General features: G+C 38.8%; 2 protein-coding genes and 1 pseudogene across 6 annotated transcripts; 2 read left to right on the top strand and 1 right to left on the bottom strand.

The window, feature by feature from the left end:
- Positions 1-3,341: 3,341 nt before the first annotated feature.
- On the top strand, positions 3,342-19,580 carry LOC114317949 (fruit protein pKIWI502). 5 transcript variants are annotated; one of them, XM_082892479.1, is made up of 7 exons: positions 3,385-4,142; positions 8,603-8,725; positions 10,551-10,650; positions 10,775-10,870; positions 10,952-11,032; positions 13,910-13,938; positions 17,126-18,276. In XM_082892479.1, exons 1-6 carry the CDS (start codon positions 3,586-3,588, stop codon positions 13,922-13,924), a joined length of 972 nt encoding a protein of 323 aa, XP_082748605.1. In that variant the 5' UTR covers positions 3,385-3,585; the 3' UTR covers positions 13,925-13,938; positions 17,126-18,276. The 5 variants fall into 5 exon arrangements, with proteins under 5 accessions (XP_082748607.1, XP_082748606.1, XP_082748603.1 ...); XM_082892478.1 differs by lacking the exons at positions 13,910-13,938; positions 17,126-18,276 and adding exons at positions 18,764-19,275; positions 19,462-19,580 and having other exon boundaries at positions 3,388-4,142; XM_082892481.1 differs by lacking the exons at positions 8,603-8,725; positions 13,910-13,938; positions 17,126-18,276 and adding exons at positions 18,764-19,275; positions 19,462-19,580 and having other exon boundaries at positions 3,342-4,142.
- On the bottom strand, positions 15,651-16,622 carry LOC145801348 (putative 6-phosphogluconolactonase 4, chloroplastic pseudogene; annotated as a pseudogene).
- A 7,056-nt stretch (positions 19,581-26,636) lies between the features above and the next one.
- On the top strand, positions 26,637-53,144 carry LOC114298066 (vacuolar-sorting protein BRO1). Its single transcript, XM_082892476.1, has 8 exons — positions 26,637-27,527; positions 28,130-29,083; positions 41,476-41,565; positions 43,238-43,306; positions 45,283-45,423; positions 51,119-51,167; positions 52,150-52,253; positions 52,338-53,144. The coding sequence occupies exons 1-8, from the start codon at positions 26,841-26,843 to the stop codon at positions 52,881-52,883; spliced, it is 2,640 nt and encodes an 879-aa protein (XP_082748602.1). The 5' UTR covers positions 26,637-26,840; the 3' UTR covers positions 52,884-53,144.
- The last annotated feature ends 5,816 nt before the right edge of the window (positions 53,145-58,960 follow it).

The following is a 58,960-nucleotide window of genomic DNA, read 5'->3' as shown; positions in this document are numbered from 1 at the left end:
AGATGCAAATTTTGGAATTTCCAGATTGCACCTTTAAGCTCAAAACTCGAATTCCAACCTTCAAAACACATCTCTTGGGCCCCAAAACTTGAGATAACATAGTAAACTTGTAAAACATGAAGAATTACGGATTATTTCATAAAACCATGGCCCAAGGGTTTGCCAAAAGTTCCCAATTCAACTTAAACTTCAAGAATGTTTATGAACACAATATGTATGAATTTTTCTTGTATCAAACTTCTCAAAACATGATCAAATACTACAAAAAAACTTGAAACTTGATGATTTCCCCAAATGAAGATGAATTTCAAACATGCATGAGAGAATTCTTGGAGTTCATGCTTAATTTGTAAGAAAATGTATATGCATGCATGAATTGCAACTCAAATCTTTATTCTAAGCTCAATATACACATCAAACTCATAATCTTGAATAAATTTCGTGTTATATGACTTAGTTACACAATCTAGAGGTTGTAATCTTACCTAGAGTCTTGAATTACCCTTGTTCTAGTACAATCTTGGTGAATTCAACACAAAACCTTCAATTTCTCCTTAATCTCTACATTTCTCTCTCTAGAATTGCACTCTCTCTCTCTCTCTCTAAGATGAATTCTCAGATTTTTCCACTCAAGGGAGATGAAAAAAATGAGCTCAAATGAGCTTAAGGGTTGCATATATAGCTATGGTGCTAAAATACATTAATTAGGACATAAGACTTGCCAAACGCAACTTAACGAATCAGACTGAATTAATTTTTAATAAAATTTTCCATATGGTTCCAAAAATTCCAAATAACATATCGGTGTAGTCAATTTCGGTTTCGGATGCCGATAAGGCTTTCAATTTACATATTAAAGTGAAATTCCAAACAGATATTTCTATAAGTAACAGATAGAAAGCCAAAATCATACAAAGTGCAGAATAAACACATAATTTATTTTAATCCACTCATTAACATCATTAAATACGGATTAGTGGCTAATTACGGATAGAGGTTGTTACAAGAACTGTCTTTCTTAGTGTGCCAAAATTAGATTTGGAAGAAACAAGTAGCCAGCTCAATAGAAATCGTTAGTGAATAATGCTCAAAAGCTGGAATTTTTTGCATAGAAGAGCACACTGATGAGTTCTTTCACACAAACACAGATTCAAAGATTATCTCTTAATTTTTGAGAAGATACACCACCGTTACCTTTGTCCAGTATCAAACTTATTGGTAGTTTTATTTTAGAACAAGAATGAAATAAAAAAATTCATTAAATGTGTTGATAGAGAGTAAATAGTGCATGGAAATATAATTTCTCATTAAAAATCACTTTTTAACTTTTAACCCACTTTACTCTCTCACAAAAAAACTAAAAAAACCAAAAAATAACTTTTAAACATCTTCCTAAACGACTCCGCTAGGTAGCTCAAAAAAGGAGAGCCTGAATGGCTCGAATTCTTTTTTTATTCTTGTTGGAACAATCTTCTGTGTAAATAAAATTAATTGAAACAAAGCCAAACAAAATAAAATAAAACTTATAGAATTTATTATGTGGAACCAAATAAAAATTAAAAGACCAAGTCGAGTGTGTGACACTATGTCCTTAAGACAGATTCGCCCCGCTACGGTGTTTACGGTTGAGTGGCGTCTGTCTCCTAGGATACAATGATCTTCACAAACTTGTAGAAGCACTTCAAACAAATTTGTACGGTGAACCGACCCTGTATTCTATACTCTCTTTAATTTTTCCTAAAACTAGAATGAAGAAAAATGCACACAATAAAATCCGGACAGCAATGAGACAATAATTTCATACTGAATTTTTGGGTGCCTAGACTGTTGGAATCATGGCTGTATTTATAGGCAAAATTACACAGCCCCGAAGAGGTGCTGTTAGACTGAACAGGTGCAACAAGTGTCAACAGATACTGTTTGAAAATCAAACAGATTCATTGCAGTTATAAAACCGAATCTGTCCGTTGCATCTTGAAACATTTTTCAAATTGTTTGAAAATAGTACCGTTGGTGGAATAGTCAAAGGAACTGTTGGAATATATTTTATTATTAAACTATTTGAATAGTTTAATCAAAAATGCTAATGGTGGAAAAGTATTATAAAACTGTTTGGAAATTATATATTAAACTATTTGAATAGTTTAATTAATAAAGGAAGAAGCACAAACTTTAGAAAACCACTAAGGAATCAAAAAATTGAATTTAGATTTAAATTCAAATCCCACAATAATTTTTATTGAAAAAATTCAAATAAATTTTCTTTAAAAAATTAATGTTAGACCCGAAAACGACGTCAACTTCACATTCACTCAAAAATGGTTTTGACGTTCCGTCTTCACCGTGTGACTTGTCACGCGGCAAGGAACACTTCACTTTTTCGGACCCACCCCCAAACACTTCACCTCTTCGGACCCACCCCAAAAGACGTTTGGGGCCCACTCAAATTTAGGCTAAAAAATATGCCTATATTAAATCATTGAAAAATGTTTATGAGCACTAAAAAGAGAGCACTATGGAAGCACTAATGATGTGCCAGTGGGCTCCGCCCACTTTCTATGCCTTATTTTTTTGTTTTTTTTTTATTTATTGCTATTTCCAATGCATTAGTGCTATTAGTGATGTATTTTTTAGTGGTCTAAATCATTGTTGTTAAACCATTTTCCCAACAATTCTTTTTTTTCTCTTTCACTCTTTCTCTTCTTCCTTCCTTGGGTTTGTTGACTTCTCTCTCTCTCTCTTTCCTTCTTTCTCTTCTTCCTTCCCATCTTGAATCCAAAAATGTAAACCTGTACATCTTGAATCCACACAGCCCCTCTCTCTCTCTCTCTCTCTCTCTCTCTCTCTCTCTCTCTCTCTCTCTCTCTCCTCAAACCCACAATTAATTTCAAGCTTGAAAAAATCAGAGCTTGAAAAATAATCATATTAATTATTAATTGCGATTAGTTTGATAAACATCATCGTAGACCCATAAAAATCAGAGCTTGAGTAATTTTACATAATTTCAAACTAATAAACCAACTTGAAAAAATCACCAAAAAAAATTAAAAAAAATCAAAAAACCATAGTCGAAGACCCATAGCCGAAGATTAAGCTTCGCCCTCTCTGTCTATGGCGGATCAAGCTTTGGCCGATCCGTCCATTGCGGATCAAGCTTCGGCTGATCAAGCTTTGGCCTCTCCGTCCATGGCGGATCAAACTTCAGCCGATCAAGCTTTGGCCTGTTCTCTCTTCCTCTCACCTCTCTCTTTCTCTCAAACCAATTCAACAAAGAAGAAAAAAGAAGAAAAATAAATAAATAAATAAAATATCAAAATAACATCATTTCAACACTCGAGGCATTCGAACTGCTCGACTTTCGAGCTACCACGCATATCTCCTTCCTAAAACACCCTAATTGGGTACCTTCCACAACTTATCCTCCAAACTTACAGGATCACAAAGATAAGGCCACGTGGGTGTATCTAAGCAACCTTAACAACGTGCAATCTGCGCATTTTAACGGACTGCAGTCCATCACCACCACCTCTCCTCCATTAGCGGCGGCGTTCTCTAGTCTCTCTCTCTCTCTCTGTCACATAAAACATGACTACTATTACTCTCTCTCTAACACCACCCTCTCTTCCTCACTTCCGTTCCCATGCCCTCCATCACCACCACCCTCCCATGTCTATCCTCCGCCACCTAAACCTCATCCGCCGCCACCACCACCCCCGCCGCCTATTCTCTATCTCCGCCGCCGCAGTCCGCCAAGACAGCACCGTTTGGACTCCCGCACCTCTCACCGTCGTCCACCCCGCGGCCGAGTCCCTATTCCACGTCACCATCGACGTCTCCGACTCCCCTGACCTCGTCGATTCCTACACCCGCGCAGGCCAGTACCTCCAGCTCCGGCTGCCGGACGTCGCCAAGCCTTCGTTTCTCGCCATCGCGTCGCCGCCGTCCCTGGCTGCGGCGAGAGGCGAGTTCGAATTCTTGGTGAAGAGCGTGGCAGGCTCTACGGCGGAGCTCCTCTGCGGGCTCAGAAAAGGAGATGTTGTGGAGTTGAGTCAGGTCATGGGGAGAGGTTTCGATTTGGATCGAATTTCGCCGCCAGAGGAATATCCAACTGTGTTAGTCTTCGCCACCGGATCTGGAATTAGGTAAAATCTTCTGGCCGAATCAATTCATTTTCAATTCCCTATGAATTCGTAGCAATGGCGATATTCTATTTCTTGATATATTCATATTCAATATTTTCGTCTCTTTTAGTTTTCAATTTTTTTTTGGAAGTTCAAAATCATGGATACATTGAAACCAAGGATCAGAAGGTGTTGGGCAGGTCAACTCTGTAAAATATAGACCCTTGCAATGCTGAAATTTAAGTGTTTGGTAGAGAATTTTGAGGAACATAAAAGTGATAAAATCTTAATAACTTGGTAGAAAAGGAATGAGAAAATTACAAAAGAAGCAATGCACAAGCATCGGATGGGTTGTTAGTAGAAGATGATCCTTTGGAAAATGGTTCCAATTGAGATTTTTTATTGGATTTGAGAGGAGATACATAGGAGAGTTTGTCATAATGAGGTCTTGAAGGATAACCACAGTTTGCTAGAGTATCATTTTTAATTCGTAGCTGGTAGACCAGTTTTCTTTTCTCTAATTATTTGAACCTATTTTGACAAGTTTACATGTGGCAAGGAACAGCTTAGGTGGTTGTATGTGGCAGGGTGACGATGCAACAGGAATGATGGGTCAAAGTGCTGAGTTAGTAGGTTAAATTTCGTTTAATTTAATGGATAAAGAAGATATAATAAATCAGTCATAACCATTCGTATATTATAGGAAGTAGTTAAACCCATTTCATATATTGATGTTGAAGTGGTTATCAAATATTCTTATTTTGTTGCGTAGTTAGTTCACAAGTGCAGAATATTTAGGTATTTAGTGGGTCACATGACAATTATTTTATAAGGTCATCATATGTAACCATTAGTAGGTAGGTGGTTGCAAAATTTGAGCTCCAAGTAAGGGAGACACAGGACACTTGACACATTTTGAGGTAGACATGTCTTGGTTGTTGAGCAGATATAAGAGAGTGAACACGTAGGTGGTGATGTATGTTGATTGCGCAAGCGTGTTAGGATTTTTGAACCTAGTCCAAGGTATAGGATTTTGATTTCTTAGGCAGGAATTAGGTTGTGTGTGGTTAAGAGGATGAACCACATATTCATGAAGAGGACTTCACTAATTTTGCTAGGTGTGGAAATAAATGGAAACTCAAATGATGAGTATAAACATGAAAGAAAATTGAACTTGTATTAATAAGAAATGAAGCACAATTGAAATGAAGTAAAGATACTTACAAAAAGATTGACGAATTGAGTAGTCAAACAAGGCAATTTGTTAGAAACTGTTGAAAATAATTGGCTTTTTTATTAAAATATGAAGTAAAAAAACTAGTATAAGCTATGTTTGGGATGTTGGTTTGAGGCTATTTTAGCCTTAAAAAGAACAAAATGGGCTAAAAAGTCAAAAATACAAAACATCACATTCAAATCATAATCATTTCATTTTTTTATCACAAAAGTCAAAAAGTCTATCCCAAACGAGACTTTTTAGCCCTAGGCTAAAATAGCCAAAAAGTCAAAAAGCCAACCCACATCCCAAACGAAGGCTATGTTTGGAATGACTTTTTGATTTTTTACGAAAAGATATGCAAAAAGTAGAGTGAAAAAGGAATCTTTGATTTTTTTGTTTAGTTTGTTGGCTTTTTAGCTTTTATAGTAACCTTTTGGCTTTTAGGCCAAAAAGTCATGTTCCCAAACAAGGCCTAAGTTGAATATGATTATGCAAGAGTTGGTCTTGAATGTTTGGTGGTGGATCCCTTAAAATGTTGGCCATGAAGCATTTTTATAATGCAAAAATTACCTTTTTTTTTTTTTGCTCAACTGCTAAGACGCGTCTATCTCAAAATGTGCCAAGTGTCTCATGTCTCCCTTGCTTGGAGCTCAAATTTAGCAGCCACTTTTCTATTAACAGTTTCATATGCTGGCCTCCTTATCAAATGGTTACCATGTGGCCCACTAAACACCTAAATATTTTTCACATGTGAACTAACTAGGCAACAAAGTAGGAATGTGAGATACTTTAGCATCAATATAGGAAATAAGTTTAACCACTTCCTCTAATATAGGAATGATTATGGTTGATTTATTATCTCTTCTTTATCCATCAAATTAAAATTAAATAAATGGAATTTAACCTGCTGGCTCAGCATTTTGACCCCATTATTCATGTTGCACTGTCACCATGCCACATACGGCCACTCAATTGTTCCTTGCCACGTGAAAATTTCCCAAGTAAATTGACTTGTTTTTCTTATGTACATTTTTATTCTACTAAAGGCGGTAAATTTCCCAACGCCTATTGGATAAGGGGGTCAAGTTGACAAGTGTTTGACACACCAATCCTTAATTTGGTATTTGTTTTCAGGAGAAAAAATAGAAATAAGTTGTTTTGAGTTTTTTTTTTTTTTTCCTGATGTGGCCTTGGTGCTCCAAATAAGTAACTTTCCAAGAAAGACAAGGGATCAATGTCACATGACTCTTATAGAACAATCTTATTGAGAATATTCTTTTGTCACCTCCCACCTCAACCCATCCTCCCAATTACCCAATTGCTAATTCCATGTTATAGCTAGAACAAGGATTATATAGATTATGCATCCCTATTTTGCAATGCTCTAGAAAAATAATCCTACACTATCCTACCCTAAGAGATTGATATAGTTTGGACTTTGTATGGAGCTTCCTTAATCATAGCAATCTTGAATAAGGTATTTTAGAAGCTTTATTTGGTATGGGGAGAAATCCTTGCACTATGTTTGTATGGAAGGGGAGGGAAGGGAAAGAAAGAGAAGGGGTGGGAAAGATTATTCGTCCTATTGTTTGTGGATAATAAGAATGAGAAAGGAAGGGAATGGAAGTAATACTGTCTGAGAAGAGAAAGGCAGTTAATAAGTACCAATTTTGCCCCAATTCTAATAAAAAAAACAAATTCCAGCTATCCCCTTTTTTGTAGATAAAACAAAATATTCCTCATTGCCCTTCACTTCCCCTCCAAAAATCTCCAGATTTCGGAGGTGTACAAAAAATGGAATAAAAGGAGTTTGATCATCCTTTTGATCTTCTTCTATTTATTAAATATGCAAACAAGAGGAAATCATGCACTTTCTCTGACATCCCCCAATCCAAACGCAGCTTAAGAGATGAATTACCAAGCGTTTATGGGGTTGTGGTAGACGAGGGGGCTGCCATAGCAGATTATTTTCTAAAGAACGCACAACATGTAATTTGGGATATATCTGTGCACAAGAATTTGCAAAGATTGGAGGCAGATTCTTTTTTGAAGCTCCTTGAGAAGCTTTATGTGTTGGGGCATTATGGAGAAACGAAGCATGCTTTGAGGTGGATGCTATGTAAGCCAAGCATTTTGAGGTTAAGTTCTATAGGTTTGGTAGTTGGAATTGTCCTTTCCTTGGAATTGTCTTTTCCTTGGAAAGGGATTTGATTTCCAAATGAATCTTCTAAGGGGTGTTTTCTTTGTTTGCTCAATGGATTATGGAAAGATTATCACTATTGATAATTTGATTAAATTATGCCTATGGTTTGATGTTGTATATGTAAGAAAGTGGGCAATTCATTAGTAGTCTTCTCATTCGTTTCTAGGGAGCTTTGGAGTTTTATTTGGCTATTTTTTGGGCTGTATAAGTTTTTTCCAGATGTGTGAGAGATCTCCGTAAGAGTTTGGAGGGAGGGAGAGGAGTTGTCTGCTCATTCATTGCTAAATTTCAAGGGAGCTTTGGAAATTGATTTCGGCTCTTTTTTGGGATATCTTAAGTATTTTTCCTGGAAGAGCGAGGGATCAACCTTTGATCGGTTTCCCTACTTGGTAAGTAATTATGGGAGATGCTCTTTTGAGCTTGACTCGTTGTGGCATTCCATTATTAAGAGTAAATATGAAGTTGAATTTATGGTTGGGATTCTTTTGTGGTCAATTGGGGTAACTGTTGTCCTCCTTGGCAAATTAATTTCTAGTTCCTCTCCACTTTTCTCCCACTTCTTAGCATTTAAAGTGGGAAATGGTGAAAATATTTGGTTTTGGGAAGATGTTTGGGTGGGTGATTCTTCTTTGTATGCACTGTTATCATGTTTGTACTGCTAGTCCGCTCTCAAAATGCTTCTATGGCCTATTCTCATTTGGCTCCGATCTCATGGAATTTTGTAACATTTCAAGAAATCTCAATAATTGTGAGGTGAGTGACTTGTTTCTTTGTTGGCTATCATCATAGATGATTTTTCCTTGAGACCTAATTTTTGTGATAAGGATGTAGACATTTAATCTTCAGGATTATACTCTTGCAAATCCTTTTTTGAAACCATCATTGACAATCTTAGTCCCTCCATTTTATAATCATAAGCGAATCTGGAAAGCAGTTGTGCTGTTATGCCTCTTAAAGTAAAGATTTTTATGTGGACATTTTTTGGGGATTCAGTTGTAATAAGAAGGCGAAAGTGTTGTGGGACTGTTTCTTTAATGCATTTTTTTGGGTTATTGGCAGGAGCAAAATGCTAGAATCTTTGCAGACAAGACGGAAGATGTTAATGTCTTATGGAATAGAGTTTGTTACTTGTCATCTTTGTGGGCTTCAGTTTCTTTTCCTTTTAGGGGGGAAAGAGAGAGAGTAAGCAAGAGGAGAAAATCTTGGATATCAAAGATCTTTAAATGGTGTGCAAGTCTTAGTTTATAATTTTCTGGCTATTTTGTATTTTTGGGTGTTTGGTGTGGTTTGTTGGAATTAGGAAATCGTAATATTGTATTTATGGTAGTTTGTATAAAATCCTTGATTGTACAAATCACGGATTTAGTGTCTTGATTATTTTATTTCCTAGTTTGTAATCTAGATTCAATATATATACATTGCCTTGCCTCATTCAAAGGTAAGCCATACAATTCTTTTCATTCTTTTGTTTGTCTCTCTGTAGAGAAAATTTTCGATTTTGTAGAGTCTTTGGCGCTTTAAGGTATAAATTTTCATTTTTGGCTTTGGTTGAGTGTTATTATATTGGTGGCACCCTCTTTCTCTGGATATGGTATTTAATTTACCTCCACACAGTATCTCTAGAGAATACATTTCTCCAATTGCCCTTCTTGTTTCCCTTCACTCCCATATTACCTTTCTCCCAGAGGCTGTTCCTGTCCATTGCATTCATTCCGAAACAACTTATCCAACAAAAGGGTTAGTAAATTCCCCCAACCTCTTGCTTCCTAAGTGATCATCCTACACTGGAAAAGCAAGTCACATCCCAAGCAAACAAGCGATACTTTTCTTCCCTAACACAGGCCACAGAAGATCCTCTTGGAACCTCTCAAGACAAATCACCATAGAGGCAAGAAATGAAAGTACTGTGGACTGCTTGATAGAGTACTTCCACTAAGAGTTGGTCCCTCCCTCTCTTTCTGACAAATGCTGCCTCTTCCAACCTTCTAGTCTTCTCTCAAATCTCTCTACCCCCTAGTCCAATTCTGATTTCACTGCACATGAAATGTCTATGCCGGCAAATTCAATATGCCGAACTGGTTGTGAGAAAGATGATACCTCTCATGAATTTGTACATTGACATTTCTAACGATACCTTTGCCACCCCGCTAAAGTGTACTGCAGAAGATTTGATGGGGTGGAACCTAGAATCCATTTATTTCATATCCCTCGTTCTCGATTCCAACGTAGAAGCCTCAATCTGCATGAGCACAGGCACCTAACTCCACTTTCTTATTATTGGCCACACTCATTTTCACGTGGGTTGCATCTTTCTTGCTGTTTGCAATGGCCACTTATTGAGAGATTCTCACTCCTTGTACTATTTGAAGTTCAGTAGACAGTACTAAAATTGAAATGTAGTACAAATCCAATCAGAATGATAATCTTTGGCCTCTTTCTTTGAATCAAAGGCATCAAGTAGTTCGTATAACAATATTAATCTTAGGGAGTTGAGAAGGTGTCTGATCTATGTGCAACCTAACTTTACTGTTCCAGCTCTTTCAGTCCTTTTTTGCTTTCAAGCCTAGATGCCCTTCATCCCCATAGTGACAGGGTTTTAAAATTACAGTTCAGCATTTTCACCACAGTTCTGATTGCATGCAATATTAAACACATAACCTAATCGCTTGCTGATTTCTACGGTGACTATCACTGATTATCCTAGTTATGAATAATAGTAGATCTTTTAAATGTTCTTATTTTCCTCATTAGGATTTGTTCCTAGTCTTTTGTTCTTTAGGCTTTGACTTTGTTAAACAACCACTTAAGATGAGCAGCATGCCATTGGTTGCTTATATGTGTTCCTCTTGCTTGCATCTAGGCTTGGTGGCATGAGACCATATTTCATGTCAAAGTTTTTAAGATAGCACATTTAGATGTCTAGATTACAGTTTTCATGTGCCTTTATATGCCTTTTTCTTGATGTTTTCTCTGGCTTTCTCTTTTTACTATTCCGTATTGCATGCAGCCCAATTCGGCCTTTGATTGAATCAGGATTCAGCGCTAATAAGAGACCTGACGTGAGGCTTTATTATGGAGCTAGAAACCTTCAAACAATGGCTTATCAGGTTTTGTTGAGTGGCTTTTTCATTATTTTACATTTGTACAATGTCCATTTATGCAAAATCCTCCATTAGAGTTGGTATTGAAGTTTTTGTTTCTGCCTCTTTTTTATTTTTAAATTTTTGATAGGATAGGTTCAAAGATTGGGAAATTTTGGGTGTTAAAATTGTGCCAGTACTATCACAACCTGATGATAATTGGACAGGTGAACGTGGCTATGTACAGGTAGGTAGTGCATGCCTGTCATGCATACTCCATATTTCTTATAAACAACTTCATTTATTTATTTAAGAACTACTCTTTCAGGCTGCTTTTACCAGGGCCAAAAAAATTTATAGCCCCCAGGCCACTGGTGCTGTGCTATGTGGACAGAAACAGATGACTGAGGTTTGTCATTTTTTAGGGACTATTCAATTTCTTCAGTCACTGATTACTCTATTTAATGATTTTCTGGATTTTTTTTAATGATTTATGGCCTTTTCTGTTATAAGGTTTTATTTTAAAACAGTGTCCTTTGTGCTATTACTATTAAACGTCAAAAAAGTTATGATAGTCATTGACTGTGTCATGACCCGAACCCGCCCTTAAAAGTTTGGGTTATAACCGGTCAGTAATCCGTGGATTACCGAAGGTCTCATACGATCGTACAAAATATTTATGTTAGTGGGGCCATAACGGAAGCATATAATAAAAAGAAATCCATTGAGCTATACCAATCATGAGCAAGATCATAGAGATAACCATGTAACACATTAATACATTTACATGTCCAACAAAAATATAAAAGCCAAATGAAACAAAAAAAAAAAGGGACATAGTGTTTACAACTCAAGACCATAAAAGCAAAAACAAAATAAGGTCAAGGTGTGGCGTGAGTCAAGACAAAACTCCGTCTTGGAGGCATGACTTGATTGGATCACAAAAAGGCTCCTGAAGCTGATTCTAAGGGTGTTCTCCATGCTGCTGATCACCTACATGTGCATACATAAAATTGGGTGAGCGAAACTCAATTAGTAATAATACAGTAAAGCAGTGTAAGTAGATGATCACAAGATTTCTACAATGTCCATAATCATATAAACCAAGCGGCCTTAGGTCCAAGCATATAACAAGCGGCCTCGTGCCCAATCATTTATCAAGCGGCCTCGGGCCCAATCATTTATCAAGAGGCCTCGGGCCTAATCATTTAGCACATGTTATGTAATATCAATGAAGTTTCATCATTTTTAATCAATTCATAATGTTGGCACCAATCACCATTCATGGTTCAAGATACGCAACAAAAAGTATAAGTGTATAATACTACTACTCACAGTGTGTTTGATCTCGCAGTGTCTCCTCGGCCATACGACCTACACAAACATTTCACACACATACATTCGGTGAATTATTTGCTTCAATTGTACTCTTTTCTTTCATTATTCACAACCTTCTTTAATGAGTTTCTAAGCATCATTTCACTCCCAAAAGGGTCTGAATATGGTTGGGATTGCATTCCGAAAGCCGGGGGAAGTAAGGCAAAACAACACAATTTTTTTCCTGTTGGGCCGCACGTCGAGCGATCTGTCTCCGCACGTGTGGAAGTTGCAGCCACTTGAGTGCACAGTGAGGGGCTGGTCCAGGCTTAATTCATGGGCGCTCGTGCGGAGCCCGTGGTCGCACGAGCGGTCTTGGTTCACTCAGGCAGTTTGAAAATGCCTCAAAGATGCAAACCTTTTCATCTCATTCCCAAGCCCAAATTCATGTAAAAACAACTCAAAAACATGATATATAAGCATGATACAAATGTAATTCCACACTAAACATATCAATCTTGCATCAACAACAATTTCATGGACTCATTTCTTTCCCATATTCATACATTACATAGACAAGTTCAAAATACATAATCCATGAATAATCTTCCAACAAATCTTGTTTTCATGAATCATCTAAGGTTTATTTCATGGGTCAATCACAAGAGTGAACTTAAATCAAACAAAAATGGAGAGATTAGGGTTCAATTTCATGCCTTTAGCTCAAGCCACCATACAACTCAAAACCCTAGCTCAAATTCCTAATTTCTTCTTGATTTCAAGACAAAGATGAGTTAGAGACAAAGTTTGTAAGTAATTTAACATACCTTAATTCAATTCTAAGGTTTGCCCCTTGATTTTCTTCAATCCCTAGCTTCCTTTTCTTCCTCTCTCTCTAACTCACTCTCTAGAGCTCTAAAGCAACCATGAAGAACAATAGGACTAAACACGCATATTTGACCCAACTCACAAAACATGATTTAATCATTACGAATCATAATTTTTCAAAATTTCACCCGTAAGCTCTATAAATGATGCTAATCACAGATATGAAGTTGGTTTTTGTTTATCGCGTCTCTAAGGCCTTCAATTTTAGTTCAAAGTTTCAATTGTAACAGACATTCCTACTTTCAACAGATATTTTTCCAAATTCACATATTTCCCATACTTAAATTTGCAAATTCATATCAAACACATAATCGCATGCATAATTAAGTATAGTACGGGTATAACCCTCAGCAAAGTTCTAGATGCTTAATATATGTCTTTCTTGTTATGTTTATTTTTACTTTGTTTTTGGTATAATTAGGGCAGATATGATTGGTTTTGATGGACAACTTTAAGATTTAGGGCATTTTTTCAGACATTTAGGAATTGCTTATGGTTTTCTCTTCCTCGGTGGAGATACAATCCTTTAAAAATAAATTTCCATGCAAGTTGTCTGATAGGATGAACAACATTAGTTATGGGAAGATACATATATATATATATATATATATATTTGTCTCACTTTTCTTAGACTTTCCTAGCTGTTGTTATCGAATGCTGTCCTGGGCAATCTGTCATATAGCATGAATAGATTAGCATAGCTTAGATGAGGAAATTGAAGCTGATGAGTGAGAGGGGTAGAAGTGGTACAATTAAAAGTTAGAACCCTGCCTGCATGAATAGCGGCCACTAGTATGGTGCATATGAAAGCTCAGCAAGGATATAGAAAAGAATTTTAAATTGGGTGGAGTAAGATAACGTGAATAGAGTGCTGACCAAGTTTTCTAACCCTTGACAAATGTTTTTGAAGTAAAATTTCAGTAGATGTCCAAGGAAAAACTCTGTTTTTGGGAATCAAATTTTAGTCTTCGTAAAATGGAAAATTGTTGCAATTTATGGAGTGCAGTTATTATTGTGGGACTTGTAACCATGGAAATAGTTTCAGAAGTCTTAGATAGTAATAAAATTGAATTTTCTACAGGAACTCGTTAATTGACTTAACCAATCTGTTAAAAATTGATGTATAAAGAAATATAGAATTGTATTATTGATTGATATATGTTTATTGATATTATTGAATGTATACAATCACTCTCCTATATATAGAAGAGAAAAACATACTCACCTACCACACTCAACTCTCACCTAACACACTTACATCTACCTACCACACTCAACTCTCACCTAACACACTCAACTCTACCTACCACACTTACAGCCCCCCTCAAACTCAAGGAGGATAGATACTAACCAACTTGAGTTTGGAGAGAGTAACAAAGCAGGAAAGTAAACTGATAAATAAAATAAAACAGGATAGGAGACACGGTATGGTCGTGTCAGACCGTTGTAGAAGACTGTATGGTAATGGCAGACCGATGTAGAAGACACTGGCTTGTGTTGGACCGATGTAGAAGACAGTTTATGGGGTCATGTCGGACCGTTGTAGCAGACAATGTTGTGACAGTTGTTGTGACAGTTTACAGAGTCTTGCTGGACCCTTGTAGAAACTAACCGGAATCAATGTCGGGACAGTTTACAGAGTCTTGTCGGACCCATAAAGGAGCTAACCGGAATTAATGTCGGGACAGTTTACAGAGTCTTGTCGGACCCTTGTAGAAACTAACCGGAATCAATGTCGGGACAGTTTACAGAGTCTTGTCGGACCCATGAAGGAGCTAACCGGAATCAATGTCGGGACAGTTTACAGAGTCTTGTCGGATCCCTAAAAAGTCGCACCCTCAAAAGGTGTGCCCAATCTATCAAAAGGCGTGCCATCAAAAGGCGTGCCCAATCCATAAAAAGGCGTGCCATCAAAGGCGAGCCCAAGTCATAAAAAGATGTGCCGGACATGATGGCGATGCGCGTCACCACATTGGCTTGCGCGCCCGTTTTGTCGTCTGGCGTCAAGTAGCGCGCGATGCGCGTGTCTGCCTTGGCTATTTAACCAAGACGGATGCTGAGGCAGAGGCAGAGGCTAAGACAAAAAAACTGGCTAAAAACCTCTGAGAAACTCTTCGTTGTCTTGAGAGAGATACTCTGTAACACTCTGTAACCAACCCTTCTCTGAAACACTCAGCAACCCATAACATGGCCTCTTCGTCCCGTAGTCTGCTCACTCTCTTTTCCGACCTCAACGAGTCCACAAGAGAGATAACTGGTGCGGTTGCCCGTGAACCTCAACCAAGCGCCCCTGAGTTTGCTCCGTTGACCTTTCCTATGCGGTCTGTGGAGCAAAGAATGGCAGCGCAATCAGATATTGAGGCGAATCAATATACATTGAAGTCATGTGTTGAAACCATGACTGCGGTCACAAACTTGTCGCACCGGCTGCAGAGTAGGACAAATGAGGTGCAGCAGTTAAACGCCCAACTGGCTCTGCTCCAACGCATGTATAAGGATGCGCGAGCAGAGATAAGTGTGCTGAAGGCGGAAAATAAGGAGCTGAAGCGGAAGGCCACCGTGATGTTCCGATTTGGAGGTCCGCCATATGCTGTAGTGGAGGAGCAGGGTGGAGTGATCGTGCCCAGTGGAGTGGGAAACACGGAGGCAACACCGTCAAGGGCCGCCCAGGACGGAGGCAAGAAGAAAAGACCAGCGGAATAGGCGAAGAAGTGAGGTCGGTTGGTGGCCGGCTGCAGAAAAGAAAACAAAGCTGTTTTTTTTTTTTTTTTTTGTGTGTGTAAAATTGTGATGTATAGGTCGGAGAATCTGAACATCGTGGGTCACATGGGTGAGTCTTTGATGGAGGTCACCCACTGCTTGCTCTCATGGACAAGAGGATGTCCGGGGAATAGAGAAGCCACGTGTCCATCTGGGCCCATACCCAGTAGCATGAGATCAAATTTTGGAAACCCACTAGCCTCGGATAAATCCACCGTCTTTATCTTAACCAAATGTTTGAGACAGGTCTCATAGTCGTCAGCTGCAGCCTCTGCTGACAGTGCATCATTGATGGCGTAGACATTACAGGTGGTAATTGGTACCTTAGATAGAAAACCATTGTAGGCAAGCTTATAATTGCTATCTTCGTGATCCTTAGGAACCACTCTCTCATCCACCCAAAAGATGTGCCACTTCGACCAATCCACTGAATCAATATATGGAGCTTCGACTAATTTCCTGAGCGACTTGATCAGAGAACCTCCAGACAAAACAACGGTGAAAGCACCTCTCTCCTTCGCAAACTTTTCCGATAGATCAGCGGTGTATTTGGCCAGAGAAACCGACAGAGCTTCCTCCGAATCGAACACATCTACTTTCCCTTGGCGTTTCTCAGCCATTGAAAAGTTCGCTCTGCAATCGAATTTCTTCGGATTCGCTCCAATTCCTGAGACTTTTCTCGGTCTGATTAGCGAACAAGCGAGAGGTTTAGGGATGAATGGTTGAGATCTCGCCGGAATGCACGACGGCGATCGGTGGATGGAGGGGAGGCGCGTGACCGATGTGCACAGATTAGCAGCGAGAGTGCTAGACGAGTTGATTACTGGAAAGGTGAAAGTAATCCTCTCCGGAGGTGCAGCCAAGAGGTGCAGCCAAAGGTAGTTGAAGTCGTGTTGAAGATTTACATGCACTGTGAAGGTTGTTCAGAGGATATCAAGTACCGCATCCACAAGATGCAGGGTGTGATGACTGTGGATACAGATATGAATAACTCCCAAGTGACTGTGAAGGGAATGTTTGAACCGAATAAGCTGGTCGAGTACATCAACAAAAGGGCAGGCAAACATGCTGTGTGCATGGAAGAAGAAGATGGCGCAAGTGGCGAAGCCGGACTTGGCGAAGAGGACAGAGGTGAGCTGAATGAGCCAGCTCGACTCGCAGGTGAAGCCGTGGATGACGGCGACTATTCCGATGATTCAATTATGGGATTCATGGCAACGGATGGAAGGTATGTGTAGAGGTCTGGCGGGCGGCCAAGGCGAGGCTGCCGCCCGCCGGTGAAGCAGAATGACTAGGTTGTTAACCTTGCTCTGATACCATGTTAAAAATTGATGTATAAAGAAATAGAGAATTGTATTATTGATTGATATATGTTTATTGATATTATTGAATGTATACAATCACTCTCCTATATATAGAAGAGAAAAACATACTCACCTACCACACTCAACTCTCACCTAACACACTTACATCTACCTACCACACTCAACTCTCACCTAACACACTCAACTCTACCTACCACACTTACACAATCTGTAGACTTTGATTGGCTACGAGTTTTCCGTGAGATCTTCTCCAGTAACTGCTGGGAGCCAACTTCCTTTTAGTCTTCCTTGGGCCACCAACTTCTATCAAATTCATAATGCTTGCTGTTGCAGTTATTGTTAGTTGGTATTTTATTGAACATGGGCAAACATCTTGGAATAACTTCTTGTACTTCATTGGTTTGACCTTAAAACACTTCACAAATCCGTCTGTTTCTTATTTTATCTTTTCTTTTATTGCTAACTATAGGTCCGGTGTACTTTTATATGTGGATTTAATTGTTTGTTTCAACTTCTAATTATTTTCCATAGTGGATTGAATTTTTTCCCTCTCTTTTTCTTTCAAAAGCTTTCTAATTTAGCTCTATAACTTTAAATGCAAATAATAGGCCAGAGCCGCTAAATCATATTCAACAGAGTGATGATAACCAAGAAAAGGAAAAAGTAGTCATAAGGTGAATTGTGCAATTTTCAATTTGTTTGTGCCTATTAGGCAAGTTCAGTTTCTGGTGATTGGAGTTATGTAAAATGGGTTCCCAATACTCTTCTTAATTTTAGTGAGTGCTTGGAAACACTGCTTGTGCGTGCTTAGTGTTTTGTCTTTACACAATAAGTCCCAAACCTGGATAAATGAGGAGTGTTGCATTAGGTTCCTGAGAACCACGTAAAACTTTGTCAGATCAGAACCCCATATGAACGTGGATGCTAAGAATATTCGAGTAAATATGAAGGTGTTCCTCTTAGGTGACGTTGCAACTGCCTTTGAGTGCAGTGGAAAGTGGGCAAGGGTTCGTTGTACTTTGCATAAGTATGGGTGAAGAAGTTACTCCATGATTTTAGCTTTAGTTAGCAACTTAGAATATAGGAACTCTTACAGGCAGAGAGATAGAGTTAGTACAGATTTTGATTAGAATGAGATGTACTTTTCGTTCTTACAAGAAATTAAAAGGGTAGGAAAGAAAGCAAATGAGATAGAAAATACTAGATATAATATAACCTTACTGTATGAATAAAGATAGGCACAAAAATGACGTAGACATAATAGTACATAAATATTTAAAAGAAGATATTACAACCGTGACTAAAAAAGGGGATAAGATGATAATGGTAAAACTTAATAGGTGAAAATACAATTGATGGAATTAGTGCCTATGCTCTTCAGGTTGGATCAGAACATCTACACAAATTTGGGAAGATATTGACGAATATTGTGGGGAACGCGTCAAGCTGAACTAATTCTTATAGGAGGGGACTTTATATGCCACAAAGGAAAAGGTCATGGAATAAATGAGATGGTCTATACTGGAGACAGATTTGGGAATCAGGAATATATGATTTCTAGAATTTTGACATGCTCTTTGCAGTGCTAACTTTATTATGTCAAATTAAAATGCATCCTGTTCTCCGTATGTTGATACTTGATAGATCTTCTCAAAAATTACTTCCTCTACACTATCATTTCTTCTTCTTATATATATATATATATATATATTGTTATATATGAATTTTTGTTGTACATATTATGGCATGGATTTATCATCCTCCACTGAGTAGAAAACATACAAAGAATCATGCATGCTTTTTGAAATTGGAACGAGGAATAACATGTATAATAACTGCTTATGGTGCAGGAAGTTACTTCTCTTCTTGTAGCTGATGGAGTTTCGAATGAGAAGATATTAAAGAATTTCTGACAAACAACCCTCAGTTGGGATTCATATTGTTGTATTACTATTGTCTGAGTAGAAATTAATTCTCTATTGATTCATTCATTCTGAAACGCTGAGTGTAAATGTCTCAGCTTGGAAAAAACAAAATAAAACCATTTTTGCTATTTTTGAGCATCTTATGCACGTGTTGGAGAAATATGCTAGTATGTAATTAATTTTTTTCCCCTTTTGTTCTTTTTTTGTTGTATGTAATTCCTGAGAGGAGAAAGGCAAGCACAGTTTAATTATTTTGTATTCATCCATCATTGGCTTGGGACAGAGCTCGTCATCCATCAACGACAACACTTTTAGTTCATCTTCTGGTAAAGACAAAGCATCAAGTGACTCATAGATTTTTCCGTCTCTACAATACCGTTGAATATTCTTGTTCCTTTTTCGTACATTGTTTGTGTTGAAAAGCTTGGAGGATTTAGGCCAAGTTTGGCATGATCTAAATAATACAAAAAGTCAAAAAGTCACTATCCTATTTAAGTCACATCATCTTATTTAAATCACATCACCTCTCTAACATATCACATCAAACCCAACCTAAACCCAATCCATATAAGCCAATAAGTCAAAAAGTGCACTTTTTTAGAACATCCCAAACCAACCCTTAGTTTGCTACATGCATCAGTTTTTTAAATTTCATGGACAGTTACTAATCAGGAGGTTTTGTTATGTATATTAGCTTGGGAATTTGTCTTGCATTGCCAAAGTTCTTGCAGTTCCTATATAAGTCTCCTGTGTGCCGTGTGTTTGTGTGTGTATTTTAATCTTAATTTTGATTTTTTTTTTAATTATTATTATTATTTTTGAAACTTGGAATTTGAGTAGAGTCCAAGGATTGCTTGAAGTTTTGATGGAAAGTCCTCAACTAGTGGTTCATTAAGGGGGGCATTTTTTTTGGCGGCTAATATAAGGACTTCATTGATAGAGATAAACGGTGCCGCTACGTAGTTCGAAATGTGATGGCTCGAGAGACCCGAATTTAGTTTTGTACTCAACTTGCTGCTACTGTGCAATACACCCAGACATTTCATTTGAAAAACAAAAAAAGAAGAATAATCCTTTGTAGCTTGAAATTTCTTTGGCCCGAGTGGCTCGACTACCCAAAACAAGACGTCGTTTTGGGCAGTTTTTATTTTTTTCCTCTTATATTCTGAAATAAAGGGAGGAAGAGAGAGAAGAGAGAAGAAGAGAAAGAGAGAGAAAGAGGGAATAGCGAGGAGAGAGGTATCACCGCCATCACCGGTGCCATCATTAACAGATTTGTGTGTGTATACACAGATCTGTGTATCTCTTTTTCTCTCTTTGTGTGTGTATAGATATCTCTCTCTCTCTCTCTCTATCTCTCTTTCTGTTTTGAGTTATCTGGAAGAAAAAATAAAGGGGGATGTGGTGTTGTTTGTTGTTGATGATGATATGTTGTTGATGCCAAAACGTATTGATGATGAAGTGGTGGTGTTTGTTGTTGTTGTTGATGATATGTTGTTGATTATGATGATGATGATATGTTCTCTCTCACATAGCTCCCTTTTCTCTCATTCTCCTCTTTCTCCTTTTTTTTCTTCTTCTACATCTGCAGAGAGAAAAGGAAAAAAACAAAAAAACAAAACATTGCCCAAAATGATGTCGTTTTAGGAAGTCGAGCCACTCGGGCCAAAATAAATTCAAGGTATAAAACGGAACTGTTTAAGTTGAAAGGGAGGGAGCGAGAGAGAGCCAAGCACGGGTAAAGAAGCAAACGCTAGCCTAAAAGAAAATTGGGCAAATTTTACTTTACCTTTTGTGGTTTGGGCTATATATGGTTCCCTTTAATGTTTAGAAATGATCACATAATCCTCTTGAGATTTGTAGATTGAAGTACACTATCAGCATTATTAACAATTTAATGAAAAAAATTAAAATATCGCTATATATAAGGAATTTAAGCATGTGAATTCTGAATATTTTTGTCATTTAATTAGAAAATAAAGTGTGGTTTAAACCTTCCATACTTTATTAAATGAGCATAACCCTTTGTGTCTATCGTGTGTTTTACACTTACTATTAAGTTGGATGAAATATTTAAAAGTGTATTTTAATCTACAAATTACGCGAAAGTTATGTGACTATTTTCAAACATTAAATAAGTAAATTGTACATGGTCTAAACTATAGAGAGTTAAGTAAAATTTGCCCATGAAAATTACAGAAGTAACCACAGCAACAGAGCTCCAATCAGACCCAATAGAAGCCCATCCGGATCAACATGTATAATCAACACTGAAATTGCGACTCAAGATGGCCAATAAAAGAATGAAACTTCACAACAAAATAAAATGAAAAAAATTATAAATCATGAGAAAAAATTAATTACAAAACTCTTTTTGAGTAAAAGGCACATCAAAAGTAATACCCTAAAAAGATTCTCATCCGCTTTCGTAAATAATTGTCGCACTTCTTATTGAATGAAAATCTTTCCAAATAAATTTAGGAATTTTTCCATGCCAACCACCGACATTAAAAGGGTAGTTATGGTATTTTCAAAAATCCTAAACCCAAACCCAAATCCAATTCATTTTTGCCCTCATATTTCTGTCTCTCTCCTCTTTCTCCCTCAACGTCACCACTGAAACTCAGTCCTTCACCTACCCTCTCTCTCCATATATAATTCTATGACCCATTGTTTCGAGTTCACACCTTGCATGTTCGCTTTTTCAATGCTTGACCACGTGTGTCAAGTCCAATTGGTTCGCTCCAATCAGTGATGGTTGTTCTTAGGAGTATAAAAATGACTCGCGGTCCGTGAAAAACTCGAAATCCACCAGTAGTCCGGGATAGGCCTGATTCAGGATCTTGAGCTACGGTTTGGGCCATCATTTTTAAGCCCAGCCCAGCCCGTGGGCCCTGTCCGTTAGACAGCTCAAGGCCCACTCAAAAGCCCGGTCTAAGGCCCGTCCCGCTCGAGGTCCAGTATCATTTTTTTGGAAAAAAATAAAATTTTGATAAAAAAATTAAAAAACTATTCAAGCCCGGCCCATCGGCCCACCCAAGGCTCGAATATCCCTAAGCCTAATTTTTTGACCCGTGAGCTGGCCTTGCCTGGATTTTTTCGAGAGCCCGCGAGACCTGACATGAACCGGGCCGAGCCAAATTTACATCCCTGTTATGATTAATTGATTCAATTATGAATTTTATCGATTCAATAAAAAAAAAGGCAAATTTTTTGAACTAGAATGGGTTTGAAGGGCTACCCAAATTGGAACCTAGATCGGTCAATCCAATTTGATTTTTAAAAAATTATTCCATAATTTTTTGGCTTAAAAAATTTAACATTTTAATCTTTAATATTTAATTTTTAATTTTATCAAACACCATCTAAGAAGGAAAAACATATTCATAAAAGAGCAAAGCAAGAAGCAGACAATACTGATAGACTACATTTAAATGAAAGATTTGACAAAAAAATTATAGCAAAAAAGGTGGTTTATTTTCCATTCACAAATTTCAATTTTCAGCTTTTCATTATTTTTTCTTCTATAAATTATCTTTTTATTATTTAAATTTATTTTTATCTAAACACTTTTAAGAATAAAAAATGTTATTCGTACAACAAAAATACAAATATAAAAGCAAATCTATATATTATATAAGAAAAATGAGATTTTTAATGATAAGCTTTTTAGGGGCTCCAAACCCTCATTCTAAAATTATTGAATTTTTAATTTACAAAATACATTAACAAACAAATTATTGACTAATATATTTAATTAATTATTAATTATTTTATAAATAATAATTATTCCTTAATTTATAGATTTCAAATGAAAAGATAACAAAATATTCCATAATCTATCTCACCAATTTTAAAAAAATTAAAACATTTTTTCCTACTCTTTATCTTCCTTCCTCAAACTATCTCTCTATCTTCTTTCCTCAAACTATCTCTCCGATAAAAAAAAACCCTACTTTCCTTAGTTTCAATATTTTTTTTAAATGTCATGTGCAACCTGCTTATCTCTAAACAGGCTATATCATGTAAGAGAACATCGCACCATTTTTATTATTTTTTCTAATATTGTAAAAGGTTAGTCAATATTTATTACATTTTTATTTTTCAACAATACTATTTCTCCATTCTTTTACACCACATCACTTTCAATCTTTTTTTTTTTGGCTTGAAAATCTATACTATATATATATATATATATATATAAGCAAATGTAGTGAGCATACTTTTAAGCCTCAAAATCTCTATTCTTAATTTCCTAAAATTTTAAAAAATTATGTGGCATTTAAGTTTCAAACTCACTCCTCTCTAGTCACTTTTATTTAAAATAAAATTTATTTTTTTAATAATTTAATAATATATGCTCTTAGAATAATAGTTATCCGAACACAATCAACAAGGAAAAAAAAAAAAAAAAAAAAAGAGAAAAAGTTATCACAAAATTCAAAAGTAATTGAATTGAAAATCTATATAAAAATAATCTATATCTATCAACAAAATTCAAAATAAAAATAATTTAAGTTAGAATTTGAATAGATAATAAACATAATCTATATTTATTTAGCCAATTTCACATCTCTTTCCTCCTATATAAATAGTTATATTTTAATTGATTATAAGCATATATAAAACTATTATGTTCTCCTTTCTCTTTCCTCCTCTCACTTTCTCTCTCCCTCTCTCTCTCTATATATATAATTTTGTGGGAGCTAAAAAAATATATATATCAGCTTATTGGGGCTAACCAAAACAAAACCTATAATGGGCCCAACCAAAACAAATATCTTATATCTCCTATAAAAGTAGGAGATCCTAGACAAAAGAGGTATGCCTTTTTCCCCTGCACTCCACACACAATACTTTGGACTATTTTTTATCTATACTCATCATTCATGGATTCTAAATTTATCATCGGAGTGTCCTCGGTTGGTAACCCCGGTTGGGTGGCATCAACCATACTTATCTCTTGCAAGTTCATAGGATTATCTTCGTTGAATCTCAACAACAGTTCATGTGAGGGATTATTGTAGATCTCACAAAATTTATAGGTTATTTTGGAAAGTTGGTTAAAAGTTGATTTTTTGAATTTTTAAAAAAAATGTGTAATAAAATAGAAATGCGATTTGACTCAAAATAAGTTAAAAAGTCAAAAAGTGGCTTTTCACATATTTGCATTCCTTCTCTCTCTTTCTCTCTATATATAATTTTAGATTGTTATAGGTATAGCTAAAATACTCCACATATTTGAATTTTTTGTCTAAATTTTAATTTTTTTTTTGTAGGTGACATCATAAATTTAATACCAAACTTGATGGCTAGAGAGTTTTTGAATTTCTTTTTATTGCATCAATGTTGAATATTACGTACCAAAATTGCAAACAAAAGAAAAAAAAAAAAGAGAAAAAAATGTGTAAGAAAAATATTTGTGTATCATTCTTATAATGACTTTCCCACCAAATTAAAAAACTCATTTTTATTTGAGAATTTCAGAGTAATTTAACTTGGCTGTTAAGTATCTCCTATATTTTTTTGTTTAAAATTTTATCTTTTGAGGATATTTTGGTGGTGAGTTCACATAGTTTATATGTTTTTATGTTAATTTTGCTCTTTACATTTGATATCAAATTTATTTTTTTAATAAGAAATTTGAATAATTGAGTCTTTTATTTTGTTTTGTTTGTGAGCTGGCAGCAGAATATTATTTTATCATAGCAAAATATAATTCTCAATAATATGATACTTATTGATGTTTTACTACAGTTATTTTTTATTTATTTGTTTGTTTAATTGAATTACATTTTATGTTTTTGGTTATCAAAATCTCATCGAAAATAATAATAAAAGACAATCAGTGCTGATGATATTAAATCTAAAATCATAACACATTATATGTTTTGTGATTCTATTTTTAAGTTATTCATTTTAAATCATATACACTCGTGTATCACACCGATTATCACTAGTTATATCTATAGTAACGTAAATACTAGTACTGCGGTGGATTTTGTTTTGGGAAATTGAAACAAAAGATGTTTTCTTAGAGGTATCATTGAGCAGAAAGAAAATGATCTACCACTGAAGTAAGGGGGTGGTTTAAGATGTTTTAAATAAGTGTATTTTTTAATTTTTTTATAAAAAAAATGTGTAAAAAGGTAGAGAAAGTGAGTAAAAAAATAGAGAAGAGATGTTGATAGACATGATCCAAATAAGTGTATGCATACAAAAAAAAGTACACTTTTTTAATACATGCTAAACAAGCACTAACACTATGTTTGGATTGAGTGATTTGGAGAGAAAAGAAAAGAAATTGAGAGATATGTATTTTTCTTAGTTGTTTGGATAAATTAAGTAGAGAGAAATGGAGAGAAATGAAGAGAAACGGAGAGAATCTCATTTATCTTATAATCCTCATTTTCAATCTTCCCAAAAGTAGAGAGATTGAGAGAGAAAAGAAATCAATATTTTCATAATACCAAATTTGTTCCTGTAAAAATAAAAGAAATAAAATGATTGAAAATATAAAAAGATTATTTTGGTAATATAACATAAAATAATTTCTTTCATTTTCTCTTATGAAATCTAACCAAATAAAAAAGAGAGAAATCATAATCATTTATTTTATTTTCTCTTATACCTTAAGAAATCTTTTCTTTTCTTTTCTTGGTTCCCAAACGTAGTGTAATCCCTTGTATAGAAAGAATAAGTGGAAAATGCACAGCAATTCCTAATAATACAAAAGGTAAACTCACGAGCGAAGGACATGATAAACTTTACCAAATAAACAAGATGCCAGTTAGAGCATCTCCAACAGCGAATTAAATTTTTCATAAATTTGAGTAAAAAAAAAACAATTTTCTCAATCTGATAAAGTTTGCTCTAATCATGCATTAAAAGGGAATGGGTCGACCGGTAAGTCTATTTTTTTTTTTTTTACTTGTTTGAACTTTTTTGACCGGTTTGAACCTACCTATTTGAAAGGGAGCCGGTCGACCGGTGGATCAACCGGCCAAACATCTGGTTGGTTGACCGGTTGGCCCACCCCAACGGTCAAGCACAGTGAAATACTGATATACATAGCTTGCCTCAGTTTGATGAAATATTTGTTCCATTATCATTTTGATATCAAATTGGTGAAACCATTGGAGCTTGAAAAAGTCACTTTTTCGTTAAATTTCAAATCTAATGCATGATTTGATGCACCGTTGGAGATGGACTTATTCCTTAAAAATTGAGCCTTATTCATGTGTGGAAGATGAGCAACGCCTTTCGACGCCGCGACCATCCCGATGGTTAATTGTAGTGTTTGGTGAGATTTTTTTGAGCCAACTTATGACTTATGGCTTTTAAAAAGTTATTTTGGATATTTGGTTAAACTTATTTCAAACAGTTTCTGATTCTAACAAATTATTTTAAGTAAAAAAAGCTGATTCTGAGAAGCTGCTCACCTCTTGTTTCTGATTATCAGTTTCTACTGTGGACATATTAATTCACGGTTATATTTTTAGATTTTTTTATTTTTTATTTTTATAAAAATAGAAAAAACCCAAATGGATTATAAAATATTATTATTATTTTTTATGAGAAATGTAGACAAATAATGAATAATAAAAAATAAAAGCTAATTGAAAAAATTATTTCACAGATTATTTAACAAATACTACTCAGTAACTTAAATCTATAATCCAACAACTATACCAAACAGATTAACAATTTCTAATTAAAATCATAATGTATAATTTATTAAGTTATAATGTATAACCTATTTTAACAGCTACCAATAAACTTAAATTTGATGAGAAAATATGAATTAAATATTTGACTTTTATATCAATCAGAAAAATCTCCAATTCATCAACATCATCGTCTTTTTCCCCATCTTCTTCTTCTCTCTCACATACACGCGCGCGCGCGCGCACACACACACGCAGTACACGTACACACTTCAGTTATTATATATAGGAAAAAATACATATATCAATCAATTCGATTCAGAGCTTCTCCGACCATGGCCGCTCCGTCGTCGTCGCCGTCGTCAACGGCGGCCGCGAACATCATGCTCGCCATCTACGAGAAGAAGACAGTCTCAGTCGATCTCTACCGTCCTCTTCGCAACTACATAGTCTTCAACTATTCCGAACGCGAAGCCCAAAACCTCGAAGACGATCTCCAAACCCTAAAGCAAATGCGCTCCGATCTCGAACGCCCCACCGCCGATTCCCTCTCTTCCCGCCGCGACCTCTTACAAAACTACTTCAAAGCTCTCTGCGCCGTCGAATCTCGATTCCCTATCTCCGCCGACAAGGACCACGTCAACGCCGTGAATTTCACCTGGTATGACGCCTTCAAGACCAAATTGAAGGCTTCGCAGCAGAACATCCACCTCGAGAAGGCCTCTGTGTTGTTCAATTTGGGGGCGGTGCAGAGTCAGATTGGATTGACGTTCGATCGGTCTTCGATTGAAGGGAGGAGACAGGGTTCGCATGCGTTTATTGCTGCGGCTGGGGCGTTTGCGTTTTTGAGAGATAATGAGTCGATGAAGGCGTCGATTGGGGGTTCGGCGACCGTGGATGTGTCGGTCGAGTGTGCCGGGATGCTGGAGAGGCTTATGCTGGCTCAAGCTCAGGAATGTGTTTTTGAGAACTCTATTGCTAAGGGGAGTACTCCTGGGGTTTGTGCTAAAATCTCTAGACAGGTTAGTGTTTGTTTAGCTTTCCTAAATTGCTACTATTTGAGTTTTAAGTATTGCAATTGTGATTATATTTCAGTTCAGTGAACTGGTTTTAGATTTAGTGGAAATGTAACCAATATGTCATGGGTTTAATAGCAATTGTGATGGAATTTACTTGGAATTTTAGTAAGTATGCTATGGTTTCAGAATACAGAATATAACTAGACGATGTGCACACCTGATAAGTGATCTATGAAAATCAACTAATTGAATGGGGAAGGAGGGGGGGAAGTAAAAAAAAAAACACCTGAAAAGTTATTAAAATTTGAAATTCAAAATCAAAATCTATAGCAATATGAGATATATTATTGTTACTAAGTTATAGCCTTAGTAGGCCTCATATATATTGGGATGTTGTAGAAATCAGTTGAAATGCAATGTGTTTTATGATCCATACTGTTCAAATTACTGTATCCAATGATCTCTGTGCAATTGTAAATTGCTTTCAGTGTGTTACGGGTCTTACGTAGGAAATTGTATGTATGAGCATGTATACATGCATATTTTGCTCGCTGGGCAGTTAATTACACTTTTACTATAATTCTTTGAAATGCACGTGATTACAGGTTGGGATCTACTATGAGGAAGCTTTAGCAGCACTAAATGTTTCACCTCTCAAAGAGCATTTTGACAAGAATTGGTTATCTCATGTTCAGCTAAAGGCAACCTTGTTTTATGCTGAGGCTTGCTATAGGTATAGTTTAGAGCTCCATGAGAAAGAAGAGATTGCTGAGGAAATTGCTCGGTTGAAGAGTGGAATTAATGCTTTATCTGAGGCAAAGAAATCATCCTCCAAGGGTGCTGCACAGCAGATTTTAGATGCAATAAATAAGTTGGAAGGGAATCTGAATCGTAACCTGGAGAGGGCTGTGAAGGAGAATGATAGAGTCTACCTCATGAGGGTTCCTGCCACCAGTTCTTTACCTCCGCTTCCAGCATTTTCATTGGTTAAGTCCATGCCAATGAATGAGGTACTGGATGCGAGCAAGGATAAAATGTTTGCAAGTCTTGTTCCTGACAACAGTGCAAAAGCTCTTTCTAGATACACTGAAATGGTTGACGTCATTATCAGAACACAAGCTGAGAAATTGCAACAGGGGAGTGAACTTGCCCGAGTGAGGCTCAAGGAAATGGACTTGCCTGACTCTATTCTTGCCTTAGAAGGGAATATCACCCTGCCAACAACTCTTAAAGAAGATGTGGAGGCAGTTCAAATTAGTGGAGGCCCAGTTGGGTTGGATGCCGAGCTACAACAACTTAGAGATTTGATGAGGGTAAACCACGAATTACTTGTCCAGACTGAGGAGCTGTTGCAGAAAGAATTAACAGAAGATTCACAGTTTAGAAGCCAATTTGGAACACGGTGGACTAGGCCTCAGTCCAATACTCTAACAAAGAACTTGCAAGATAGGTTAAATAGATTCGCAGCAAATCTGAAGCAAGCTGCAGACAGTGATGCCCGGATTGAGCGTTCAGTGAGAGATTATTCAGCACTTATGTCAATCCTTGACCGGCGTCCGGTATGTACATTTCACTGATTTGTGTGAAATCTTTCTGCTCTGTTTTGCTCTTAGAAAAATAAATATAAGGTAAAATATGATCAGTGTAACAATTAAAGTTACAGAAAAAAAAAAGGAAAAAAAAGTAGACCTATCGGTCTCCATTTTTAACAGGAAAGATAAAAATACACAAATAGACCTATTGGTCTCCATTTATAGTTGGGGGTAATTTTAAAAGTATAAATTAAACTGAATCACAATATAAATAATTTATGTCTACATTGTGAAAGTGAATCTATTACTTGACTGAATAAGTTTATAAAAAGGACAAATTAATTGTAGAGAAACAAAATTAGATCTTCTTAACAAAACCTACTGCAAGTATGACATTTTAAAAGTTATTCATCATAGTTTACTCTTTTTTCAAGCTAAAAGTTCAATGTTAATGCATAGGATTATAATTACAATGAGAAATAACTTGATTGATTGTACAATATTTATAACATTAAAAATGTCATTTAAAATAAAAAAGAAACAAAAAATCACAATCATATCCCTCTCTCGCATGCTTTACTTTATCATCCATCCAAACATGATATTTGGAAAACATAATAATTTATATTCATTGATTGTAAAATATTTATAATATTAAGAATGTCACTTAAAATAAAAAAAATCAAACTCATATCCGTCTGTGGGAGCCGAATAAGTAGAAGAGTCGGAAGATGCGCACTCCAGAAATTAGATACTATCCGGCTTCATACTATCCGGCTTCATATTGCGTGACTAGGACGCTGAATACGTTAGGAAAACCGAATAGACGGAGATCAGTGGCTCCGAATGAAAGAAAGGACAATGATTAAAAAGTAGGCCCTGGCCCCGGGGATCAAAAAGAACAGGTATAAATACAGGAACAATGGTTATAGAAAGGTATGTAAGAATCACTTCACAAAACTTAGAAAAAAAGCTACCTTGAGTGTCTGAACTAACTTATCCGTCGGAGTGCTAATCCCGGTACTCCCGACCGGAGTGTTTGTATCTTTTCAGGTGACCAGCTGAGGATCACTAGCGTCTCTCTGGATCCAAAGAGTATTTCCGAACCATTTCTCCACAACTGCGCCGTCTGTGGGAATACTCAAACACATCTATGGTAGGCGTGACTGAAGATCCTCCGCTAGCCACTGATGAGACCGCACAAAGAGTTGACCTCATTCCAGCAAACTCGTTTGGACCAAAAACCATCGCAGCAAGACTTGCCTCGGACCTCTGCTCATCTTCAAACCCAACGCAAAAGACAATACAAGCGACCATGGCACAAGCTAGGCAAACCCGACAGAGGTTGGACAACATCATCGCTGAGAACGAACGCCTTCGTCGCGATCTAGCCTCGGAAATAGCAAAATCCAAACAAACGGTGCGCCAGGCTTCTGAGCGACCCCCAAGGACAGATCATCTTGAGGAGTTGGCAAAGGACGAACGTCTCTACCAATGCGTCCGGAGGAGTGTGGTCGAAACACTTGCCCGTCCGGAGGATGCATCTCCGCTTGACACCGTCCACATGATATACAGCCTGCCAGCGGGCCCAACCGTGCATGCGATCCAATCACATCCAGGCCACCAACAGCAACTCACGCCAGCAAAGCGGCCTCGAGAAACGCCAAGTATCACCTTTGACGATTCTGATTTGATCGGTGTAACACTCTCTCACATCGATCCGTTAGTTGCTGAGCTGCGCGTAAATCGGTTCACCGTCGAACGCGTTCTTATCGACCAGGGCAGTACCTCGGAGGTTATGTATTATAAAACCTTCACGAAACTCGGATTCAACGAGTCAGACCTGACTCTGTCTCCTTATCCACTATTCGGCTTCAATGCCACTCCAGAGTACCCATTGGGAAAGATCAGCTTACCCGTTCGAGCAGGTTCCAGAACGGTGGACGTGGAATTCTTGGTCGTTAGGCTATCATCGCCGTACAATCTCATCATGGGGCGATCGTGGTTGCATACCTTGCAGGTTGTCCCAAGCACCTATCATCAACTGCTACGTTTCCCAACAGAACACGACATTGAGTAAATCCCCCGATCCCAGAAATCGGCACAAGCATGTTATCTCCTTGCCGCTAGAACGCCAAAGGAACTGCAAGTAAACTCCATCGAGGTGCCGAATCGGGAGATCCTGGACGATGTTGGGCGATATCCAAATGAGAAGGCCACGGAAGATTTGGACCGAGTTGACATTGATGGCTGCCCAAAAAAGTTCTTCATGATCGGCGCCTCTCTGAATCAGGCCGACAGGCAGCAGCTGATCTCTTTCTTGCTCAACAACCTTGACGTCTTTGCGTGGACTCCGTACGAAATGCCGGGAATAGATCCGTCAGTTTCACAACACCATTTGAATGTTGATCTGAAATGTAAGCCGATCATTTAAAAAGGCCGATGGTCAGCCGTGGAGCACACTGCCGCCGTTGTTGAGGAGGTAGACAGACTGCTTGACGCCGGGGCAATTAGAGAAGTCACTTACCCTACGTGGCTCTCCAATACAGTGGTGGTGAAAAAGAAAAATGGGACTTGGCGAGTGTGCGTCGACTTCATGGATCTGAACAAAGCTTGCCCCAAAGACTGTTTTCCTTTACCTAGAATCGACCAACTCGTCGATGCGACGGCACGTCATCAACGCATGAGTTTCCTCGATGCTTACAGAGGCTACCATCAAATCGCCATGCATCCAGATGACCAGGACAAAACTGCCTTCCTCACCCCAAGAGGAACCTATTGTTACAAAGTTATGCCCTTTGGGCTGAAGAATGTAGGGGCAACCTACCAAAGATTGGTCACCGTCATGTTCAAAGAGCAACTCGGCCACACTATGGAAGTATACATCGACGATATGGTGGTCAAGTCCAAAGAAGAATAGAGTCATATAGCCGATCTAGAAAAGACATTCGGCATCTTACGTAAATACAGAATGAAACTGAACGCTTCTAAGTGTGCGTTCGGAATCGGCTCTGGCAAATTCCTGAGTTACATCGTCAATCACCGAGGAATCGAAGCCAACCCAAGGCAAGTCACAGCAATCTTGGAACTCGGCTCCCCCCGCTCAGTAAAAGAAGTCCAAAAGTTGATGGGGATGGCCCCTGCACTCAACAGGTTCATCAGCCGGTCTACAGATCGCTGCCGACAATTCTTTCAGACACTACGGCAGGGTAAGGCTTTTGAATGGTCCGCCGAATGCGAATCAGCCGTCAACGGACTCAAGACCTACCTCCGCTCAGTACCTCTCTTGACAACACTCGTCGCTGGTGAACCGCTCATCCTATATCTGGCAGTTTCCGATAGGGCCGTCAGCGCCATACTGTTAAAAGAGGAGGAGGGGGAGCAACGGCCAGTGTATTATGTGAGCAAGACAATGGTTGACGCCGAAACACGCTACCTTCTGCTGGAAAAACTCATCTTAGCCCTAGTCATGGCGGCAAGAAAACTGATGCATTACTTCCAGGGACATAGCATTGGAGTGCTAACAGATTATCCCCTCCGATCAGTACTACGGAGTGTAGAAGCATCAGGACGTGTTTCAAAATGGACTCTTGAACTCGGCTAATACGACATTCAATTTTTACCTAAAACTGCAATCAAGGGGCAGGTGTTGGCCGACTTTGTTGCCGAATTCACCGGCGAGCTCGCCAACCGCAAACCTGATGAAGTTCGACCAAAGGCTGAAGTTCTTCCAAAGCCGAACTGGAGAATTTATGTCGGGGATATTTGGCAATTGTACTGTGATGGATCATCTAACCAAAGGGGCAGTGGCGCCGGAGTTGTAATCATGTCTCCAGACGGCGCAGTAATTGAACAGGCCGTCAAGCTTGGCTTCGTAGCATCAAATAACGAAGCCGAATACGAAGCCCTCTTAGTCGGTCTGCGGAATGCGCACATTCTCGGCGCTCGGCGTCTGCTTGTGTTTTGTGATTCAAAATTGGTAATCAATCAGCTAAAGGGGGAATACGCGGCAAGAAATGACCGTATGACGGCCTACATGAAAACGGCCAATTCCTTGCTGGCAAAATTTGACGATCACGAACTGAACCAAATAACACGCGACCAGAACACACACGCGGATGCCTTGGCGTGGCTAGCCTCTGCCATCAATTCTGAGATCAAGCGGACCATCGAAGTAGGTTTCGTCCCGGAGCCGAGCATTGGCCCTCCGAATGAAATCCATGTCAACGTTATAGAATCCGCACCAAGCTGGATGGACCCCATTGCTGCATTCCTCTCTTCTGAACAACTCCCAGAGGACAAAAAAGAAGCACACAAGTTGCGAAATAAAGCCCTGCGATACTATCTGGATCCGCAAGGAGGGCTTTACAAAAAGTCCCTCTCTGGTCCATATTTGGAATGCGTGCACCTCGACAAAGTGGAGGAGCTTCTGACAGAGATACATGAGGGCAGTTGTGGTGCCCATTCTGGCGGACGCTCCCTGGCCCATCGAGCTATAACGCAGGGATACTATTGGCCGACAATGAGAGCTGACGCGGTGAGTTATGTAAAAAAATGCGAACAGTGTTAAAAGTTCTCCCCATTAACCCATCTGCCTGCCGAAGAATTGAACTCTATCACCAACCCTTGGCCGTTTGCTCAGTGGAGACTTGATATTGTAGGACCATTGCCCAGGGCCCAAGGGAACAAGCGATTCTTAATTGTCGCGACAGACTACTTTACAAAATGGGTCGAAGCGGACGCTTTAATACATATACGAGATGCTGACATTAAACGCTTTGTATGGAGAAACATCATAACACGATTCGGCATTCCGAGAGCTCTTATCTCAGAAAATGGCACCCAGTTCGATTGTGGCATATATCGAGAGTTATGCAGCAAATATGGCATTCGGCCTTACTTCTCGACACCGGCCTACCCTCCAAAGCAATGGTCAAGCTGAAGCCTCTAACAAATCCATCTTGGACGGCATCAAAAAGAGGCTGGAAAAAGCTAAAGGCAAATGGATCGAAGAATTGCCGAGTGTATTGTGGACTCATCGTACTACGTCGAGGAGAGCCACTGGAGAAACGCCGTTTGCTCTATGCTTCGGAACCCAGGCAATCTTACCCCTGGAAATCGGCCTCCCAACTCTGAAATTGCAAGTTTTTGATACGGGCCGAAACGACATGATGCTTGCCCTGGATCTGATCCTGATCGAGGAACGAAGGGACCGCGCCCTGGCATCCATGGCACGGTATCAGCAGCAGCTCGCCAAGTCGTATAATCAGCGAGTTCAGTTGCGTCGATACACGCCAGGAGAGCTTGTCCTGAAGAAGGTACTTCCAGCCGACCGGAGACCAGCCGATGGAAAATTGGGTCCAAACTGGGACGGTTCCTATCAGATAGAATCCATCGCAGGAACAGGGGCATATCGGCTCTCAGACATGTCAGGAAGAAGCCTGCCACGGCCTTGGAATTCAACACATTTACGTAAATTCTATCATTGACCCGACTTGTGGGCTTGATACTTGTACATGTTCCACCTTTGCAATACAAAGTTTCTTGCTTTCTCAAGCCCGCTCCCAAGCCTATTAAGGCCGATTAAGACTCCGAAGATATCACGATTGGCCCAAATAAAGCCTCCGGATTTGGAGCCTCTTTCGGTGCATGACACCTTAGGGCCGATTAAGACTCCGGATTCGGAGCGCCCTTCGTGGATATCACGATTGGCCCAAATAAAGCCTCCGGATTCGGAGCCCCTTTCGGTGCATGACACCTTAGGGCCGATTAAGACTCCGGATTTGGAGCCCCTTTCGGTGCATGACACCTTAGGGCCGACTAAGTCTCCGAATTCGGAGCCCCTTCGGGTGCATGACACCTTAGGGCCGATTAAGACTCCGGATTCGGAGCGCCCTTCGTGGATATCACGATTGGCCCAAATAAAGCCTCCGGATTCGGAGCCGCTTTCGGTGCATGACACCTTAGGGCCGATTAGGACTCCGGATTCGGAGCCCCTTTCGGTGCATAACACCTTAGGGCCGACAAGTTTCTGGATTCGGAGCGCCTTTCGTGGATATCACGATTGGCCAAATTAAAGTATCCGGATTCGGAGCCCCTTCTGGTGCATGACACCTTAAGGCCGATTAAAACTCCGGATTCGGAGCGCCCTTCGTGGATATCACGATTGGTCCAAATAAAGCCTCCGGATTCGGAGCCCCTTTCGGTGCATGACATCTTAGGGTCGATTAAGACTTCGGATTCGGGGCGCCCTTTTGGTGCATGACACTTTAGGGCTGATTAAGCCTATTAAGGCCGATTAAGACTCCGAATTCGGAGCGTCCTTCGTGGATATCACGATTGGCCAAAATAGCCTTCGGATTCGGAGCCCCTTTTAGTGCATGACACCTTAGGGCCGATTAAGGCTTCGAATCTGGATTGGCCTTTTTTGAGATGCATTCGCACCACTTCATTGGCCGAATAAATATTCATTGAGAATCGTTCTTAATTCAAGCCGGTCAATACATGTTTAAACATTTACGCCACGCAACACAAAGCTTGCCAGAAAGTTGAAATAATACGATTAATTAAACACATTACATTTCAAGACTAAATACAAACGTTGAAAATAAAAGAAATTCTATTTATTCGGCGCGAAGTCTATTCATTCGGCACCCTCATCGTCGCTCTTCTCAATTTCGAAATCGAAATAAGGAAAGTAGTGGCGATGATACAGGGGTGAGGCCGAATCAATGCCTACGGCTTCGAGAGCTTCCTCGGTTTGAAGGGCCTTGATCCAGTCGTGCTTGAATCCACGATTTTTACATTGGCAGACCTCCTCGGCAAGGTCCTATTTGGTCTTCTCTATCCCGACCTTCAGGCCATTCTGAAACCCCTTTTCATAACTCGAGGTCCGTTGGGTCACTTTCTCCGCAACAACCAATTTAGATTGACCGGACGCCACCGACGCGCTCGTTTGAACATTCTTCAGCTCCCGAAGCTCACGCTTAGCCTTTTCCGCGCGAATCTCCAGACTGCGATTCCTTTCGTCCTTTTTCTCGCTCTCACGTCGCGCCTCCCGTAGACGCATGCTGACTTCGTAAGCAGTATATAGCCCTTTTAAAGCCCCATGTATGTCGTCTCGAAATACTTCGAAATCTCGACATCCGACCATCGATTGTTGGACTTCCGGCGGGAATATCTGTCGAGCGAACTCGACTGCCACATCTGGGTCTTTAATGATAGAATCCCCCTCTGTCATTGGTCTATTCCTCACAAAAACCGTAAAACTCAACGGTCGTGACGTCGCATCAGGCTCAATTTTCGGTCGCAGGTGCGGAGAATTTCCCCGTTGTTGCCTGTCCTTTGGGGGCGATCTGCTTCGATGACGTTCTTCTTCCCGATCCTTGGACGTTCTTCTTCCTGTGCGCGTAGGCTCGCTACCACGACTCATTGCGGCGCCTGATTCAGTCAATCTTCGTCCCTCCCAAGTTGCGTGAATGGTAATAAGTAGGGCCTCTGGCGTGCACCTGCCCCATTTATCCTTCAATGTTTGCAGCTCTCCTGAGGCAACGTCAGTAATCCCAAACGCCAACCCACGAGCTGGGCCAGCCAGCCCACGAGTTACGCCCATTCGGCTTCCTAAGCTCGCGCCTTGGCTAAGGCAAGGGCAGATTTACTAATCTGGTCGGCCATGTTTTCAAGCGCAAATGCCGATCAATTAGTGCCTCAGCCAGCCCACGAGTTACGCCCATTCGGCTTCCCAAGCTCGCGCCCTGGCTAAGGCAAGGGCAGATTTACTAATATGGTCGGCCATGTTTTCAAGTGCAAGCGCTGATCAATGTGTGCCTCAGCCAGCCCACGAGTTACGCTCATCCGGCTTCCCAAGCTCGCGCCCTGGCTAAGGCAAGAGCAGATTTACTAATCTGGTCGGCCATGTTTTCAAGCGCAAGCGTCGATTAATGTGTGCCTCAGCCAGCCCACGAGTTACGCCCATCCGGCTTCCCAAGCTCGCGCCCTGGCTAAGGTAAGGGCAGATTTACTAATCTGGTCGGCCATATTTTCAAGCGCAAGGTCGGCCATGTTTTCAAGCGCAAGCGCCGATCAATTAGTGCCTCAGCCAGCCCACGAGTTACGCCCATTCGGCTTCCCAAGCTCGCGCCCTGGCTAAGGCAAGGGCAGATTTACTAATATGGTCGGCCATGTTTTCAAGCGCAAGCGCCAATCAATGTGTGCCTCAGCCAGCCCACGAGTTACGCCCATCCGGCTTCCCAAGCTCGCGCCCTGGCTAAGGCAAGGGCAGATTTAGCCATGTTTTCAAGCGCAAGCGCCGATCAATGTGTGCCTCAGCCAGCCCACGAGTCACGCCCATCCGGCTTCCTAAGCTCACGCCCTGGCTAAGGCAAGGGCAGATCTGATCGGCCAAATACCTAAGCTAAGCAGCCGATCTAACCATAACCGAAAGCAATAACATTCATCAACAACATTTTCCTTAGCCAGTTGAGCACAACTCATGAAATTTTATATACTCAAGTTACTAAACAAAAAGCTACAAGCTCGCATAAAAATGCCTAGCAAAAAACAAACATTATGACTGTAGCAAAAGATAAAAAATACTAAATTAAAAATCGTAAAAATACATTCGACATCCTAAAAACTGTTAGTCGGCCGGATCAGCCATCGGAATCAGACTCCAATGGCTCAACATCCACTTGCTCATATGGTATTGGCATAATCAATAAAGCGTTAGCAGCAGCAAGGGCTTTGTGCCAGCCGTGTTTGAATCCCCGATTTTCAAACTTGGGGACTTGGTCCACGTACTCGGCGAGTCCAGCATTTTTCCCAGCCTCGAATACTTTGGAAGACTCCAAGTTGGCTGATTCCTTCGCCGCCTTCATTCCAGCCAACTCAGCCTCCAGTTTGGAGATCGCCTTCTGGGCCAACTTGAGCGCATCTTCGCTCGCGTCCGCCTTCTTCTCGGCATTCGACCTCAATTGATCCGTGCAACGAGCCTTCTCCATCTCGGCGTCGGCCCTTGAGGCTTCCTTGTTTGCCCTCAAAGCTTCGACCTCGGCCCTTCTCCTTTGGCCTTCAACTTCCTCGCGTAAATGACCAATCTGTTTGACGGCATCGCGATGGCGACGGCCCATATCGGCTATCCATCCGACGGTCTGTAAAACAAGAATTTAAAACCATAACTTCAACAGTATTTGGATTAAGTGAAGCTAAGTTCGAATATGTACCAAAAGTGCCGATTGGGCGGCTAGTGCTGTCGCATTCAGATCCGTTTCCACCCGGAAAGCCTCCTTGTCAGACGGCAACGACACGGACGTAGCCAAGCTGAATGCGATTTCTGGATCTTTAAGCGCTGAAGCATCAGAAGAAACCAACATGTTTTTTATTATCGGCTGAATGACAAAAGGAACGATCACGCCCGATCCCTCTAATTGAGGACGTTTGCCGCCATGTTCTTCTACGCCAGCTTCAAACTCGGCAGGGCGTTTCTCTGCCTCAACTTCTTGGCCAGCCTGCACGATCAAAGTAGATTCGGCATCCCGATTTTCCGCCGTCTCCACCTCAATAACGCGCAAGGACTCTGATTCGCTAACACGCAGGGAGAATTGAGATTCGGTGGCAGGTGGTACTTTAGACGGAAGGGCCTCCGCTCTTCGCCGTGCGGCCAACCTTTCTGCATTCGCCTTCCTAGCAAGTTTTGTCAGGCTTAACCCGGCCATGTCTTCGGGGTTTGCGGCGGGAATATCCTTTAAACCGTGAAAAATGCCGTCAAGCGAAAGATCCCCTCGGCCTGAAGCGGATGGGGGATCGGCCGAATTCAATACCGCGTCAGACTCGGTTTCAGACTGATCTGATTCGGTAACATTAGCTACACCCCGCTCTGAATCCGACCCTTCAAAACCAACCTGCCTTAAGTTTTTGAAGTCGGACAAAATAAGAGCGATAAGAGAGTCTTCACCCTCCGGAACCGGGATATTTTCCGCCGCCGAGAAGGTCGTATATGTCGGCTCGTAACGAAGCAGAATGTGGGCCGCCCTGCCTTGTTTCTGAAGATTTCGATGGCCGAAATATTTGAGCGCGACTTCGATATCCGAAAGAACGGCGCCGTCAGTTGAAGACACAACTTTCTTCAAATTTCTCCCTACACAAGCCAAGCCGTAACATTTCAAAGAAGAGGCTTTACAACAAAAACGAACAAATAATAAAAGCGAGAAAGCAATCAGCCACCTGGCTTGCCCCTCCGTCTAGGAATAGGGTCGACGTGATTCTCCCTTTTGCCAAATTCCCAGTTACCCTGGACAACGACCATAACATCATCAACTCGTTTTCTAGAACTGGAAAGCATAGTAATCAGCTGATGGTCGATATCCTTGGCCTTAAGGAAAAAACGCCCGTGCTGACCAGAAGACTTAGTCAAGGCATAACAATGTCGGATGGTTGGAATGCCAAGGTTAATTCTTAGGCGACGGTTGAGTGCTATAACCCCCATTATGATTCTAAAGAAATTCACATTAGGTTGGGAAGTGATTAAACTCCAATGGCGAAGCACAGCCCTAAGAAACGGGTGAAGGGGGAAACGGACTCCACCCTCTGCAATTGACAAAAGAGGAAAGACAATCGTGGTTTCGTCCTCCCTCTCTATATCAAGAGTGTCGTCTGCCACAAACGACAGACGAACATCATCAGGAATGGAGAAATGGCGTTTAAAGCCAGCAATACGATCTGACGAGAGGAGGTCTTTTAAATGTTTTGCCATACCCTACAGTCTATGAGAATATGCCAAGGAAGGAATAAACCAGAAAGAGTTCTCGAAGCAAGAGAGGAGAGAACTTACAAAGGATGAAGAGGATATCAGAGAAGAGAGTTTCAGGGACGATCCAAAAGGCAATCCAGCGATGAGCATCATAAAATATATACTTGAAAGGACGTCGAAATTTTAAATCGCAATAAATAAACACGTACGAGGGGGCGGGAAGTCGACACGACAATCGAAAGGGGTGCGCTTAGATATCTGCATGAGGATGAGGCTAACCGCCGAATTTTGGCTCCGACTTTTAGGAATTCAAAACCAAGCACTCCAGCCAACTGTTGTCGGTGAAGTGCTTGGGGGGCAATTGTAGGAGCCGAATAAGTAGAAGAGTCGGAAGATGCGCACTCCAGAAATTAGATACTATCTGGCTTCATATTGCGTGACTAGGATGCCGAATACGTTAGGAAAGCTGAATAGACGGAGATCAGTGGCTCCAAATGAAAGAAAGGACAATGATTAAAAAGTAGGTCCTGGCCCCGAGGATCAAAAAGAACATGTATAAATACAGGATCAACGGCTATAGAAAGGTATGTAAGAATCATTTCACAAAACTTAGAAAAGAAGCTATCCTGAGTGTTTGAACTAACTTATCCGTCGGAGTGCTAATCCCGGCACCCCCGACCGGAGTGTTTGTATCTTTTCAGGTGACCAGCTGAGGATCATTAGCGTCTCCCAGGATCCGAAGAGTATTTCCGAACCATTTCTCCACACCGTCTCTCACATGCTTTACTTTGTCACCCATCTAAACACGATATAATTTATTTTCATTGATTGTAAAATATTTATAATATTAGAATGTCACTTAAAATAAAAAAAAAAAGAAGGCAAAAAAAAAATCACTCTCACATCCGTCTCTCACATGCTTTACTTGACTGGCATCCGGTATGTACATTTCAATGATTTGTGTGAAATCTTTCTGGCGTGTAGTAGAATAGGAGTCTGGGGGCATCTTTTCATTTTTATTTAAAATCTGTGTTTGTGTCATTTTAACATGAACTGATGTAATGAGATTTGATCTTCTTCAAAGAATATGTCCTATCCCTGGTAATAGGATTTTCAGAAGCTTTATTTTGAATTTAGTTTTCTGGCCTTTTCCCATATTTTATTTTAATGGGAAAGTGAATTTCTGTGGTTATGTGAGTATCAGATGCAATTCTAATTGAATAATTTTTTTTTTGGGGCCTCTGCACACATTTTGTTTTTGAGAGAGATTTATGGATGAGCCTTTTTATTTTATATTTTGGATACCATACCTCTTGTTTCCAGAGAGAATTGTGGTCATTCAACTTCTTGTTTGATTCAATTGATTTATATTTTCTCCTTACCATACTAGCTTGTTTAGCTTGTCTTGTTTCCATGGAGAAATTGTGGTTGTTTAACTAGTTAATTGAGTTGATGTATACTTTTCTCCTTGCAGTACTGGCTTGTTTAGCTTTTGGCAAGCAGGACTGCTCCTTTTTCTACCTTTACATTAAAGTTCTAATTAATTGAGTAATATGTGGAGTCTAAGTTTGTCTTTCTCTTTTTTTTTTTGATAAATTAAGTTTGTCTTTCTCTTCTTGTCCTATTGGAGAAGTAAAAGCATTAGTACTCAGGTGAACTTTGCCCTTTGCAGATAGAATCTGCTCTTCCTACGCTGTCAAGGCCTATAATGTCTTTGGATGCCAATGAAGATGCTATATTGGGGGCCCTGAAGCAGAGTTTGGTAATTTGATCTTTTTAATTTATAAATTGTTTGAATTTTCTGTTATATTTCTTAAGGGATTTTATTTAATTCTGCGCTTGTTTTTAATTACTGGTTTTTCTCCTCTCCAATATGGTAAAATGGTCTAATCTTTTGCTACAATCTTATGCTTCATAATGTGCTGCAACTTTTGTACTGTAGAGGTTTGTATAGAGGCTACATTGTTATACCCATATGATAATTACTTTGTTATGACAAGAACTTAATATTTGTAACATTCAATAGTTGATGTATGAGTTTGAATGAAGATATCAATTGAGTAAGCATGACACTGAAAAGAAATTTGTTGAAGTTAATTAAAAAGCTTCTTTACTTTTGTGTTAAGACTGAAAGTTATAGAACTTGAATATCGGAAATGAATCCTTTGAGATGTGAAATTCCTTCTTGGATGAAAATTGTAGAAAGGCTGAATTTTAAATTGTGTTATTATGTCTCTTATTATTATTATTATTGGATAAGTAAATAAAGCGTCTAAGAAGAATTGAAAGTGGATAGCGAAATTCTTAGAAATCAGAATATACCCAAATTTGAGTACATACAAGAAACTTTATCTTGACGGGTGTATTAGATTTGATCACATACAACAAATTTATTACTTTCAAAAAGTCCAACGGATCTTAGTGTTATCAAATATGAAAAGAGATTAAAAGGGCATCAGTTTATGCAAACAACAATTTTCTCAGTAATATTATTAGATCATATATAACAGAAAGCCTAACTTTGCATGCGCATGCATGCGTCTATTGTTATTTACATTTGAACGATTTAATTTATGTGAAAACACATAACGCTTGTCTTTTCTTTGTCACTGAAAATGTGTTCATGGATTTGCGGTTGTCATCTCATGCTTTTTTAGATTGAGAATGAGAATGTGTTCACAGATTCGTTGTTACTTTCTGTGCTTTTTTAGATTGGGAAAATTTCTTCATTAAACTAGTCAAGGAATGGATAATAATCCAATATATAATTAAGAGTGAATTTTTACTTATCAAAAAACGAGTGAATTTGAATTTGTGATTTATCATAATTTTTTTGATAAATTATCTAGTTATAAAATTCCTACCCATTGTATTGGTCACTGCCTGTGTCTGTTACACATACACTCATGGAGCTACCAAATCTTTAGTGATGAATCAATCTTAGGGAGATTTCATGATCTTCAATGCAAATGCATATTTTCAATTTATTATTATGTTTTTGACGTGCATATCTATGCACATGTATTCTTTTAAACATACTTATATTAGTTATATTTATGTATACATAACATTTACATTTTACCTATCAAAAAAACATAAATATGTAGAGAGAGTTGATGCTAAATTTCTTATTCTACGAGGTTTTAATGTTCAAATAATTTCAATGTGTTAAATGGACATTAAAATTAAATTTTAAAGGCTGAAATATTTGATGGCTCTCAACACGTTGTTAAAACATGTGAATTTTGATTTATAGATGATAAATTGGAAAACAAAGTAGAAAATGGCATTTAAATTTCTGTCTCTTCATCATCATTGGGAAGATTTTTCTTATTTCACCTTCTTATTCAGGAGTGAGAACTTTTAATGTTCCGTATTAGTGACTGATTTTATGTGCAATAGTGTCCTTAATCTTGATTGTTTGGTTTTTGCAGAGGCAACTGGAGACTCTTGGTGCTCAACGTGCAGGGCTTGAAGACATGCTCAAAGAGATGAAGAGGAAGGTGCACTTTATTTACTATACTTTGTTGCTCGATAATCGTATGCTAGCATTTAAATTTTATTTTTCCTTTTATTTTTCCTTTTTCGTGGTTCTGAGTAGTGGAGGATGTTGCTTTAGGAACTTGAGACTGCTGTCTACTCTTTAAGAAAAATTGCTTTCTCCTGCGTATACTGATTTGGAAAATGATGTAGACTGTTCCCAAGTGAGCTTTGGGATACACAGCTACTTGATAAAAAACTAGTATTCTGATTTACCCATGCAAGTAGTGTAACCAATTTGGTGTATGTAGCTCTCTGATCTCAGTATGGAGTACTTGCAGTGTGCGTTCATTTGTGTGGCTCTTATGGGGGAGTTGCATCGGCGTAAGCTTGAACTCAAGCACGCTGTAGGGGTTTACGTTTTTTTCCCCTTGCGAAAAGTTCTTTTCTTTTTTTCTTTTCCTGGTTGCAAGAAGAAATGGACATTGTTCTTGGACTAGACCCTGCTTGAACATCTCCCCTATTGGAATAGATGCTTTGCATTTTATTAAGTAGGTTATGCTGAAGTTGGATAAGTTCTAGACTGTTCTCATGTGCTGTGGCAAAAGCCTGCTTATGGTTTGCCTCACATCTAGTGCACTTTGGTGCATATGATGCTATGTGAGGTGTCATTGTCAGAGGCATACCAACTTCAACAAACCATTGCTCTTCTCCTGCTGGGCCTGGGGGCCCCTAGGTTGTTGTACACCATCCTTGGGTTCTAGTATTTTCTTGAACATGAACAGTTAGCATCAACACCTATCATAAACAAGAGGAAGTTTGGATATTTTTTGATTATATGCTTTTGAACTTGAACGTGGTGTCTCCTTATGTTATCGTGTAGACATTTTGATGTAGAGCATCGAAAGAACGGAAAATTTGAAACTACAAATAGAGATCATGGAATGAAGTTTTGAAATAATTTTGATTATTTATTTGTGTTTGTTTAAATTTAATATGCTCCTTGATCGATAATCCATTTTTTCCAACAAAATTGATCTATGTAAACCATGATCATGAGCAAGTGCATAAATATATTTCTGAAAGATAAGTGGATATACAAAGTCATGTTGTTGAGATCTATCTAGTTTATGTCACTATATTAGGCTTTATGGGTTGGGGGTATTTTGGATATTTTGTAAATTTTTCGACATAGGCTCTAGGGGATTGCACGTGGGTTTTCTTATGGGTCAAGTAATGTTATTTGACTTTTATTTGGAGTCTTTGTTGGTCTAGAATATTTGTAGTTTCTAAATTTGAGCACCATCTTTATAATATAAGAGTAGGAAAAGTCTAGTAGCCTGTATAAGAATGTAGTCTTAATTTTCAAGAGTGAGTTGAGTTATGAGAAATTAATTGTGTCTGTGTGAATTTTGCCTAATCATGCAAGCGTGGGTGAAACTCCTCTCTTCTTCTTTGCAGGGGTAATCCAAGTACTATTCTCGGGTTACTTACTGTTCATAGCCCTCAAAAAGTGCACTTTTCAGCCACAAAAGCCTATACATTCACCCCTAAATCAACCTTAATCCCTTCTACTTATTGGTCTTCAATTTAATCATTAACATCCTAAATTACTCCCTGTTTAGGCCACTAAATAGCTTCTGTTCTAAAAATTCTCGGTGTCACTTTTGAAATGAAATCCAAATCTCACACCTTTTATCTCCAAATCCGAGAAACTTTATTCTCTCTCTTAGAACACTAACCGTAGGAGCTTTTACAACCAGAACCGACCACGTAAAGCTGTCATACATCACATTTTCTTTTGAAGACTAACTTCTTGATGTTTCATCATTTCATGTTGCTGATGATTTACTTTCTGCCTTTCATTTGCGATGATTTACTAACTTCTTGATGTTTATTTAGGTGGTTTATGTGCATTCTTTTGTTACAACAACTCCGAGTGTTGTTTTTTGTTGTAATGTGTCATTGGTTGGCTAATTACATCATTGGATTTCTTCAGGATGATATATTGCCGAAGTTGATGGCATCTACTGGCTCGTATGAGGACCTTTTTAGGAAGGAGATATCAAAGTACGATCACATATGTGAAGAAATTGCCCAGAATGTTGAGGCACAAGAGCAATTATTGTTTCAAATTCAGGTTTGTTTATTCTTTACATGTTTTTTAAATTACTTTTCTCTTTTTTGCTCATCTTTAAAGTAGGGTCATATGCTTTGAGCTCTTATATCATTTAAAAAAAAAAAATAAAAACAACGCCCAATTAGTACACATTAATGTGTGTTTGGGAGGGGGAGGGGAAATATTGAGTACACATCTAACCTTTGGCATAATGCACAAATCATTTTTTTCTTATATCATTTTTGTATGGTTTTGCAATAAGCAGTTCTTGTCAGATTAATGAATAACTTGTGTCTTTTGCCATTTTTGATATTCCATGCTTCTTGTTTGATCTTCGGAAGGGTAATGAAGTAAAGCGATTGGAAAGGATAAAGGATTAGGTTTTGGATGGTCTGTAGTATGATGATGCCCAAGGAAACTTGTGGACATCATAGGTAATGTAGGTAGAATGTGGCCCCTTCTGGGTATTATGGTAGACACTAAGATTGCCCAAGACCACCACAGGTGGAGAGGGAGAGAGGTGACGCAGTCTGAGAGATAGAGAGAGAGTGGCAGTTAGGGAGGAGAGCCTGTGATGTATGGAGAGGCTTTTTGCGCATGGAGGGAAAGACCTCCTTTTATATGAGAGAGAGGCCATGGGTCCCAGCTCACTCTCATGGGTTGTGTTCAGTAGGTGTGATACATAATACATTTTATGAGATAGTAGTGGGTAGGTGTGATACACTTTTCATGGTATCACATGATTTGGCCAATCTTGGTCTTCGCGCAGATGCCCCTCTTATATACAAAGTTTTTAAAGGCAAATGCGTAACGTGATGCGTTTTACCTCTCGTGAGGTGAGGTGTAAGACTCAAGGCATCAAGGCGTAAGCATTTTAATTTTTGAATTTTTATGTTTATTAAATAAATAAAATATCTTAAAATGGTAAAAAAATGTTAAAAATTAAAGACAAATGTAATTACTTTTCGCTTCAAGGCATCGAACATTTCATTGCAGAGAAGGATGTCGTTATCAAGGGTGAAATTGACCACTAAGGCTCATGTGATAAGTTTGATAACTGAGGTCCTTAGTTATCAAACCTATCATGTGAGCCTTAGTTTTGTGTTTTTTGTTTGTTGGTCATTTAGTTGACTTTTCCTATAGAATATGTAGTTACAAGAGAGATTAATTTATCTTATATGTTTAATTTATATATTAGACTAAATTTGACACAAGCTCTAGACAAGCTCTCCATATGTGTACTCTTCATATGCTTATGAGCAAAAGGCGTATAAGTTGCACTTGAGACCCATGTTTGAGACTGCAATGTGCAAGCCTTTGGAAAGTGTGGCCTAAAAATCAAATTCTCAATGCATTTTGCTTTAGCCTCACCTTGAGGTGAGCCTCAATAATGCCTTTTAAAACTTTGCTTGTGCTGAACAACTTACAATCCCTCAATGCTAGCTGACAATCCACAAGTCGTTGGTGATCCCCATGCTGGATCGTGGGTTAATAAGGCATTCCCATAACTGACGCATTGATCTTGTGGGGGTTCCTACTGTCACGGCTTTGGATTTTCTGAACCAACCCTTGGCCTTTCTAAGCCAACCGTGCAGCCTTAGATCCTTATGCACGCCTTGCTTGCACCTAAATAAGCCTTTTGTGGAAGAGAACTAAGAGAAGATTGCACACACAAGAGAGACTTAGAGAAACTTAGAGAGAGCTCTTGGAGAATGCTTTGCTTGTATTGCTTGAATGCTTTTGGATTACACTTGGTCACTTGGGTCTACTTGGGTAGTTTGGGCAAATGAGGCCCTCCCCTTTTTATAGGCTACATAGAACATTCTAGAACTACACTAATGGAGAGTGTTCTAGACATTTCCTTCCACTACACCTTATAGACTATTCTAGAAGCATTCTAGATCTACATGGATGGAGAGGATTCTAGATCCTTCCCCTATCTTCTCCAAGAACCTATTCTAGAATATACAAGAATTATGTACAAGCTTATGGTCGTATGTACAATTGTCTATAATACTCTAGGGAGTTTTAGAAGCTTCCAGCATCATGGCCTTTGTATTTTCTCAAGTTTTTCAGGAGCTTCCAGAATATTGCATTAGCCTCCCTTCCTTGAGACTTTCTTTTTGTAGGTAATTCTGTCTTGGTAATTTCGCGGGTCGTGACATTCTCCCCCACCTATGCTCGCGACACCCTCGTTGCGCCTTCTCCCTTGAAGTCGCTGATTTTCTCCTTGACTTGCGCCATCTTAGATTTACTTTATCCACTTGCCCTATTGTTGACTTAGCAACTATGCATGTTGGTGGACTTTCTTTGGTGGAGCCAATCATCTTCTTGGTAACGCCTTCTACCTCGCTCTTGTTCGTCTCCAACATAATATACATAGCTGATAGAAGTTGGAGTTTAGTATTTACCTTACTCACCATTAGCACCATATAAGGTCCTCCTTCCATAATGTACATGGTGTTGTTGCGAGGTAATAGTGCCGCGTTGAACTCTTGCAAGAACTCCATTCCTAGCACCACGTCATAGTCATCAAGTGATGCTATTGAAAAATCGACTTTTCTGCGCCATCCACCAAGGTGCAGCTCAACCCCTCGAGCCAGGCCATCCACGGGCTTTGCCTTGGTGTTTACTATCTTCATTAGTCTTTCTCCCTTGTCAAGTTTCAGACCATGCCTCTTGGCCTCTTCCGCCTTGATGAAGTTGTGGGACGTGCCTGAGTCTACCATGACTTGGGTCGCCTTCCCATTGATCTTGGCATCTACGTACATTAAACCCTTATCCCATTGGGTCAATGTAGTAGGCTTCGATTCTATCGCACCAAGTAGCTGCAGAGATCCTATCTGGGCTTGTTCTTCCCTTTCTTGTCTTTCCAGCATTGCACTAAGGCTCTTTCTTTTAGGACAATCCCGCGCCCAATGTGGCCCATCGCAAATGAAACAGTTGTCCTTGGCCTTGATGTCTTTGTTAGCATCTTTCTTCCAATCTTTGCCCGATGGTGGCTTGCTTCTGCCTTCTTTGTACCTTGGAGCCTTAGAATCCCTAGACTCTTTGGCCCATTTTGCTCCCCCACCGTTGCCTTGACCATCCTTGGTGGACTCCGAGTTAGAAGATTCTGGCTTTGTATATTCCACCAATGTCTCAGCCATGGTGAGTGCAGTGAAAATGTCTTTGACACCCCTTCGTTGTAGTTCCAACTGTGCCCACTGCTTAAGACCAACTGTGAAGTTGAAGAGCAAGTCATCATAACTCATATTAGGAATTTGAAGCATTAACCTAGAGAATTCTTAGACGTAGTCTCGGATAGAGTGGGTGTGCTTCAACTCCGTCATTTTTAGTCCTGCTTCATGTGCCGCATTCTCAGGATAGAATTGCCTCATTAGCTCATTCTTAAATTCTTCCCATGAAGAAATAGTGCAAATGCCTTTCTCAATTTTAGCGTGCTTACGTCGCCACCAAATCCCAGCTAGTTTAGTGAGGTAGAGAGAAGTAGTGCGTACCTTAGCCATTTCATCATTTAAGTTTAAGGCTTCAAAGTACCTCTCTAAGTGCCATATGCAATCATCCAACTCCTTGGCATCCCTTTTGCCATCGAACTCCTTGGGCGTTGGCGCCTCAAGCCTTGGAATGAATCCCACATTAGTAGTAATGCCACCACTAGCCACAGCTTGCTTGCACATGGCCCAGTCCGCCCGTGTCTCCTCCAAGCCTTCCTTTAGCTCTTGGACTTGGTCTTGGAGTTGAGAGATCGCCTTCAAGATGCGTTCTTCGAAATCATAGCTTTCTTGCTTGTGGCTCTCATAGTTGGTTTGGATGGTGTCCCGCACAGACTCAAGCAATTCCTCGACTTGGCATTCCACCTTGCCATCGAGTTACTCCGCCCCTTGTTCCAATCGATCCAACTGCTCCTTCACATCGGCCATGGCCACTTCAACCTTGACCGCTCGGGTCTCCATGGCACTCATGATGTCCCTTGACTTGTCTTTGGCCTTCTTGCCCAAGTTTGCAGCAGTCTGCCTTCCGCGGTTCTCTTCGGTGTGAGTTACTTCCGCCATAGGGCCCTTCCTTTCTTAGTTACGACGCCTTCGTAACCTTGGCTCTGATACCAACTGTCACGGCCTTGGATTTTCTGAACTAACCCTTGGTCTTTCTAAGCCAATCGTGTGGCTTTAGATGCTTATGCACGCCTTCCTTGCACCTAAATAAGCTTTTTGTGGAAGAGAACTAAGAGAAGATTGCACACACAAGAGAGACTTAGAGAAACTTAGAGAGAGCTCTTGGAGAATGTTTTGCTTGTATTGCTTGAATGCTTTTGGATTACACTTGGTTTACTTGGGTCTAGTTGGGTGGTTTGGGCAAATGAGGCCCTCCTCCTTTTATAGGCTACACAGAACATTCTAGAACTACACTAATGGAGAGTGTTCTAGACACTTCCTCCCACTACACCTTATAGACTATTCTAGAAGTATTCTAGATCTACATGGATGGAGAGGATTTTAGATCCTTCCCTTGTCTTCTCAAAAAACTTATTCTAGAATATACAAGAATTATGTACAAGCTTATAGTCTTATGTACAATTGTCTATAATACTCTAGGGAGTTCTAGAAGCTTCTAGCATCCTGCATGGCCTTTGTATTTTCTCAAGTTTTCCAGGAGCTTCTAGAATATTCCATTAGCCTTCCTTCCTTGAGACTTCCTTTTTGTAGGTAATTCTGTCTTGGTAATTCGGCTGGTCATGACACTAGGCCTTGCCTCCAGGTTAGGCAGATTAGCATCAGGGTGTCATTTAGGGTTGGAGCATTAACAAGGCATGATGACTCCTGAGTGGTGAGGCTACGCAGGGCAAGGCATATGGCATCAAACGGATAGTTGTCGACCGGTGATAGTGAGTACCGAGTGGGGTGATGAGGTTCCTTGTGGGATACATGTTGCCATCCAATCAAAGATGTCCATACCAGTTACTCCACTCGGTACTCACTAAGAAGCTGAATGAATTTCCCAGATAGTAAGCTGATCTTTTAGAAGCTGAATGAATTTCCTGGGCTCTGTTTGGTGGGTGGGAAAAGTAGAGCTGAAGACTGGTATTAGATGAATTTCTATGGTGCTTACTTGGTATCATAGGAGCTGTGTGCTCTCTTGGCATTCTTACAAGGGGTTCTGTTTTCCATTAAATAGGTTGTACATAACGGGTCACATGTGTTGTGTTGTGTTGTGCAAATGGCTCTTGGGTAAAATAAAAAACTACTTTTTCCAATGATTTCTTTGCATCCTTCAGAATCATCTTTGATACTTGGTGTTCAATTTTCTTTTTGCTTCCATGGATAAACTTTGAGAAATGAACTGTTGTTAGAAGGCCCTAACCCAAGGGGTTGGCCTAGTGGGTGTAGCCTAGGGCTTGGGGGTGTGCCTCCTCCAGGTCTTTGGTTCAGTTCTCACTATCAACTCCTTGAGGCCACGCCTACGGGCTCTGCTCGAGATTTTTCCAATCCACGTGGCGGGGGCGCTTTGCGTGGGTCTTGGGATTAGTTGGGGTGCACGTAAACTGGTCCGGACACCCGGTCATAAAAAAAGAAAAAAGAAAAAAAGATCCTATTGTTGTTAGAAGTCCCTAATGTTTGATGAGAGGTTCTATAGTTCTTGATTCATCTGTATTTTGAAAACTGACTTCTTGTTGGAGAGCTCATTTGTTCCACAATGCATCTATTGTTTTTTACAGGCTCAAAACGAGGAGTTTGCTGCCATCTTTAACCTTGAAGATTATAAAGGTAGGTCTTACTTTATTGTGGCATCAGTGCCGTCTTTTTATTTATTTATTGTTGTATTCCGTTAAATATCAACTTATTTATGGATTGTTTATTTTTTTACTCCTTATTTATCAAAAAATTATGGATTGTTTTATTTTATCATTTATTTTTATTTGCATTGTTGTTTAGTAATGATCTTATGAAACTTGCTTTCTGTTAGTCATCATGGATGTATTTTAGGCACTTTCTTATTGGTTCCTGCAGTTGCTCTATGGATTTTTCTGAAAATGAAATTTTACTTGAAACCAGAGATGGCCTTCCTGTTGATTGCGGTAGCAATCAGACTTGAATTCATCCCGTCCCTTTGTAATGTTGACTTGAGAACCTAGTGTGGACATGGCAATCGAAAACATCATGCTTAATGAACTACTTTTGTTTTATGTTGTAAATATTGAGTCATCTTTTGAGATTTGTGGGGTCAATCTGCTCAACTCATTTGGTGCCTTCTGTTGCAATCAAGTTGACTAAAATTCATCTAGTGCCTACTTGTCTGACATGGCTAACCATTTATGTGGGCTCATATTGGTTTACTGATGCCCATAATGCCATTATTCTCTTGTTACTCAACTGGGTTTTTTGCTCAAATATTGTGCCCTTTTTTGTCTGTAACTAGTTCTATTAGCAATTAGCAGATATGTTTCGAGGATTTCCCCCCAGATAATTCTTTGCTATTCCTACTATCGTGGTTCTGATGACTTTATGTACACCCTTTTATGTCCATATGGTCGGTAAATGAGATTTGAAATTTCAACATTTATGTTTGTCATCTACTTGTTTGTTATTTATGTTTTTTTTTTTTTTTGTTTTTCCGATTTTCTTCCCCATCATTTGTTGCTGTTAATACCACTGATAATAAGCCTCTCCATTTTCTGCATTATCAAATTCGTGCTTCTCTTTTTGACATTTGTTTTATGCTTTCTTGTGTATTTTCTCAAATTTTCAGCATCTCGTGAGAAGACCTATAAGCAGATTGAAGCTGCAATAGCAAAGTATCGAGAAATTAAAGAAAACATCAATGAGGGGTTAAAGTTTTATGTTACGCTTCAGGTATGAATTTTGTATTTTCAGCCGCGGTGCTGTATCTGCAACTTAGAAATCACTCACCACATCTTACTAATCTTTGTTAAACAGGATGCTATCACAAACATTAAACAACAGTGCAGTGATTTCGTGATGACAAGAAACATCCAGTGCCGAGAAATGATTGAAGATGTGCAGAGACAAATGGCAGGTTTCAGTTTTCAGGACAAGAATGCTGGTAGTGCTTACAACTACCCAGCAGTCGGACAACCTCATCAAACTCAAAGATCGTCTTCTCAGCAGCAACAAACAGACCCGGCAAATATCCCCCATCAACCTCGTCCTCATTCATCGTATTACCAACATCCCGAGCAGCCTCCTATGCCCGGGTACGGCCACCCCCCTCCGTACGGCATGCCACAGCAGCCACCACCTCCATACCACGTGCCAGCTGCAGGGGGCCCACCATACCCACCTCAACAACCCCAACAGCAGCCAGCAGTGGGCCACGAGTACGGTCAACCTGCATATCCTGGGTGGCGGGGTCCGTATTACAATGCGCCAGCTCAGCAACAAGGAAATCTTCCTCGTCCTCCTTATACCCTTCCGTCTCCGTATCCTCCTCCTCACCACCAGGGCAGTGGCTATTACAAGTAAATAGTTTCGGATGCGTTTAATTTTTTCACCCCAGTTGTTTGTTTATTTAGTATGTTAGTGTCTCCGATCTTTTCCCATTGTCTGTAGGATGTTTTGCAAAATCATACCGACGACTTTCAACTATACTTGTGTATAGTGTGTTTTGTTTTTCCTAATATTTATTAGCTGTTGTACAAACCATTTTGATCTCCATCTTATAGATCATGTTGAATATAATGCACTCTTATGGATATTAGTTAATATATTTTCATGGTGTTTTAATGTTGTGTTCAGTGCCTTGCATTATGCATGGTACCTTTCTCATGACTGTTTTAGGGCTCTGTGTAGCTCCATTGGGTTTCTAACTTGTTAAAAGTTCTTCGACACTATGTTTGGTTGGGAAATTTGAAAAGAGATTTGGAAAAAGAAAGGAAAAATGTGTGTGAAAATATAGACATATTTTATTTACATTTCACTTATTTTTTTTTTTCTTTTTCAAATATTTTCTCAAATTTTTTCAAATTTTTCAACCAAACACAACGTAAAAATTAATTAGTTCATTATGTAAGTAAGTTAAATGGGAATATATGTTGGAGCTTGTTAATTTTTTGAGCTTAGAACTTGTATACACCATAAAATTGTGTAAAGAAAAAGCTGGACTTCATTTGAATTTGGATCTTCCCCCAAAATTGTGATCGGGCCGACTAATCTGGAGTATGTGACTTGATCAAACAAGTTTGAAACTTCATTACTAGAATTGACTCCATTCGTTTATAATCCTAAATTATTGAGTCTATCTGATAGTGTAGTATTTTGGTATGATAGTGTTACAATATAATAGTACATGCCGGGCATGTTTGATTGAGTGGATTAGAGTATGAGATTGAGATTATTAATCCGTGGGTCCAATTATCCTATCTTTGTTTTAACATTTTGATTTAAATTTGTAGGATTATTAGTAATGGGGTAGGGATGAGATTATTAATCTAATGAATATTAATCCAATTGGATAGTGAATACTACACTAATTTAATAGGATTAATAATACTTCACTATTAATCTTGTGAATCAAACATGACCACATAGTAATAAAAAACTATTTCTATTAGTATAGTATATACTGTGCTATAATGGTAGAGTTCTATTTTTTGAAATAAATTTGATCCAATATATAACACAATAGTATTTTTATTTTGTACTACACTTCTGACCAATTATCATTATTTTTTAATCTAAAAATTACAATTATTGTAATTGAAGTTTAATTTTTCACTAATTATAACTAACTATGTCATGTGAAGATAAATTGAGTGAGATTTAATTTGATACAATTAAATTAAGATATATTAAATTTTTATATAAAAGTTATATCTATGCAATAGCCATTTATTTATTTTGTAACTTTGATTTAAATTAATAAATTAAAACATTATTAAAAAATGGTTGTTCAAAAAAAAAAAAAAAAAAAATTCAAATAAAACACTACATTGTTGGATGCTAATTTATTACTACAAACCCATTGGGAGTAGCTTGTAGCAAATATTTATAAAATGCATTTTTATTATGTTAAAATAGTACAAAAAATATGATGAAAAATGCTATAGATTCTAAACAATCTACCAAGCTTCTCACATGTGTTGGTCTTACACAAATCTGTGTGAGACCTACACATATGTGAAAGGTTTGGTAAATTATTTGAGATCCCTAGCATAACTCAAATATTGTACCATTGGGAATGCTTTAAGTTGTCTTTTTTTTAATTTTTAATTTTATTTTTTTATGAGAGAAATTAGCACATATAAGAGTTACCTTCTCTACCCTTTACAAAACACTTGTTTGTCTCTTAATTCAACTTCTCTAGAGAGAATTGAACATATAACCTCCCCTAAAGATTAAGTCATTAAGAAAGGTACGATGACCAATTGCTCTAAGTTACTCCATCGTTTTTAGTTATGGTTTGCTTATGTTAATAAATTCTACGGCTAATTATAATTACACCTTGTTGGTTTAGCGCAAAGGGAGAGGCGTGATGTTGGGCTTGTGGAGCACACCACGGATCTCATTTCGATAATCCGAACCGTTTGATATGTAGAGCTTGTCGAGTATTTCATACCTGCAAAAAATCACGTTGATTGGATATCGGTAGCCTCTTAATCGGAATACATTTTTGTTAATAATTTATTTTTAAAATCATATTTACTATTGAAAAAAATATGTTTTGATTAAGGGATTATCAATATCTGATCAATGTGATTTTTTGCAAACATGAAATACTCGACGAGCTCTACACATTGATCGGTTCAAATTATCAAAATAAAACTTTTAGTGAATCCTACAAATCCAACAACATGTTTCAATTTAATGTGTAGACTAAAGAGAAGCTCTCCTAATGCAAAACACACAACCTTTTTAAGTTTAAAATTTTACACATTAACCTGCAGACTGCAGCGAAGTGTGAAATTCAACTCCATTAATAATTTTTGCATTTTTTTTTTTTTTTGTTACAGGAAAATCCTCCTACTCTCCCGCAGGTCCAAGGCAGCGCCTATTGAGGAGATCACCAGAGTGTTCTGTTGTCCGTTCCGATTAAGAAACTATAATCTATTGAGGAGATCACCAGAGTGTCCTGTTGTCCGTTCCGAGTAAGAGACTATAATCTGGAAGCTTATCCCGACCTCCTAAGGCAAACTTGAGATCACTAGGGTGTCCTGTTGTCAGTGTCCTTGAGATCACCAGGGTGTCCTGTTGTCCGTTCCGAGTAAGAGACTATAATCTGAAAGCTTATCCCGACCTCCCAAGGACCTCCCAAGGCAAGCTTGAGATCACCAGGGTGTCCTCCCAAGGCAAGCTTGAGATCACCAGGGTGTCCTGTTATCCGTTCCGAGTAAGAGACTATAATCTGAAAGCTTATCCCAACCTCCCAAGGACCTCCCAAGGCAAGCTTGAGATCACCAGGGTGTCCTGTTGTCCGTTCCGAGTAAGAGACTATAATCTGGAAGCTTATTTCCGAGTAAGAGACTATAATCTGAAAGCTTATCCCAACCTCCCAAGGACCTCCCAAGGCAAGCTTGAGATCACCAGGGTGTCCTGTTGTCCGTTCCGAGTAAGAGACTATAATCTGGAAGCTTATTTCCGAGTAAGAGACTATAATCTGAAAGCTTATCCCAACCTCCCAAGGACCTCCCAAGGCAAGCTTGAGATCACCAGGGTGTCCTGTTGTCCGTTCCGAGTAAGAGACTATAATCTGGAAGCTTATCCCGACCTCCCAAGGCTGATAAGGCATCCTTGAGGTCAACCTCCTAACCAACTGTGCTACGCCCAGAAGATTGGCCTAGAGGGGAGTTGAACCCAGGACCTAAGGGCTTAAACCTCAGGCCCTTACCAAATTGCCACTCACCCCTGATTTATTTATTTATTTTTATTTTTTGCATATTATCATTGCTCTATTCTCCAATATTCTTTTCTATGCCATGGCCGCCGCCACCACAATCTCTCTCTCTCTCTCTCTCTCTCTCTCTCTCTCTCTCTCTCTCTCTCTCTCTCTCTCTCTCTCTCTCTCCTTTCTTTTATTTTTGATGTATTTGATCTATACTTTTGGACGAGTTTTTGAACTCACTCTCTCTCTCTCCTTCCTTTTATTTTTGATGTATTTGATCTATACTTTTGGACGAGTTTTTGAACTCAAGATATAATGTGTGTGTTTGGTTTGAATTTTTTGGATTAAGTTTTTTGAAAATTGAATTTTTTTATTTTTTGTGTTTTTTGTTTTTGGTTAATATTTTTAAAATTTTAAGTATTTTTTTTTACTTTTTTAGATGCGCATTACTTAGATGTATCTAAAAAGTAAAAAAAATTATAAAAAAATATTTTAAAAAATTAATAAATACATAAAAATACAAAAAATATACTGAATTTTCGTATTTTTTTATTTTTTATTTTTGATATTTAGTGAATTTTTAAAATATTTTTTTCACAAAATTATACTTTTTATGTGTATTTATGTTAGGCATGTTTAAAAATTAAAAAAATTATTTAAAATATTAAAAAAATTCAATAAAAATAAAAAAATATGAAGAAAAAAGAAAATAAATTTTCTAAAATGTGTTTTTAAAAAACTAAAAACAAGCAAAGTTTAGTTTTGGATGACTGTTGATGCAAAAGCGACTAATTTGTTGGGGTGTCTTTTGATTGTTATATTTTTGGATTTGATTATTACAAGTCATAGGTTAGAATAACAGAACATGTATATTAGTAAAATGGTTCCGCTTCTCTCTGGTTGAATATCAAAATTGAATCATTCAGTTCGGTCCATGAGTTTATTTTTGAGTCCCGATTTGATAATCTGAACCGTTAATATATAAAACTCGTCAAGTACTATATTCCTGTAAAATATCATGTTGATCGGATATCGATAACTATTTGATTAGATCAGTTTTGTATAAAAAATGAACGTAAACTAATAAACAGTTGACAGAAATTTGATCCGATTAAATAATTATCGATATCCGATCAACGTAATTATTTATAAGAATATAATACTCGACGAATTCTACATATTGAACGGTTCAAATTATCAAAAAAAATTTCAAAAATAAACCCACAAATCCAGCCAAACGATTCAATTTTAATTTTTAATTAGAGACAAGAAGCTGGACGGTTAGTACAAAAAAACAAAGTTTGAGAAATCCCACCTTTTTGGGGACTAGATTTACGGTTTGTTTGACAACTCCCAAAAAAGGCATACTTTTGGCTAAAAATATTAAAAAATTATTAAGTTAGTTTGGCATTAGTTAAAAAAATTATTTGTCACGTCAACCTTTTTATTTATAAAAATTAAATTTTTTTTAACACCTAAAAAAATCAGAAGTCAAACCCCAAACGACAAATTGTAGAAGACTGCATTTAGCAATTGAAAGATTAGTTGCAAAAGCTCACCCTTCTACGACTAAACTTTCCATTGTAGAAAGCAGGTTTCTGGCAACAATTTTTTTGGTTGTTGTATACATGTTATTTGGTGACAAAATATTTAGTTGTTTCAGTGGCAACTCTTTTGTCACCATGGTTAGTCGCTAAAAAAAAGTTTTTGGTGACAAAGTATGGCAAACCTATCTAGCAGTTAAATGTTTTTGTTGCTAATCATTGGCGACTATGTTATTGTCGCCAAAACTGAAACAATAGTTTTACACATTTTTTTGTTTCCCTCTTTATTTTATTTTTGAGAGAGTAATTTGTATGAATAAATTGGGCCGAGATTGAGTAATGGGCCGCTTTGGGCCGTAGTAAGAAAGGCGGAGTAAAATGGCTTTTTTCATTAGTTCGGTCCAAGAAGGGCTTGTTGTTATCTCGGTCGCCACGGCCAAATTGGTTAGTTCGGTCATGGCATGCAAAGCCGAGGTGGAAGTGAGGAAGTATACTGAGCCCTCTTTAGGACTTGGTTTTGAGTTAGTTCGGCTTAGGCTCTTCTATGGATAGCTTGGTCTTGGCATGTGAGGCCGAGGTAGGGGAAAAGCAAGGAATAACCGAACTGACAGTTAGATCAGCCACTCCAATTAGTCTAGCATGGCAATGTTATTTCGGTTGTATGGTAGTCCGGCCATGGTAAAACCATCTCACTTGGTTTAAGCAGTGAGGGGGGTGTTGAAGGATAAGCATTATCCTTCAGGAGTATGAATCCTAAGAGGACTCAACATGGTGGAGTAAGAGTCTTACTTGGATTGTGCCACACGGAATCTATAAAAGTTCACCAACATCACCTATGGAGAGGTAACACAACTTTGATTCTTGAATACACAGACCTTTTGTCTTTGTCCATTTTTCTGAATTAGGCATCGGAGGGGTTTCCGGCACACACCCACCGGCTAGCTCACGTTTGTGTTTTCAGGGAGTAAAGCGACGACGTTTGGAGGAGCGGAGACTTGATCAACATGATTATACGAGAAGGTTTATTTTTTTCCCGTACAATTTTATTTTTCTTTCTTCTCTTTTTCTTTGCAACACCCAACCTGTCCACCTTGACACCCTCTTTGTTCCTATTTTCTATATGCTTTTTTATCCTATTGTCAAATGAGGTATGGGTCAAATCCAAATTAGGGCGAAAT

Source organism: Camellia sinensis, chromosome 10 (genome assembly GCF_055761805.1).
Source record: "Camellia sinensis isolate YWXY chromosome 10, ASM5576180v1, whole genome shotgun sequence".
Taxonomy (NCBI): domain Eukaryota; kingdom Viridiplantae; phylum Streptophyta; class Magnoliopsida; order Ericales; family Theaceae; genus Camellia; species Camellia sinensis.
This window is presented reverse-complemented; position numbering and strand designations above follow the sequence as displayed.

Coding starts and splice junctions, on each gene's coding strand:
- LOC114317949 (XM_082892477.1), top strand. CDS start 3,586: ATGACTACTATTACTCTCTCTCTAACACCACCCTCTCTTCCTCACTTC. Junction 4,143..8,602: donor GCCACCGGATCTGGAATTAG/GTAAAATCTTCT, acceptor GGTTATTGGCAG/GAGCAAAATGCTAGAATCTT. Junction 8,726..10,550: donor TTAGGGGGGAAAGAGAGAGA/GTAAGCAAGAGG, acceptor TATTGCATGCAG/CCCAATTCGGCCTTTGATTG.
- LOC114298066 (XM_082892476.1), top strand. CDS start 26,841: ATGGCCGCTCCGTCGTCGTCGCCGTCGTCAACGGCGGCCGCGAACATC. Junction 27,528..28,129: donor GTGCTAAAATCTCTAGACAG/GTTAGTGTTTGT, acceptor ACGTGATTACAG/GTTGGGATCTACTATGAGGA. Junction 41,566..43,237: donor GGGCCCTGAAGCAGAGTTTG/GTAATTTGATCT, acceptor TGGTTTTTGCAG/AGGCAACTGGAGACTCTTGG.